Source organism: Bos grunniens, chromosome 1 (assembly GCF_055505025.1).
Source record: "Bos grunniens cultivar Pamir isolate PY7600 chromosome 1, Bosgru_T2T1.0, whole genome shotgun sequence".
NCBI lineage: Eukaryota > Metazoa > Chordata > Mammalia > Artiodactyla > Bovidae > Bos > Bos grunniens.
In genome coordinates, this window is record NC_141165.1 from 74207891 (window position 1) to 74279979 (window position 72089).

Consider the following 72089-nt stretch of genomic DNA (forward strand, 5'->3'; position numbering starts at 1 on the left):
ACTGTAGGAATGTTGGGGGATGACATAAAATTAGACATATTAGGTTGGTGCAAAAGTAATTGCATTGTTGGACTTTGCTGTTTGATACTGGAATACATTCTTAAATAAATGTGGCTATGTTATACATCATTTTAATGTGCATTTCTCACTTTATGTTTCTTTGCTAGTGACTTATTACTTACTGTTTATTTTACATTTATTTTAGACTAGGGAGATGATGTTAGACTAAAAGCAAATTTGAGTGATTTTCTTATTTGAGTTCAAGACAGGTTGTGAAGCAGCAAAGACAACTTGTAACATCAGCAATGCATTTGGCCCAGGAACTGCTAACGAACATACAGTGCAATGGTGGTTCAAGAGGTTTTGCAAGGGAGAGCAGAGCCTTGAAGGTGAGGAGCACAGGGACCAGCCCCTGGAAGTTGATAGCAACCAACTGAGAGGATCATCAAAGCCGATCCTCTTACACATAAAGAATTGAGACACAAGAAGCTGCTGAAGAACTCCACATCAACCATTCTATGGTCATTCGGCATTTGAAACAAATTGGAAAGGTAAAAAACTTGATAAGTGAGTGTCTCCTGAGCTGACTGAAAATCAAAACAATCGTTATTTTGAAGTGTTGTCTTCTCTTATTGTACATAACAACAATGAACGCTTTCTTGATCAGATTGTGATATGCGATGAAAAGTGGATGTTATATGACAACTGGCAATGACGAGCTCAGTGGTGGGACTGAGAAGCTCCAAAACAACTCCCAAAGCCAAACTTATACCAACAAAAGGGTCCTGGTCACTGTTCGGTGGTCTGCTGCCGGTCTGATCCACTACAGCTTTCTGAATCCTGGCAAAACCATTACATCTGAGAAGTACGCTCAGCAAATCGATGAGATGCACCAAAAACTGCAACACCTGCAGCCAGCATTGGTCAACAGAAAGGGCCCAATTCTCCACAATAATGCCCAACTGCACGTTGCACAACCAACATTTCAAAAGTTGAGTGAACGGGGCTACAAAGTTTTGCCTCATCCGCCATATTCACCTGACCTCTTGCCAACCAATTACCAGATCTTCACACATCTTAACAACTTTTTGCAGGGAAAACACTTCCATAACCAGTAGGAGGCAGAAAATTCTTTCCAAGAGTTCGATGAATCCAGAAACATGGATTTTTATGCTACAGGAATAAACAAACATTTCTTATTGGCAAAAATGTGTTGATTGTAATGGTTCCTAATTTGATTAATAAAGATGTGTTTGAGCCTAGATATAACGATTTAAAATTAACGGTCCAAAACCACAGTTACATTTGCATCAGCCTAATACAATGCCTGGCATACAATAGAGTACTCAATATGTTAGTTATCTCCTGCAGCAACAGCAGCAGCAGGAGAAATAATAGTCCCTGAGATCTCCAGATCCCAGAGTTGAAACTCCGATTCTCCAGGTCAGAAGCAAGCCTGTGCCTCAGTGCTTTATTCTCCTGCCTCTATCACTTCCATCTCCTGACAGCTATGTCTACTTCTGAGTCCAATCAGAACTTAGGTCCCATTTTTCAGCCAACTTTATTAAAAACAAGGTATGTATCAACTATCTTCAGCCACTTGCAGCATGGCTTGAAGTTAACCCTCCTTTCCTAGTTCCAGGGCCTGTGAGTATAGCCTACCTGTGGAACTCAAGTGTCCCTTGACAGCCAGCCCTTCACTCTTGGCCAGTCCAGGAGCCCAGCACCCCACAGGTGTGTCTATGTAGATACAAACACAGTAGTACTTTGGTCCTATATGACATGATGGCCCAATCCCTTGGCCAAGTTTCCAAAGAAGGGAAGCAATGACTTACAGAGCTGGTAGGACTGAAAGACTATAGACATTTCAAACTTTAAACAAAAGACATTGCAGCCTTCTGTTCTATATTTTCCCACTTTGGGCCCCCAAAGTGGGACATTCCTGCCTTCCTTAGCCGTTTCTATTTTGGACTGTCATGATCTTACATTCTGAACAAAGTTTCTTTTGTACTCTAGGTCTGACTCTTCATCCCTTCTGCAAGAAAACATTTTCAAGTCTTTCTGGAAATGTGACTTAAGATACTTAACATAACAATGTTCCAATTCACTCATTTGGTTAAATTGTACTTTTTATAAAGATGTGACATAAGACATAACATTGACACAGGCCGTTAATATTGATGGTAGCTGGATTACTAGTTTATGATAATGTATATCACTATTGACAACACAAAAATGTTAAAAACAGATCTGTTAACTTAGTTTTGTGACATCTGTTATCATGGAATCAATACATAGAGTAAAACTTGTATAGAAAACATTAGTCTGGGGGAGAACGAATCAGGGAGGCAGAAAGACTGGAAGGAGGAAATCTAGCTAGGGGATGTTGGAAAAATATAAACAATAGATAATGAAGCTATGAATAAAGATTTATAATTTGGTATTTTCAATTATTCTTAATAAATATGTAACCAAATCACTAAATATTGTCACCTTTCCAAATCTGCAGATTCCCTGGCTTTAGAAAAGTAATAATTCTTATTTCACCAGTCCACACTCTCTCATTAAAGTGAGTTATTTTGTTATTGATCTCAGTATAGAGCTGCCAAACAGGATACTTTTCCCTTAGTCTTGGCCCAACTTCCTCCCTGTCTGGAGCTCAGAAGGCATTCATGGACAGGGGCAAAGCAGGAAACTGCTGTGACCTCTCTGGCCATAGCCTCTCACCAGGGAGTGGTCAGCTGTCATGAGCAGTATTCAAAACCAGGAACCAAGGTATGGTTGGAGCTCCTTTAAGCACCAGGGTTTGGGGGCTACTGGCAAGTCCCCAGAGGAGAGTCCAGAAGAAGAGGATGGAAGGAAGGTGGCCCGCTGTGAGGGGATTCCTCCTCTGTCTCACTGTCAACCTTCTGCTTCAAGGTAAGATGGGGCAAGAACAGAGAAGACCAGAGTGTGGTTCTGAAGCATATATAGGAACTTTCTTCTAGCACGTGAAGGACATTAGAATTAACAAGTTAAATATTTCTTCCATAATGTCAGTGTCTTGATTTCCTTTTGGTGACAGATAGAAAGATATTCCACTGCTCAGGACACAGAGCTCTCCTCACTCCCTGCCTGCATAGGGATCTCATTTCACTACCTTTCCAAATCTGCCTTTTCTTGTCCTCCAGTGCCCTTTCCACCACACCTTCATCCTAACCTCCCTACCTCCTTTGATATGATGTCTATGAAAAGAGTAGCCCTGAAAGAGTAAGTAAAATATCAAGGGAGGATAGGAATCAATCTGAGGTAGAAGAAAACAGATACTTTGCCTCCACGGGGAAATACTTGTTCCCAGTCTGGGTAGGTACCTTAAATATTATGGAAAGATATAGAGAAAGAGAGAAGGCAGGGGAAAAAAAGATTAAAAAAAAAAAAAGGAAACAGAGCAAAGATTCTGCTCAGGTACTACCCAAATAGCTCCCTGGCCATGGCCAAGAACAAAGATCCACATAGGGCTTACTATGATTGGCTCAGTGATATGGCCTAATGATCCCAGTGCTAGAAATAAGTCCTAAGCTATCTGAGAAGACTAAATCTGAGAAGGGCAAAATAAGCTAAAGCACCAAAATAAGCACATATTCAGAATACCTACTTCGTGTTTCCCGTATCTGCCTAGTAAGTAAGCGCAGTTGATTATCTATCTTATCTTCTTGATAAATTAACTCTGTCTTAGGTAAACAGAAGTCCCTGAAAATGAGGATGAGAAATCATTAGAGCAGATTTATAAATGACCTTGAGTACAAGTCCAAGGGCAGTGCTAGGTGGTACTAGTAGGTAGATCCAAGAGACTTATGATGGGTGCACCACAGGCCTTCTTGAAGTGGCTGCCATTACATCAAGGATGAGTTTGCATACAGATTTGGGCAGATTTTGCATGAGGATGAACAATGAGAATAGATACTGACTCAGCTCACCACATCCATTTCCACCATTTGCCTACCAGATCAGCCCATCCTCTCCAGCCCTGGCAGGAAGGATTTTGACCTTAAGAAGTCTTGGCCCAAGAAGGAGGAGGGCTCACCCACTCCTCCCAGTGAGTCCTCTGTTTTCTCTCTCTGCAGAGAGGCTCCTATCCTAGTAATGGAGGCTCTCTCTCACAGGGTCTCTGCTGGCTTCAGGAAGAGGCAACATTTTCACCATCAGTTGCTCAGGATTTGACCAGCATGGGGTAGATCCTGCTGCCTTCCAAGCATTGTTTGATTTAAAGGTCTTCTGTCCAGCTACCAAGGTCAGCATTCCCACTCAAGTCAACATATCTTTCATCTGTCTGCCATCCTGGAAGTGATGAGACCTGATCCTCACTTTCTGTTGCTTCTAATAGGGGATAATAATCCTCTGCCCTCTCAGCCCAACATTGTATTGGTCTAGTGGTGAGCAACAGGTACTATGAATGGATTCTGGAGCAATTAGAGGGTTTTCCTATGGGATGGGGAGACACAGAGAAGAAGGCTGCAGTGACATTTTTTCAGGAAGGATTTATCCTTGAGTCCTGACCTTTCTGGAAAGTTCCAGAAAGAAGTGATCTTTATGTCAATTAAAACCTGAATTGATGTTCATTGCAGCACTATTTACAATAGCTAGGAGATGGAAGCAACATAGATGTCCATCAACAGACGAATGGATAAAGAAGTTGTTGTACATATATACAATGGAATATTACTCAGCCATAAAAAGCATTGCATTTGAGTCAGTTCTAATGAAGCAGATGAACCAAGAGCTTATTATACAGAGTGAAGTAAGTCAGAAAGAGAAAAACAAATATAATGTATTAACACATATACATGGAGTCTAGAAAGATGGTACTGTTGAAACTATTTGCAGAGCAGCAAAGGAGACGTAGACATAGACAACAAACTTGTGGACACAGTGGGGAAAGGAGAGGAAGTGATGAATTGAGAGATTAACACTGAAACATACACATTACCACGTGTAAAACAGATAGCCAGTGGGAATATGCTATATGATACAAGGACTCAAACCCAATGCTCTGTGACAGCCTAGAGGGATGGGATGTTGTGGGAGGTGGGAAGGAGGTTCAAGAGGGAAGGGGACATATGTATACCTGTGGAAGATTCATGTTGATTTATGGCAGAAACTAACACAATATTGTAAAGCAATTATCCTCCAACTGAAAAAATAAAAACAAAAAAACAAAAAAAATTAAGACCTTTCTTTAAAAAAAAACAAACAAACCTAAATTGTTCCTAGGTACAAGGGGAGACAATAAGGAAAAGATAGATCAGCATCTAAAATGATGCCTGCTCCAATAAATTAGTAAATATTTATAAGAATATGTAGTGGGCACGGGCCAAATCTTTTTGCACTAATAAGCCTGGATGGGAATTTCTTTACCAGGATGCACAGCTCCAGCTTCTGACATCATTCCTGTGGATTACTACGGTAAAGCAGATCAACTCTCCCCCCTTTCCCACTACCAATTATAAGTTTAAATTTTAAGAGTGACTTAAAGGTTTTCCAGACCTCTACCCAATGTATAAATTGTTCCTGGACCAAATAAGTTCATCTAGAACTGGTCCAGGAGACGCAAATCACCCTGGGCAGCTTAGGAAGACAGAACTCGTAACCCAAGAAAATGGCCAAGTGTTTGCAGACCAATGCACTGGTACAACCCTGGGTCCAAGTGGTTTTGGGCTGTATTTAATGTCTGCCTAGAAAAAAGGCCATTAAGGGGTACTTTGCCAATGCTGCTGCTGCTAAGTTGCTTCAGTCATGTCCGACTCTGTGCAACCCCATAGACGGCAGCCCACCAGGCTCCTCCGTCCCTGGGATTCCCTAGACAAGAATACTGGAGTGGGTTATCATTTCCTTCTCCATTGCCAATGATACTTGGCTAATAAAGAAGGGGAGATAGGGTGTGGTCATTAGGGACCTCAGTGGGAATAAGAGTATCAGAGTTTAAAGACTACTTCCCTGGTGGTCCAGTGGTTAAGACTCTGTGCTTCCACTGCAGGGGACATGGGTTTGATCCCTGGTATGGGAAAGTTTTGCCTGCCATTTAGTATGGCCAAAAAGAAAGAGAAGAAGAAAGGGAAGGGCTGGAGTGGCTCCACCATCACTCACCTCTGCTTCTACTGACCTGGCTGTAGATGTGGGACTACACATCTAGCCTTTCATTAGCTAGAACACAGTAGAGTGCATCAGCAACAACAGACTCACTGTATCAGCTGAGAACCTGTGGCTTCCAGATATCAGCATTGAGGAATCGTGTATATCCGGGTCAGGGAAAGCCAGCATGAAGCCCATCTGAAAAGAGCAACCAAGGGTCAGTGCAGGGCACAGGGACACCAGCAGATTCAGATCAGGGCACAGTCTCAATGAGTTGACTCTCACAAAACACTATGAGCAGAAGAGACAAGAGAGAGTGACCTTAAAGAAATAGCCCCAAGAGTGAGCACAGTAGGAGACCTGGGAAGGGAGGGAGCTGATGAAGGCACCCACAGCACCTCTCTCTCTGCTTCTCACAAGCAGTGTGGATGTGGGTCAGGCACCCCAGGTCTCATTACCTATCTCAGCAGCCAAGGTCGAATTATAGTACCACAGGCCAATGAGGGTGACCAGCACCTATAACCCAGACACCTTCTACTTTCCTTTTGACCAACAGACCTGCCTGCTCACCTTCAGTCCCCTCCTCTACACAGGTGAGTGAGACACATTGTGGCAGCCATTTAAGGTTCAGAGGAAGATATATCAGTGATGCAGGCATTATTTAGGGAGGTTTTAGATCAGTGCTTCTCAACTCTGGCTGCCCACTGAATCTTTTTAAAAATACCAATAACTATGCATTACCCCAGAAACTCCAAGTTAATTGTTCCAATGGGGTTCTACTACTGTGATTTCTTTCTATCTCGCCAGGTGACACTAATGTGCAGACAGGATTAAGAACTACTGCTTTAATTTCTCAATAAAGTTTAAAAAATAAACAAAAACTACTGCTTTACCTTAGATAGCCCTTCCACCAAATGAATCTAACCTGACCCTGACCTGCTGCACATGTATAATTTTTAGCTCAAGCCTGTTAACATTAACAGCCAATACACTTTAACCAGTAATTAATGTAACTTAAGCTACCAGGTGTCCTATGGAAGAATCAGATAAATAAATCATTATAACTGGCATGCATGTAATTATAAAAATACTGAGCTGTTCAAGATTTATTCCACTGAAACAACACAAAGAATTGGGGAATTGAGAAGAAAAATAGGAAAGACTCCCAAAATTCTTTTTATTTATTTTATTGACTTATTTTTGGCTGCGCTGGGTCTTCGTTGCTGCACGCAGGCTTTCTCTCTAGTTGCAGAGTGGGGGCTACTCTCTAGTTGCGGAGCATGGGCTCTAGGGTACATGTAGCTCTAGTTGTGCTACAGGCTTAGTTGCCCCAAGGCATGTGGGATCTTAGTTCCCCTTAGACAACGAAGGGGACACTAGGGATCGAACCTGTGTCCCCTGCATTGGCAGGCAGATTCTTAACCACTGGACCACCAAGAAAGTCCCTCCAAAAATTTCTTGACTCATGTTTGAGTCATAACTAATCTTCCCATAACTTTGACTCTAACAACAACAAAAAAAAATCCTCCTAATGCTGCAGCCCACATGTATATGAATTTCTGGTCCTATGACCCACTTCTGAGAAAACCTAGATGCCTACTTTAAAAGGACAGAGAGGAGAATCTGTGGAAGAAGCTCAGTGGGGGAGGAATTGAATCTTGTGGGCAGGAGACTTGAGGACTCTCTGGACTGAGCTACCCTGGCCTACTTGCAGTGGACAGCATGCTCCTGGACAAGGAATTGTGGGTGATAACAGATATACCTTGAAATGTCACTCAGACCCAGGGGGAGTGGGAGCTTCTGAACACCAGCAAGGCCACCCCAAAGATGTTGATGGACAGCAACCTATATGACCAACTCATTTCCTATGTAAGTCCAGGGGCCCCTGTTTGACTTCCAAGTTGCTCTTGATTTTCCTCTTAATCTAAGGCTCTTTAGGATGTAAAAATAATTCTAAGGAGTTGAGCACCTGCTCCTCATTCCACTTTCTATCCTAACTGCCCTCAAGAAGGATCCCCAATGCATTTGCCTTGCAGACAGGAGGAGCAGCTGGACTTTTATAAAAATGGATGGTCCTGTCCAATGGTCCAAAGAGCCCCATTTTCCCACAAAAGTCTATAATTGTGTTCCCAGAAAGTGGGACATAAGGGGAAATTAGACAATGAAATTGGTGGCACTTCTGAACAGGGCACAATTCAATCCATCTATTACCCAGAGAGGTCAACCCATGACCAACCTAATTGGACATCAGCAAAGAATGAATAATCAAATATAGAGTTGAGCCCTCTGGCATCAGTTATTTGCCACATTCTCCACACTCCTTCCTACCAGATGGCCAACAGGTGCAGGCCCAGCCTCTTCATCTTAAACCTCCTGGTGCCCAGTAGCTTTCCGCTCACCATTGACGCCCTCAGCTTTTACCTGACAGCAGGAAATAAGAACTTTGCCTCACCACAATGAGGTACCATTTCATGCCAGTCAGAATGGCTGCTATCCAAAAGTCTACAAGCAATAAATGCTGGAGAGGATGTGGAGAAAAGGGAACCTTCTTACACTGTTGGTGGGAATGCAAACTAGCACAGCCACTAGTAAGAACAGTGTGGAGGTTCCTTAAAAAACTGGAAATGGAACTGCCATCCATTCAGTTCAGTTCAGTTGCTCAGTCATGTCCGACTCTTTACGACCCCATGAATCGCAGCACGCCAGGCCTCCCTGTCCATCACCAACCCCTGGAGTTCACTCAAACTCACGTCCATTGAGTCGGTGATGCCATCCAGCCATCTCATCCTCTGTCGTCCCCTTCTCCTCCTGCCCCCAACCCCTCCCAGCATCAGGGTCTTTTCCAATGAGTCAACTCTTCGCATGAGGTGGCCAAAGTATTGGAGTTTCAGCTTTAGCATCAGTCCTTCCAATGAACACCCAGGACTGATCTCCCTTAGGATGGACTGGTTGGATCTCCTCGCAGTCCAGGGGACTCTCAAGAGTCTTCTCCAACACCACAGTTCAAAAGCATCAATTCTTCAGCACTCAGCTTTCTTCACAGTCCAACTCTCACATCCATACATGACCACTGGAAAAACCATAGCCTTGACTAGACAGACCTTTGTGGGCAAAGTAACATCTCTGCTTTTGAATATGCTATCTAGGTTGGTCATAACTTTCCTTCCAAGGAGTAAGCATCTTTTAATGTCATGGCTGCAATCACCATCTGCAGTGATTTTGGAGCCCCAGAAAATAAAGTCTGACACTGTTTCCACTGTTTCTCCATCTATTTGCCATGAAGTGATGGGACCAGATGCCATGATCTTAGTTTTCTGAATGTTGAACTTCTATATGACCCAGCAATCCCACTGCTGGGTATACACACCAAGGAAACCAGAATTGAAAGAGACACGTGTACTCCAGTGTTCATCGCAGCACTGTTTATAAAAGCCAGGACATGGAAGCAACCTAGATGTCCATCAGCAAATGAATGGATAAGAAAGCTGTGGTATATATACACAATGGAGTATTACTCAGCCATTAAAAAGAATACATTTGAATCAGTTCTAAGAAGGTGGATGAAACTGGAGCCTATTATACAGAGTGAAGTAAGCCAGAAAGAAAAACACCAATACAGTATACTAATGCATATATATGGAATTTAGAAAGATGGTAACGATAACCCTGTAGGTGAGACTGCAAAAGAGACACAGATGTATAGAACAGTCTTTTGGACTCTGTGGGAGAGGGTGAGGGTGGGGTGATTTGGGAGAATGGCATTGAAACATGTATATTATCATATGTGAAATGAATCACCAGTCCAGGTTCGATGCATGATACAGGGTGCTCAGGGATGGTGCACTGGGATGACCCAGAGGGATGGGATGGGGAGGGAGGTGGGAGAGGGGTTCAGGATGGGGAACACATGTACACCCATGGTGGATTCATGTCAATGTATGGCAAAACCAATACAATATTGTAAATTAGCCTCCAATTAAAATAAAATAATAATACTTAAAAAAAGAACCTTGCCTCATTCAAGATAACTCTTCTGCTGGGCTACAGTGTCTTCCTGCTCATGATGAATGACTTACTCCCTGCCAGTGGCACCCCCCTCATCAGTATGGCCCCTCCAGCTCTTGAGAAGAGAAGGGTGAGAGGGACTGGCGGAACTGGCTCAGGGAAGGGAGATATACTGGGCAAAAGAGGCTGTGCTTCCCAGGGTGGGATTGGAAGAGAGGAATAAAGTCCTGGCTGGTGCCTCTGGCCCTCAGGTAGGCCCAGCTTCCTCCCAGTGTCTATTTTGCCCTGTGTCTGTCCCTGATGGTGCTCAGCCTGCTGGAGACCATCTTCATCTCCTCCCTGCTGGACCCGGCCACCACCCAGCCCCCACCTATGCCTCGCTGGCTCCATTTCCTGCTTCTACACTGCACCAGCCCAAGGACATGCTGCCCCGCTATGCCCCAGAAAGGAAACACAGGCCTTGCCCACCTGCCTGGTGAGGGAAATGAGCACTGCCCACGCTTCCTCCTCCATCACCTCTGCTTTTCCGCTCCTGCCTCCTTCCCCACAATCCCCCAGGTGACCTTGGTGGCCCACAGCTGAGTCTCCGTCTCACCATAGGTGTGGAGCCCATGGAGTTTGTGGGGAAGGTGCCAGGTCCAGAGAGAGAACTAAATGGGTTCCCTCGGTCAGCAAGAACCTAGCCGGAAAACAAGACTCAGAAGCAGCACTTGGTCAGTCTATGGGTGCAGTTAAGCCACATGATGGACACCTTGCTCTTCTGTCTCTACCTGCTTTTCATGGCCACCTCTATCACTATGGTGATCGTCCTCTGAAACACCAAGGCATGACATCCATATCCACTTCTCCCTACAAACTACAGCATGAAGATTCTCATGGTCTTAGGTCCAGCCAGACACAGGCCGTTTCCTAGTCTTAACCACTTACCTGCAATGACTACCATGTGTATGCATATGTTCATTTGCTTTAGTTGTATCCAACTCTTTGTGACTCCATGGACTGTAGCCCACTAGGCTCCTCTGTCCATGGGACTCTCCAGGCAAGAATACTGGAGTGGGCTGCCATTTCCTCCTCCAGGGGATCTTCCTGACCCCAGGATCGAACCCAAGTCTCCAGCATCTCCTGCATTGCAAGCAGGTTCTTTACTGTTGGAGCCATCAGAGAAGCCCAGTGACTACCATGTCCCCTCTAGATTCCCAAAACAACACAGCCCTACCAAGCAGGTTTAGGACAGCCCTAGACAATCTCCTGATGTCTCACATGCCTCATGGGCATGTGGGTCCTCATTCCCACACACTTCAGTGTTCCTTAGCCTCACCTAACTTCTGACTCCCTTATCACTGAAGATTGGGGTCAGTGGAGTCTCTTCTTGATTTATTGTCCCAGTAAATAACTTTCCAGGAAGCACTGGCTCCTCAGTGCATTTATGATAATCTCTACAAACACTGAGGTAAAGAGCCCTCTTGTAGATAAAAAGCTCAGAGATAAACCCACATACCTATGGGTACCTTACTTTTGACAAAGGAGGCAAGAATATACAATGGGGCAAAGACAGACTCTTCAATAAGTGATGCTGGGAAAACTGGACAGCCACATGCAAAAGAATGAAATTAGAACACTTCTTAACACCATACATAAAGATAAACTCAAAATAGATTAAAGACCCTAAATGTAAGGCTAGAAACTATAAAACTCTTAGAGGAAAACATAGGCAGAACATTCTATGACATAAATAACAGCAACTCTATGACCCAACTCCTAGAGTAATGGAAATAAAAACAGAAATAAACAAGTGGGACCTGATTAAACTTAATAGCTTTTGCACAGCAAAGGAAACTATAAACAAGGTGAAAAAACAACTCTCAGAACAGGAGAAAATAACAGCAAATGAAACAACTGACAAAGGATTAATTTCCAAAATACACAAGCAGGTATATGCAAGTCAATACCAGAAAACAAACAACCCAATCAAAAAGTGGGGAAAAGCCCTAAAAAGACATTTCTCCAAAGAAGACATATAAATGGCTAATAAACATATGAAAAGATGCTCAACATCACTCATTATTAGAGAAATGCAAATTGAGACTACAACGAGATATCGCCTCACACTGGTCAGAATGGCCATCATCAAAAAGTTTACAAACAATAAATGCTGGAAAGGGTGTGAAGAAAAGGAACCCTCTTGCACTGTTGGTGGGAATGTAAAATTGATACAGCCACTATGGAAGACAGTATGGAGTTTTTTTATTCCTTAAAAAACTAGGAATAAAACCACCATATGACCCAGCAATCCCACTATTAGGCATATACTCTAAGGAAAACAAAATTGAAAAAGACACATGGACCCCAACGTTCATTATAGCACTATTTACAATAGCTAGGACATAGAAGCAACCTAGATGTTCACTGACAGATGAATAGATAAAGAAGCTGTGGTACACATACATATGGAATATTAGTCATAAAAAGGAATGCATTTAGGTCAGTTCTAAGGAAGCAACAGTTAGAACTGGACATGGAACAACAGACTGGTTCCAAATAGGAAAAGGAGTACATCAAGGCTGTATATTGTCACCCTGCTTATTTAACTTCTATGCAGAGTACATCATGAGAAATGCTAGGCTGGAAGAAGCACAAGCTGAAATCAAGATTGCCGGAAGAAATATCAATAACCTCAGATATGCAGATGACACCACCCTTATGGCAGAAAGTGAAGAGGAACTCAAAAGCCTTTTGATGAAAGTGAAAGAGGAAAGTGAAAAAGTTGGCTTAAAGCTCAACATTCAGAAAACTAAAACCATGGCATCTGGTCCCATCACTTCATGGCAAACAGATGGGGAAACAGTGGAAACAGTGTCAGACTTTATTTTCTGGGGCTCCAAAATCACTGCAGATGGTGACTTTAGCCATGAAATTAAAAGATGCTTACTCCTTGGAAGGAAAGTTATGACCAACCTAGATAGCATATTCAAAAGCAGAGATGTTACTTTGCCCACAAAGGTCTGTCTAGTCAAGGCTATGGTTTTTCCAGTGGTCATGTATGGATGTGAGAGTTGGACTGTGAAGAAAGCTGAGTGCTGAAGAATTGATGCTTTTGAACTGTGGTGTTGGAGAAGACTCTTGAGAGTCCCTTGGACTGCAAGGAGGTCCAACCAACCTTAGGTCCATCCTAAGGGAGATCAGTCCTGGGTGTTCATTGGAAGGACTGGTGCTAAAGCTGAAACTCCAATACTTTGGCCACCTCATGCGAAGAGTTGACTCATTGGAAAAGACCCTGATGCTGGGAGGGGTTGGGGGCAGGAGGAGAAGGGGACGACAGAGGATGAGATGGCTGGATGGCATCACCGACTCGATGGACGTGAGTTTGAGTGAACTCTGGGAGTTGGTGATGGACAGGGTGGCCTGGCATGCTGCGATTCATGGCGTCTCAAAGAGTCGGACACGACTGAGCGACTGAACTGAACTGAATGAGATGGATGAACCTAAAGCCTATTATACAGAGTGAAGTAAGTCAGAAAGAGAAAAACAAATATTGTATACTAACACATATATATGGAATCTAGAAAGATGGTACTGATGAAATTATTTTCAGGGCAACAGTGGAGACATAGACATAGAGGACAGACTTATGGACACAGCTGGGTGGGTAGAAAGGAGAAGCGTGGGATGTATGGAAAGAGTAACATGGAAACTTACATTACCATATGTAAACTAGATAGCCAATAGGAATTTTCTGTATAATTCAGGGAACTCAAACTGAGCTCTGTAACAACCTAGAGGTATGGGATGGGGTGGGAGGTGGGAGGGAGGTTCAAGAGGGAGGGGACATATGTATACCTATGGCTGATTCATGTTGATGTTTGGCAGAAACCAACACAATTCTGTAAAGCAATTACCCTTCAATTAAAAAATAAATAATTTTTTAAAGCCCCCTTGTAGAAGCTTTGATACTTCATTCTAAACAGGTGTAATGGGGTTTGACTTGAAGTCTCTCAGACACTTTCAGAGATTCAAAAGAATGAAAAGGTCATCTCATTTGCAAGAAATTATTATAAAATATTTAAATTAAAAAATGTCCCTTTCATCAACCATTTTCATTTCACTTTCCTTTGTGTCAAGTTTTATTCTAACAGGTTCCTCTAATCTCACAAAATCAAAGAGAGGGCCCTCTGAATACATACACATGCTTGAAGAAGGGCCAGGAAGACTAGTTAAGGGCCTCAATTAAAGAGTTCAAGTTAAATAGTCCTATAGCCACGTAAAGGAATGCTCTGCAGCCATTTAAAGTAAGAATGTAGATCTATGTCAAAACCAGGGAAACAGGTCCACGATATATAGCATGAAAAAAAAAAGTTATAAAACAGTATGTATATAAAATTTCTGTTTAAAAAAAAAAAGAGTGCTAGATAGAAATGCAGAGGGAAAGATATGGATAACTGAGAGTGAAAGTGTTAGTTTCTCATTCATGTCCCTTTGTGACCCCTTGGACTATAGCCCACCAGGCTCCTCTGTCCATGGAATTTTCCAGGCAAGCATACTGGAGTGGGTTGCCATTTACTTCTCCAACGGACAGCTGGGAGGGATTGGGGGCAGGAGGAGAAGGGGACGACAGAGGATGAGATGGATGGATGGCATCACTGACTCGATGGACGTGAGTTTGAGTGAGCTCCAAGAGTTGGTGATGGACAGGGAGGCCTGGCGTGCTGCAATTCATGGGGTCGCAAAGAGTGGGACACGACTGAGCGACTGAACTGAACTGAACTGAATGGACAGCTAGACATAAAAAACAAAAATAACAAGAGCTAACTTTGTCCAGGATAATGGGATTATGAGGATTGCTATCTTCTTTTATTTTCTTGTCTGTGTTTTCAATGCATGGGTATTCAATTACTCAGTTGTGTCCAAGTCTTTGTGACCCCATCAGCTGTAGACCACCAGGCTCCCCTGTCCATGGAATATTCCATGCAAGAAAATTGGAGTGGGCTGCCATTTCCCACTCCAGGGGATCTTTCCAACCCAGGGATCATATCTGCATCTCCTGCATTGGCAGGTAAGTTCTTTACCATTGTACCCACCTGGGAAGTCTGTGTTTTCAATGAGCGTATATTATATTTACTCCCTGCCAAAAACCCTTCCTTCTTGGTGGGGTAGGGTAGTTGTCCCAAGAGGCTTGCAGGATCTTAGCTCCTCGACCAGGGATTAAACTCAGGCCCTCGACAGTGAAAGCACAGAATCCTAACCAATGAACTGCCAGGGAATTCTCCAAAACTTATTTTTTTTAAAAGAGTTCTATATTAACAGTACTTCATATCCCCACCAGCACATATCCTGGGGAGGACTCCAACAGGTACCTGGGAGCAAGGACCTGAGGAGAGAGAAAAATTGAAAGGGGAAGTGAAAGAATACCAAGGATGAATATCTGGATTATGTTTTAATTATATTCAACTAGATGAATAGATTTCAGAGATTAATTCATATTTCTGACTCCCCTTAAAGAGTGTGCTTTCCTAAAAGACAATGTCTCACCCATTTTTACAAATCAGTATATGATACCATGACGCCTGTCACATCATAGGTGCTTAATAGACTTGTTGCAATGTATGAATGAACGCCAGCCAGCCAAGAATCATTGTTTATTAGCTCTAGATGCAATCCCTTTATCCTATCTTGGTATATTTTATTTTCCCATAACTTATGTAGAAAATTAGCAGTCCACTTTTATATGTCAACTATCTCTGTTCTTAGAGACAGTCCTTATTACACTGACAATGGCATTTCTGCTTGTAGATTCTCTTATATTTCCTTCTTTCCATTACTCGAAACATGTTTTTCAATCAGAAACTTGCCCTTGATTTTTGCTAATAACTTAACATGAAAAGTGTTTACCACAACTTTGAGGAGTTTCAAATTCCTTAAGGTCACCTTTGCATCATTTCTTTTTCCTTTCCCATCCCCACATTTGTGTTTCTCTAGACGTCAACTTTGCATTTTACCTCACACATAGATGACTTTAGGTTTTCTGTGCCAAGACCATTACAATTGACAATATCCTTTGCAAAGCAACCATCTGTTCATGTGTTAAGGCTGAGGTGACTCTTGCAGTTTAAAACATGACCTGACAATGAGGCAAAATAGTTTAAGCTATAGTTTAAGTTCTAGCCTAGATGTGTCAGGAGGAATGTTAGGGGTATTTCACAATTTCAGAGGATGTACATATTATTTACAATATCCCTTTCCCTTTCAAAAAAAACATACACTTAAAACTTTATTTCCTTTTCCTCCATTTGCTAGTATAAACCTCTGTTAAGAGCACACATTGGAAATTTATGAACTCTTTGGCCCTGGATATACTACTACTCTCTTCAAATGCTTGATTATGTTTCTAACTTCTTAGGTTGCCATTTCTAAGCTCCCATTCTCTCCTTTTATTAGCAGTATCCGGTATATCCTCACAACCTTCTCACATACCAGTATTTCTTGTCTTTTTTTTTTTTTTTTGGTCACACCGTGAGGCGTACAGTATCTTAATTCACCAACCAGGGATCAAACCCATGCCCCCTGCAGTGGAAGCGTGGAGTTTTAACCTCTGGACCACCAGGGAAGTCCCTCGGTGTTTCTTTTATTCACTAAACAGTTCTAAGAAAAATCCCTTCTTACTTATTGTTTCGGTGCCCCCATATACCTGCCCGTTCTTACTGTGAGTTTTATCTCAATACTGCCTTTGATTCTTTCTGTCTTCTAGAAATCCAGAATATCTACAGACAGTACCATGTTTCATACTTACCCCTCTCTTCTTTCATCTCTCTGCTTCTCTTTCTGAAAACCAAGCCTGTCTGCTCTTTCAACAGTTTTCTCTTACCTTCCTCTGTACTACTCTTGTATTTTCTCTTACACCTTCTTTATACCAACATCTTTCATTATTATTTCTCCTTTACTATGTGTGCTGTGCTTAGTCACTCAGTCGTGTCCAACTCTTTGCAACCCCATGGACTGTAGCCCGCCAGGCCCCTCTGTCCATGGGGATTCTCCAGGCAAGAATACTGGATGGGGTTGCCATGCCTTCCTCCAGGGGATCTTCCCAACCCAGGGATCAAACCCAGGTCTCCCACATTGCAGGCAGATTCTTTTACTGTCTGAGTCACCAGCCAGAAGCCCAAGAATACTGGAGTGGGGTAGCCTATCCCGTATCCAGGGGACCTTTCCAACCCACGAATCAAACCAGGGTCTCTTGCTTTGCAGGCGGATTCTTTACCATTGGACAATTCATTTATATTATTATACTTAATAATTCAGAGGTGATACTCCTGATACTAATTTTCCACCTATATGGGATAGTGGTAGGAATCTGTACAAAATAAGTAGCACTTTATAATTATACCACGAGGGTTTTCTATAACTCGTGTGGCCATCTGTCTCAATGAACCACCAGAAAGCTTACTGAGCAAACACAAGGATTTCTAAAGGTGCAATTTAGCAAACAGAAGATAAAATGCAATTAGGAAATAAAATCATTCTTCAAGTTTCTTCCCGTAAAGGTAAATTGAGTAATTCTGCCAAGTTACCCCAAGACAACATGTCCAATGCCCAGGTCTCTCTTACTCTCTTACTACCTGTTTCACACTGTGCTAACATGGTATTCACTAGACCCCAAAGGAGCAGCCATTGTGTCTGCTTGCCTAGTTCCCACGTCTGACCAAAGACCACAACTCTTGCCTATTTCTTCATACCTTTTGAGAAAATATCTGCTTAGAATTCTAGTCTCAGGGATCTTGAGTTCACAGGCTACTTTCTTTTCACTCTACTCAGCCTTACACTTGGAATCCATCTTCCATGTATTATTTAAACCAATTTGAGACATTTAGTTATTCAAAGTAGTTTCTTATTTCAGTATTCAATAACTGTTAGGCAATATTTTGAATCATTAATGCAACCTTTTAATATAATAAGTGCAACACACAGCTGGCATGCCAAAACCTTACACAATAAAGGTTTTTCTTCTTTACCTTTTCAAACTTTTTATTGCAATCTAGGTTACATACAGAGAAGTGTACAAATCTTCTGTGTACCACTGAATGAATTTTTAAAGTTGATCACACCTGAATAACCACCACCCAAGTGAAGAAACAGAACATCTCTTGGAAAAACACTCACTGGGGCCTTAGTAGTTGTTGCGCCCATTCATTCTCTCCAAAGGTAGTCACTAACCTGACTTCTAGACAAGTTTAGTCTGTTTTAGATTTTAGATAAGTGGAATTACAGTAGGTATTCTTTTATGTCTGACTTCTTTCCCTCAATGTTATATTTGTGAGATTTAGCCATGTGTGAATAGCAATATTTTGTTCATATTCATTGTTGTATAGGTTTTCATTTAGTTATTTTTAGATCAGTAATTGCAGTCTTATTTACGGAGTTAACAGACTTGAACTTAGGTTAGATTAAAATCACTGCTCACTTTCTGATATTAAAAGAACATTGGCAGATTGTTTTCAACCATAAATTTAACTAGGTAATTTAACTGTAGTTGCTTATATCCCTTTATAGCCTCAGTTAAAGGGTATAATATCTTAAATCATTTTTGTAACAAGGAAGGAGATGAATAAAAGTTGGGACACTAGATGTGTGGTTCAAAGCTTTCACTCTTCAGATCAGGGTTCATTCCAGAGTTGAGGGTTCTCTCCTGATTATATGGTATTGTGCTGGGTGAAGGAACTGGTGTACATTGAGTGTATGTCTCCACCTTTCCTATCCGTTTCCATGTGGATATTTTGTCATTTGCCCAACATGCAGAAGTCACTCAGCCAGTTTCTGGATTTCTCTCAGAAGGAATTGCTCTGTGCGTGTCTGTGGGAGGAAGGATGTTTAGGAGACTCCTATGTAACCATCTTGGTCTCCCCTAAATTTGTATATTTGTTTAAGCATTGTTTAATTCACAAAAAAAGCAAGGTTTTTTGTTTCTAGAGAGGTGACAAGCTGATTCTAAAATATATATAGAATTGCAAATGCCTAATATTTTTTAATAAAAGAACAAAGATGAAGAAATTACACTATTTGATTTTAAGTTTTACTTTAGATATACAGTATGTGAGGCAATGTAAGGATAGACATGGATCAATGGAACACAGAGAGGATCCAGAAATAGACCCATGCATGTTAGTCATTTGACTTTTGATAACGGGTCAAGATAATTCAGTGGAGAAAGAACAGTCTTATTAAATGAATGGTGCTAGAACAAATAGATATTTATGTTGACACTTACATCATATGCAAAAATATACTCAAAATTTATCATAGGCATAAATATAAAAATATAAAACTATAAAAATTCTGGGAAAAAATAGAGCAAAACACAGCAATCAGAGAGGAAAAAGAAATAAAAGGAATCTAGATTGGAAAAGAAGAAGTAAAGCTCTCACTGTTTGCAGATGACATAGAAAACCCTGAAGATAGTATCAGAAAATTACTAGAGCTAATCAGTGAATTTAGCAAAGTTGCAGGATATAAAATCAATACACAGAAATCACTTGCATTTCTATATACTAACAATGAAAAGTCAGAAAGAGAAATTAAGGAATCAATCCCACTCACTATTGCAACAAAAAGAATTAAATATCTAGCAATAAACTTATCTAAGGAGACAATCTGGTCCACTGGAGAAGGGAATGGCAAACCACTTCAGTATTCTTGCCTTGAGAACCCCATGAACAGTATGAAAAGACAAAATGATAGGATACTGAAAGAGAAACTCCCCAGGTCAGTAGGTACCCAATATGCTACTGGAGATCAGTGGAGAAATAACTCCAGAAACAATGAAGGGATGGAGCCAAAGCAAAAACAGTACCTAGCTGTGGATATGACTGGTGATAGAAGCAAGGTCCGATGCTGTAAAGAGCAATATTGCATAGGTACCTGGAATGTCAGGTCCATGAATTAAGGCAAATTGGAAGTGGTCAAACAAGAGATGGCAAGAGTGAATGTTGACATTCTAGGAATCAGAGAACTGAAATGGACTGGAATGGGTGAATTTAACTCAGATGACCATTATATCTACTACTGTGGGCAGGAATCCCTCAGAAGAAATGGAGTGGCCATCATGGTCAACAAAAGAGTCCGAAATGCAGTACTTGGATGCAATCTCAAAAACGACAGAATTCTCTCTGTTCGTTTCAAGGCAAACCATTCAATATCACAGTAATCCAAGGCTATGCCCCAACCAGTAACGCTGAAGAAGCTGAAGTTGAACGGTTCTATGAAGACCTACAAGACCTTTTAGAACTAACACCCAAAAAAGATGTCCTTTTCATTATAGGGGACTGGAATGCAAAAGTAGGAAGTCAAGAAACACCTGGAGTAACAGGCAAATTTGGCCTTGGAATACGGAATGAAGCAGGGCAAAGACTAACAGAGTTTTGCCAAGAAAATGCACTGGTCATAACAAACACCCTCTTCCAACAACACAAGAGAAGACTGTATACATGGACATCACCAGATGGTCAACACCAAAATCAGACTGATTATATTCTTTGCAGCCAAAGATGGAGAAGCTCTATACAGTCAGCAAAAACAAGACCAGGAGCTGACTGTGGCTCAGACCATGAACTCCTTATTGCCAAATTCAGACTTAAATTGAAGAAAGTAGGGAAAACCACTAGACCATTCAGGTATGACCTAAATCAAATCCCTTATGATTATACAGTGGAAGTGAGAAATAGATTTAAGGGCCTAGATCTAATAGATAGAGTGCCTGATGAACTATGGAATGAGGTTCGTGACATTGTACAGGAGACAGGGATCAAGACCATCCCCATGGAAAAGAAATGCAAAAGCAAAATGGCTGTCTGGGGAGGCCTTACAAATAGCTGTGAAAAGAAGAGAAGAGAAAAGCAAAGGAGAAAAGGAAAGATATAAACATCTGAATTCAGAGTTCCAAAGAACAGCAAGAAGAGATAAGAAAGCCTTCTTCAGTGATCAGTGCAAAGAAATAGAGGAAAACAACAGAATGGGAAAGACTAGGGATCTCTTCAAGAAAATCAGAGATACCGAAGGAACATTTCATGTAAAGATGAGCTCAATAAAGGACAGAAATGGTATGGACCTAACAGAAGCAGAAGATATTAAGAAGAGGTGGCAAGAATACACAGAAGAACTGTACAAAAAAGATGTTCACAACCCAGATAATCACGATGTTGTAATCACTGACCTAGAGCCAGACATCCTGGAATGTGAAGTCAACTGGGCCTTAGAAAGCATCACTACGAACAAAGCTAGTGGAGGTGATGGAATTCCAGTTGAGCTATTTCAAATCCTGAAAGATGATGCTGTGAAAGTGCTGCACTCAATATGCCAGCAAATTTGGAAAACTCAGCAGTAGTCACAGGACTGGAAAAGGTCAGTTTTCAAAGAAAGGCAATGCCAAGGAATGCTCAAACTACTACACAATTGCACTCATCTCACACGCTAGTAAAGTCATGTTCAAAATTCTCCAAGCCAGGCTTCAGCAATACATGTACCGTGAACTTTCTGATGTTCAAGCTGGTTTTAGAAAAGGCAGAGGAACCAGAGATCAAATTGCCAACATCCACTGGATGGCGGAAAAAGCAAGAGAGTTCCAGAAAAGCATCTATTTCTGCTTTATTGACTATGCCAAAGCCTTTGACTGTGTGGATCACAATAAACTGTGGAAAATTCTGAAAGAGATGGGAATACCAGACCACCTGATCTGCCTCTTGAGAAATGTGTATGCAGGTCAGGAAGTAACAGTTAGAACTGGACATGGAACAACAGACTGGTTCCAAATAGGAAAAGGAGTTCGTCAAGGCTGTATACTGTCACCCTGCTCATTTAACTTATATGCAGAGTACATCATGAGAAACGCTGGACTGGAAGAAACACAAGCTGGAATCAAGATTGCCAGGAGAAATATCAATAACCTCAGATATGCAGATGACACCACCCTTATGGCAGAAAGTGAAGAGGAACTCAAAAGCCTCTTGATGAAAGTGAAAGTGGAGAGTGAAAAAGTTGGCTTAAAGCTCAATATTCAGAAAACGAAGATCATGGCATCCGGTCCCACCACTTCATGGGAAATAGATGGGGAAACAGTGTCAGACTTTATTTTTCTGGGCTCCAAAATCACTACAGATGGTGACTGCAGCCATGAAATTAAAAGGCGCTTACTTCTTGGAAGGAAAGTTATGACCAACCTAGATAGCATATTCAAAAGCAGAGACATTACTTTGCCAACAAAGGTCCATCTAGTCAAGGCTATGGTTTTTCCTGTGTTCATGTATGGATGTGAGAGTTGGACTGTGAAGAAGGCTGAGCGCCGAAGAATTGATGCTTTTGAACTGTGGTGTTGGAGAAGACTCTTGAGAGTCCCTTGGACTGCAAGGAGATCCAACCAGTCCATTCTGAAGGAGATCAGCCCTGGGATTTCTTTGGAAGGAATGATGCTAAAGCTGAAACTCCAGTACTTTGGCCACCTCATGTGAAGAGTTGACTCATTGGAAAAGACTCTGATGCTGGGAGGGATTGGGGGCAAGAGGAGAAGGGGACGACAGAGGATGAGATGGCTGGATGGCATCACTGACTTGATGGACATGAGTCTGAGTGAACTCCGGGAGTTGGTGATGGACAGGGAGGCCTGGCGTGCTGCGATTCATGGGGTCGCAAAGAGTCAGACACGACTGAGCAACTGATCTGATCGCTGATCTGAAGGATCAAAAGAACTGTACACAGAAAATTATAAGACTAATGAAAGAAATCAAAGATGACCTAAATAGATGGAGAGATATCCCATGTTCCTGGGTAGGAAGAATAAATATTGTGAAAACGACTATACTACCAAATGCAATCTACAAATTCAATGCAATCCCTATCAAATTACCAATGGCATTTTTCACAGAACTAGAACAAAAAATTTCACAGTTCATATGGAAAAACAAAAGACCCCAAATAGCCAAAGCAGTCTTGAGAAAGAAGAATGGAGCTGGAAGAATCAACCTTCCTGATTTAAGATTATACTACAAAGTTACAGTCATCAATAGAGTACAGTACTGACACAAAAACAGAAATATAGATCAATGTAACAAGATAGAAAGCCAAGAAATAAACCCATGCACCTATGGGTACCTTATTTTAGACAAAGGAGGCAAGAATATACAATAAGGCAAAGACAGCTTCTTCAAAAAATGGTGCTGGGAAAACTGGATAGCTACATGTAAAAGAATGAAATTAGAACACTTCCTAACACCATACACAAGATAAACTCAAAATGGATTAAAGACCTAAATGTAAGACTAGAAACTATAAAACTCTTAGAGGAAAACAAAGGCAGAACACTTGATGACATAAATCAAAGTAAGATCCTCTTTGACCCACCTCCTAGAGTAATGGAAATAAAAACAAAAGTAAACAAGTGGGACCTGATTAAACTGAAAAGCTTTTGCACAGCAAAGGAAACTATAAGCAAGGTGAAAAGACAGTCCTCAGAATGGGAGAAAATAATAGAAATGAAACAACTGACAAAGGATTAATTTCTAAAATATACAAGCAGCTCATACAATTCAATGTCAGAAGAACAAACAACCCAATCAAAAAGTGGGGAAAAGACCTAAACAGACATTTCTCCAAAGAAGACTTAGAGATGGCTAACAAACACATGAAAAGATGCTCAAAGCTGCTCGTTATTAGACAAAACTACAATGAGATATCACCTCACACTGGTCAGAATGGCCATCATCAAAAAGTCTACAAACAATAAATGCTGGAGAGGGTGTGGAGGAAAGGAAACACTCTTGCACTGTTGGTGGGAATGTAAATTGACACAGCTACGATGGAAGACGGTATTTCTTAAAAAACTACGAATAAAACTGCCATATGACCCAGCAATCCCACTCCTAGGCATATACCTTGGGGAAACCAAAATTGAAAAAGACACATGTATCCCATTGTTCATTGCAGCACTACTTATAATAGCTAGAACTTGGAAGCAACCTGCTGCTGCTGCTGCTGCTAAGTTGCTTCAGTCGTGTCTGACTCTGTGCGACCCCATAGATGGCAGCCCACTAGGCTCCTGTGTCCCTGGGATTCTCCAGGCAAGAATACTGGAGTGGGTTGCCATTTCCTTCTCCAATGCATGAAAGTGAAAAGTGAAAGTAAAGTCGCTTAGTCGTGCCTGACTCTTAGCGACCCCATGGACTGCAGCCTACCAGGCTCCTCTGTCCATGGGATTTTCCAGGCAAGAGTACTGGAGTGGGTTGCCATTGCCTTCTCCTGGAAGCAACCTAGTTGTCCATCAACAGATGAATGGATAAAGAAGTTGCGATACATATATACAATGGAATATTACTCAGCCATAAAAAGGAACACATTTGAGTCAGTTCTGATGAGGTGGATGAATCTAGAACCTATTATACAGAGTGAAGTGAGTCAGAAAGAGAAAGATAAATATCGTATTCTAACACGTATATACAGAATCTAGAAGAATGGTACTGAAGAATTTATTTACAGGGCAGCAGTGGAGAAACAGACATAGAGAATAGACTTATGGACATGGGGAGAGGGGAGCACAGGGTGAGATATATGGAAAGAGTAACATGGAAACTTACATTACCATATGTAAAATAGGTAGCCAACGGGAATTTTCTATATGTCTCAGGGGGTGAGATGGGGAGGGAGATGGGAGCCAAGTTCAAAAGGGAGGGTATATATGTATACCTATGGTTGATTTATATTGAGATTTGACAGAAAACAACATTTTGTGAAGCAATTATCCTTCAATAAAAAAAATAAATTAAAAGAAAAAAAATTAAAAAAAAAAAAAAGGAATCTGCCTGTCAGTGCAGGAGGCACGGGTTCGATCCCTGAGCCAGGAAGATCCCACATGCCTTGGAGGAGCTAAGCCCGTGCACCGCAGCTCCTGGGTCTGTGCCCCAGAGCCCGTGAGCCGCAGCTCCTGAAACCGGGCACCTCCAGCCCTTGCTCGGCGACGAGAAGGCCCCCGCGACGAGAAGCCCTGCACCGCAGCTGGAGCCCCGCTCACCGCAACTAGAGAACAGCCTGAGCAGCAGGGAGACCCGGCCACAAATAAAATTAAAAAAAAAAAAAAAAAGAAAGAAAAAAAATAGAGCAAAACATACTGTAACATTGTGGTAGGCAAAGATTTTGTACACTGAACAAAGGACTATAAAAATAACCAGATGTATGAGAAGAAGCAAATATAATTTCTAAAAATTAAAAATACAATTATTGAAAATTAACAATCACAGTGGATAAATTAAAGCAAATTGTTGTTCAGTCGCTCAGTTGTGTCTGACTCTTTGTGACTCCATGGACTGCAGCACGCCAGGCTTCCCTGTACTTCACCAGCTCCCGGAGCTTGCTCAAACTCACATGCATTGAGTCGGTGATGCCACCCAATTAGACACAGATAAAAAAAGAACTGATAAGTTGGAAGACAGGCTGAAAGTGGTAAAGAAAGACAGGATTGGAGAAGGAAAAATGAAATGAGGAAAGAAAATCCTAAATGAAACTAAAAGAAGTCAAGAAAGGAGGGGAAAAAGAAGCAGAGTATGGAATAAGATGGCAGAAGTAAATCCAAATAAGTTAATAATAAAACAAATGTAAATATATTAAACTCAACAATTTAGTTAGTGTTTGTTTAGTTGGATTTTAAAAAGACACACCTAAAACCAAAGGACACAGAAAAGCTGAAGGTAAAAGATAAGAAAAGACATGTAAGGTAAATACTAATTATAAGCAAGCTGGAATGGTTCTAGCAACATCAGACAAAACTGTCATTAAGACAAAAACAATTATTCAGAATAAAGAGAATCTCAACATAAAGATCAAATGTTTATCCTATCACTTGGAGGATATAACCGTTATAAACATGAATGCATTTGATAAAATAACTTCAAATATATATAAAGCAAAACTGGACAGAATTACAAAGATAAAGTGACAGTTCTAGTATTAAAATAGGAAATTTCAATATATTTCACTGTGACAACACATTACTGAAAAAATAATATATTTTAACCACATGGTTAAATTAGATGTAATGAGAATATGTAGAACTCTACACTTAACAATTGGAGAATACATTCTTTGTAAGCACATTTGGAATATTTACAAAAATCAACTATAGACTATAAGCATGTCTCAAAATTTAGTAGCAGTCAGACTGTGTTCTCTGAAATTATTATTAACAAATATTTATATCATGCTATTATGTACCAGCACTTTTCTAAGCATTTTGAAATTATGACCTTATTTAATCCTTATAACAATACGATAAGAGCTATTGCTATTATCCATTTGATGGATGAAGAAACTGAGGAAAAGAGGTAAAGTAACTTAACTTACACCCATGGGACTTCCCTAGTGGTCCAGTGGCTAAGAATCCACGCCCCGCTCACAGCGGGCTGGAGTTCGATCCCTGGTTAGGGAACTAGATCCCACATGTCGCAACTAAGAGCTCACATGCCACAACAAAGACCCAGCACAGCCAAATAAATAAGTAAACTGTATATTCAGGGAGTTCCCTGCTAGCCTAGTGATTAACATTTCAGGCTTTCACTACTGTAGACCATGAGAAGTGGCAAAAACAGCCAAACAATCCAGCAATTGCACTTCTGGGTATTTATTCCAGAAAACCTATGTTCATACAAAAACCACAACACAAATATTTCTAGCAGCTTTATGCATAATAGACAAAAACTGTAAACAACTCTGTGAAGAAAAATATATTGATCTCTGCTCCCAATTCCTGAGATAGAGTTCTTAAAACTGTAATTTCCTGAGTGATAGCATTGGAGAAGGAAATGGCAACCCACTCCAGTGTTCTTGCCTGGAGAATCCCAAGGACAGGGGAGCCTGGTGGGCTTCCATTATGGGGTCGCACAGAGTCGGACACAACTGAAGCGACTTAGCAGCAGCAGCAGCAGCAGTTGTATTAGGAACATCTTTTGTTCAATATTTGGTCTTTGCTCTGGGTTCCTGACACAGACTCCTAAATCCCTCAGAATTTCCCAGATGTTGTTCTCATGAGGTGACTTTTGGTAGACTCCTGGATAGCTTCAGAATAGGGACAGGTCATTAGAAAGACCAAGCCATAGAAGCTTGGAACTTCCTGCTCCAATCCCCATGCTTTGCTGACAGGAGAGGAGCTGCAGATTGAGTTAATAATCAATCATGCCTATGTAACAAAGCTTCTGTAAGAAATCCCTGAACTATGGAATTCGAAGAGTTTCTGGATTGACAAACCCATGTGCCAGGAGGGTGGCACACCCCAATTCCTTAGAGACAGAAGCTCCTGCACTCAGCACCCTTCCAAACCTTGTCCTGTATATCGTTTCATCTGTCTGTTTATCTATATCCTTTATTATATAAAAGTTAAAAAGTTAGTCACTCAGTCACATCTGATTCTTTGCGACCCCATGGACTATAGCTCACCAGGCTCCTCTGTCCATGGAATTCTCCAAGAAATAATACTGGAGTGGTTGGGTTGTCATTCCCTCCTCCAGGGGATCTTCCCAACCCAAGGATGGAATCTGGGTCTCTCGCATTGCAGGCAAATTCTTCACCATCTAAGCCACCAGGGAAGCCCTTTGTTATATACTTTATAATAAATCAGTAAACACAAGTGTTTCCATGAGTTCTGTGAGCCATACAACAAACCATCAAACCTGAGGATGGAGTTGTGGGAACCCTCAATTTATAGTCAGTTGTCCGGAAGTGTGGGAGACCTGGGCTTGTAATAGGCATCTGAAGTAGGGGGTAGTCTCGTGGGAATGAGACTTTTGCTTGTGGGACCTGCACTAACTGTGGATAATGAATGTCAGAATGGCTCAGTATGAGGGGGAAAGAAAAAAACACATATTTGGTGTCCAAAGTAAGTGTTTTCCCTTAAAACTCAGAAGTCCTTCACCAGGTAGAAAAACAAACTGTGTGACATCCATACTGTGGACGACTGCTCAGCAGGAAAAGGGGGTGGTACTGATACAGGCAACTATCTGGATGAATCTCCAAAGAATTTTGTTGAGTGAGAAAAGCCAATGCCGAAAGGTTACATCTGCATGATTTGGTCTATATAACATTCTTGAAATGACAAAATTATAGAAATGGAGAACAAATGAGTGGTTGCCAGATGGTAGAGTAATGGGGAGGGAGGTGATTATAGCTACAAAACGGTGACATGAAAGATCTTAGAGTTAATGTTCTATATCTTGAGTGTATCAATAGTAATAGCAATATCCTGATTGTGGTATCTCAATATAGCCCATCCCAAAGTTTTCAATAAACTGAGTGTGAATCAGAACCACTTGGGGCACTTTCAGACACACACACAAACCTCCAAATGATTTTTCAACTCACAAACATTACCTGATGATGCCAAGGCTGTAGGCCTTTAGAGACATTAGACAGGGAAGGGTAAGTGGGTGAGTTCTATTTTAGGAGAATAGGAAAATAAAGGATTAGGTTAGGGAAAACTAGATAGAGGAAACCTTATAAAGAAGCTATTCCAATAGTACAAACAAGGGATGATGCAAACCTGTATTGTGGTGCTAGCTGCAGGGACAGAGTTCTGATAGGTTTATGTCACAAAAAAGGGAGCTTAACCTCTCAAGCAAGCTTCTTAACTCAGTATTGACAGTAATCCCTAAGGTCCTTAGCTGGATAAAGGATATATTTCTAGGTCTGCAACAAAATAATTACCTGTTCCTGCCTTGTGAAATCAGCAAGTGGCCCCACCCCAAGAGAGCCCACTCATCCCTTCCAGGTGGTCCACACACTTTCTCTGAGGCACAGTTCTTTCCAGAAGGACTTGATGATACCTTTATTAATGACCTCACCTGCCCCATCTCCCAAGTCCCCCAGTTTTCCTGAAAGGTCCTTGTAACTCAAATATGAGACCACTTATCTAGACAAAGATGCTAAACAGATACTTCTCCCCTAGTCTTGGCCCAATTTTCTCTCTGCCTAGAGCTCAGAAGGCATACTTGGACAGGGGCAAAGCAGGACACTCTGCTGTGACCTCTCTGGCCACAGCCTCTCACTAGGGAGTGGTCAGCTGTCATGAGCAGCATTTAAAACCAGGAATCAAGGTGTGGTCTGGGCTCTTTTAAGTTCCAGGGTTTGGGGTTCCTGGCGAATCCCCAGAGAAGAATCCAGAAGAGGAGGATGGAAGGGTGGTGGTCCACTACAGGGGGATTCTTCCTCTGCCTCAGTGCCAGCCTTGTGCTTCAAGGTAAGATGAGACAAGAACAGGGAAAGAGGGGAATACTGTTCTGGGAAAATTCCAGAAACCCTCTCATTCCCCAGAACTAGAAAGCACCCAAAGGAGTTGGGTTAAACATTTCTTTTCTCTTTAATATTTATGGTTTGGTTTCCTTTGGGAAACAGATGAAAAACCTATTTCACTAATCAGAACACACAGCTCCCGTCTCATTTGCCTGCATAGGCATCTACTAAATCATCTGTTGTTCCATTTTACCGCCTCTCTGATTCCACTTCTTTATATTAATAATGTTCAACTTGTCCTTCTACCAGATTAGTAACTATGAACAGGGTAGTCTGGGTCCTTCTGACAATAACATAACTCCTTTCCCACCTCGCTTTGGCAGATGTGGTAGAGAGGTGATATGGAGGAAAAGGACAGTGTTTGCTTCCCCCCAGATATGTTTCTCCTTAGTTTGGAGATGTACCTCATGAGATAATTGGAATGGGGAGATGTAAAAGAGACGTGGGAAAGAAAAGGCTGGGCTTAGCTACAGGAATAACCACAGTTACCTGGGGTTGGGGTGCAGGGGAGGTGGGCAGAAGGACTTTAAGATTTCATCATATAGCTCCACCAGCCACATGGTGGATGATCAATGAGATCTTATCAAGATGGTGATGATGAAAATGCCACCCATAGATCTTAGAGGAAATCACTGAGTTTGAGAATGTCACAGGGTATAGGACATTGTAGGTAGTCAATAAATTCACATTGAATACCACATTCCTTAAGTTTCCACATGTTTGACATCACACAGATGTTTGTCTCTAAATTTTTCCTTTCAGGAAATGAGAAAACATGAAAGTGGGAAAGGAACATTGAGAAACAAAATTTTAGAGGAATTTTGTTCAGCATCTACAAGGAAGAATCATAATAGAGCTGGAGAGAAGAAAAGTATGGTCAGACAAAGGCCAAAACTTTAGGGTCACCACTATGGAAGGAAGAGGCCTCCCCAGAGAGGCAGTTTGCATAGGGATTTGGGTAGGCTTTATATGGGACTAAAAGCACAGGAAGAAAGGGCTGTGCTCTGACTCAGTTCACCACATCAACTTCCACCATTTGCCTACCACACCAGCCCATCCTCTTCAGCCCTGGCAGGAAGAACTTGGCCTCTGGGACTCTTGTCCCAAGAAGCGGCTGGGGGTGGGGGGGGCGGGGAGGAGGGGCACGGGGGGTGTGGTTCACATGACCACCCTATGTCCACATTTCTTTCTCTGCAGGGAGGCTCTCAGGTTCCAGCCCTGGCACTCCTCTCACTTAGGAAAACACAAAAGCCCTATTTCCATCTCACAGAGTCTCTATTCTCTACAGGGAGGGCAAACACTTTCACCATCAATTGCTCAGGCTTTGACCAGCAGGGGGTAGACCCCACTGTCTTCCAGTCTGTATTTAACAAGAAGGACTTCCGTCCAGTCACCAATTTTAGCATCCCTACTCGTATCAACATCTCTTTCACCCTGTCTGCCATCCTGGAAGTGGTAAGTTTTGACTGCTATATTTTTCTATAGGTTGCTAATAGAAAACAAGAACTCTACCTTGTCAGTCCAACATTATAGCTGTCCAGTGGTAAGCAATGAACTTCCTGAATGGATTTTGTACAAGTTAGATGTTCATCCTCTGGGGTTGAGAGACACGACAGGGAATGCTGCAGTGACATTTTGTCAGGGAACATTGTCCTTGAATCCTGCCCTTATAGGAATATTCCATTAAAAAAAAAACACATATTCCCAATGGGCTCCCATGCTGTTTTTTCTCCTTACAGCAGCATCTACAAGGAAGAATCATAATAGAGCTGGAGAGAAGAAAAGTATGGTCAGACAAAGTAATAGAAAGTAATAGAAAGGCCAAAACTTTAGGGTCACCATCATTTCTGTGGTTAAAGTTGGTACGTAATCCCAGCTTTTTTCTCTCTTTCTCCTTGCCTGCTTTTCTGGCTTTTTTTGCAAAAGCACATTTGTTAAAACTGACAGCACCCAAGGAAATACAACCAGAATGGGGCCATTGCTGGTGACAAATAGCTTTCTGGGCTGCCAATCAACTTTGAAATTCAGATGGAAAAAACAGGAAGAAAAAGGGCAGTATAGTTGGAAACCCCTAAGTAAGCTTCAAGGCTCAAACGTATCCAGCACCCAGCTTAAGATTTCCTGTGAGCAGGAAGAGAAAAGCCAATAAGACTTTGTAAACTAGAAAAGAGGGACATTATCACCAGAGAGAGAAGAGGAATCAGAGTTTAAAAGGAAATGTGGCTAAAAAAAAATTAAAAAGCAACTGTTATAACAATGTGCACAGTAGGAGTCCAGGTAAATAAAAACGAATGCTGGAATATATATTTTTTCTAGAATGATGTATAAAAAACTGTTAATAATGGGACTGAGTTGAGGAGATGAACTGAGTCGGAGTGAATTAAGGAGGGAAAAAGTTATTTTGTATATTATATCTTTCTGGAGTTGTTGAAGTTTTATCATATGCCCATAGTACATACAATTAGGAAAAATACAGACATATGTATGTATATTTTAAGGGACTCAAGGGCACAAATGCTGATATAAACTAGCTTCAGGTCTGAGCCATAATCATCTCTCTGTGCCCTGTGTCCTAGAGCTGGAATCACCCATTTATCAGCTGGGACCCAGAAGAATGTGGTGATATCAAAAAACTCGCCATCACAGCTGAGAACCTGTGGCTCCCAGACATCTTCATCGTAGAATCGTGAGTATCAGGGCCGGGAAAACCTGGGGGAAGACTCTTCTGCAAGGAGCAGGCCAGGGCAGTGCAGGGCAAACCCATGCAGCGGGGCCACTGAAAACTTATTTCAGAGAGGAACACAGTCACAGCTCATCAACTTTTCCCCTAGAAATGAGAAAATGGTGGGCAGAAAAGACGGCGGATCATCAAGACAGTATGGTACTGGCACAAAGGCAGAAATATAGATCAATGGAACAAAATAGAAAGCCCAGAGAGAAATCCACACACCTATCGACACCTTATCTTTGACAAAGGAGGCAAAAATATACAATGGAAATAAGACAATCTCTTTAACAAGTGGTGCTGGGAAAACTGGTCAACCACTTGTAAAAGAATGAAACTAGAACACTTTCTAACACCATACACAAAAATAAACTCAAAATGGATTAAAGATCTAAATGTAAGACCAGAAACTATAAAACTCCTAGAGGAAAACATAAGCAAAACACTCTCCGACATAAATCACAGCAAGATCCTCTACGACCCACCTCCCAGAGTAATGGAAATAAAAGCAAAAATAAACAAATGGGACCTAATTAAACTTAAAAGCTTTTGCACAATGAAGGAAACTATAAGCAAAGTGAAAAGACAGCCTTCAGAATGGGAGAAAATAATAGCAAATGAAGCAACTGACAAAGAATTAATCTCAAAAATATACAAGCAACCCCTGTAGCTCAACTCCAGAAAAATAAACGACCCAATCAAAAAATGGGCCAAAGAACTAAACAGATATTTCTCCAAAGAAGACATACAAATGGCTAACAAACACATGAAAAGAGGCTCAACATCACTCATTATCAGAGAAATGCAAATCAAAACCACAATGAGGTACCATTTCACACCAGTCAGAATGGCTGCTATCAAAAAGTCTACAAGAAATAAATGCTGGTGAGGATGTGGAGAAAAGGGAACCCTCTTACACTGTTGGTGGGAATGCAAACTAGTACAGCCACTATGGAGAACAGTGTGGAGATTCCTTAAAAAACTGGAAATAGAACTGCCATATGACCCAGCAACCCCATTGCTGGGCATACACACTGAGGAAACCAGAATTGAAAGAGATACATGTACCCCCATGTTCATCGCAGCACTGTTTATAATAGCCAGGACATGGAAGCAACCTAGATGCCCATCAGCAGACGAATGGATAAGAAAGCTGGTGGTACATATACACAATGGAATATTACTCAGCTGTTAAAAAGAATACATTTGAATCAGTTCTAAGGAAGTGGATGAAACTGGAGCCTATTATACAGAGTGAAGTAAGCCAGAAAGAAAAACACCAATACAGTATACTAACGCATATATATGGAATTTAGAAAAATGGTAATGATAACCCTATATGTGAGACAGTAAAAGAGACACAGATGTATAGAACAGTCTTTTGGACTCTGGGAGAAGGTGAGGGTGGGATCATTTGGAAGAATAGCATTGAAACATGTATATTATCATATGTGAAATGAATTGCCAGTCCAGGTTCGATGCATGAGACAGGGTGCTCAGGGCCGGAGCACTGGGATGACCCAGAGGGATGGGATGGGGAGGGAGGTGGGAGGGGGGCTCAGGATGGGGAACATATGTATACTCATGGTGGATTCATGTCAATGTATGGCAAAAAAAAAAAAAACCACTAAAATACTGTAAAGTAATTAGCCTCCAATTTAAATAAATAAATTAAAAAAAAAAGATGGCAGAGCAGCAGCATTGGGAAACCTTGCCTTAAGAGCAAAACTTAAAACAGATGCCTGCCCCCACTTTTGCCACTTAGCATGGATGTGGATCAGACCCCAGATGGCCTCTCTGCATATGTGTCTAATGATGGTCATGTTGTGTATAACAAACCGATGAGGGTGACCAGCATCTGTAACCTGGACATCTTCTACTTCCCATTTGACCAGCAGAACTGCACCCTCACCTTTAGCTCTTTCCTCTATACAGGTGAGTTGCACTGAATAAAATGAGATCAACCAGTGGGGCAACAAAAAAACACTCAGGAGCCAAGTCATTTTTTTTATGTATAAAAGGGGATAGTGGAATATTTTCTAGTTGCGGGTATGTAGATGGTGGGGAGAAGTTGAATTTTAGAGACTTCCTGAAAAATCCCAAAACTGAAAGGAGGCAACTGGGCAGCAAGGAAGTCACACTACAGGACTAGCTGAAAAAGTAACTAAAACAGTCATCGAATCATCTCTGCAATCCCAGCATAGAGCAGGTGCTGAGCAGATGTGAACTGAGTGTTTGTCTCCCCGGCAGAGGAAAGAATGTTGCTGGGCATGGACAAGGAAGTGTGGGAGATAATGGATGACTCACGTGACCGTGGCCGCACACAAGGAGAGTGGGAGCTCCTGGGCATCAACAAGGCCACCCCGAAGATGTCTGTGGGCACCAGTCTTTTTGACCAGATCATGTTCTATGTAAGGCCAGAGATTCCAGCATGACTCTCCATCCCCCATAGCTTCCTCATCAGACCCTTCTAAGTCTCAGAGCCTTTCACCATTTGCCCTAAGACCAAAAAGTCCCTAGGCACCATAACTCTCACAGCCTTTCTCTCTCCCAAGTCCCCAAAGCAACCCCCATCTCTGAACCTATCATCCCTGGCCTAGGTTTTCTTCAGTGGGTATGGGGGAGTCCTATTTGTCACACAAAAGCTGCTCCTCCCAAAAAGAGCTATTGTTGGAGTGAGAACATCAAGAAAGGAAGGAGTGGGACTTCCGGGTGATCCAGTGGTTGGAACTCTGCACTTCCAATGCAGGGGGTGCAGGTTTGATCCCTGGTCATGGAACTAAGATCCAATAGGCTGTATGGTATAGACCAAAAAAAAGAAAAGAAAGAAAGGAAGGGACTGGACTCATCCCTTGGTTTCTAACTTCAGTTAGAACATACAGTTCTAACTTCACCTGGTTCTCTGCTCTCCCCTCCCCACCAGGTGGCCATCAGGCGCAGGCCCACCCTCTACGTTATAAACCTCCTGGTGCCCAGTAGCTTTCTAGTCGCCATTGACGCCCTCAGCTTCTACCTGCCGGCAGAAAACGAGAACCGTGCCCCATTCAAGATGACACTCCTGTTGGGCTACAACGTCTTCCTGCTCAATATCAGTGACTTACTTCCTGCCACTGGCACCTCCCTCTTTAGTATGTCCCCTACCTCACAGTTGGGAAATGAAAAATGAAAAACAACATAGGCAGGGTAGGCGAGTGAACTGGCTAGATCTGCTGAGGCAGTTAAGGTGCAGTCATCTTTAAAAAGCCTTGAGGTGTGAGACAGAAGAAAGGGGGGCTTGGTGGTCCTTCTGGCCCTGACTCACCCGAGTGTGCTCCTTCCTGCCACCCAGGTGTCTACTTTGCCCTGTGTCTGTCCCTGATGGTGCTCAGCCTCCTGGAGACCATCTTTATCACCTACCTGCTGCACCTGGCCACCACCCAGCCCCCACCCATGCCTCGCTGGCTCCACTCCCTGCTTCTACGCCACGCCAGTCCAAGGACATGTTGCCCTGCTGTGCCCCAGAAAGAAAATACAAGCCTGGGCCTCATATCCACCCACCTGTCTGGTAAGAGAAGTCTACACTGCTCACCCTGTCTACACTGGCCCAACTTCCCAGTCTCCCATTTCTCTAATCCTGTCTCCCTCCCATTTCATGGCTATATCTCTGTCCTCCCCATAGGACTGAAGGAGCCAGGAAAACTGGGAGGGAAGGAGTTGGGACCCAAAGAGGCAGAACTGAATGGGGGCACAGGATTGACAAGAGCCCAGCTCGCTGACCTGTGGGTGCAATTCGGCCACATGATGGACAACCTGCTCTTCCGCATCTACCTGCTCTTCTTGGCCACCTCTGTCACCACGATCCTTGTCCTCTGGAACACCTAGGAGCAGAGTTCTAATGGTGCAAGAACACCCAGTGTTTAGGTTTCCTTGGCTTCCACTAACCATCCCAGACACTGTTCCTTTGCTCCAGTCCACACACAACAGTCCCAAAAATGTGCCCATGATCCCTGCTCCAACCCTCCCTGGGCTTAAACAGAACCACTGTCGATGCTCTCAGAAATGGCATTATATTTCCAAAACACAACTCAGAATATACATGTTTATGCTAGAAATATAATTTTTACTGGAAAAGAAAGGCTTTATAGTAAAGACTACAAATATTTACCAAAAAGTCATTCATGTTGCTGGAGTAGAGGTCAGGGATTAAACCTCTTTTTAAAAATAGGCTAAAATGCTTATTTATTATTTTAACAAATATTTATTGAGCATCTACTATCTGCGAGGTACTATTCTGAATTCTGAAGATACAGAAGTGAACCAGGCTGGCAAAAATCTCTATCCACAGGGAGCTTACATTGCGGGTGGGTGGAGACTGACAGTAAAGAAGAGAAGTGAAACACAGAGTATGTGCTGAGTGCCAAGGAGAAAAAGCAAAGCAGAATGGGCAATGCAGGGAGGAAGCTGCAAGTTTAGGAGGGCGGTCAAGGAAGACCTCAGATAACTTCCTGACAGGCTGGCTCCTGTGCATTGTTCCATGATAATGCCAGTGGAGGACCAGTCTTTTCCAAACTGGCTGTAACCCAGTCTTTTCCGAGAGGTCAGAGGCTATATAACTTACTCAAGGTCATGCAGTTCTTGCTATTTTTAGTTCTTTTTTCAGGGATAGGTCTGTGCTTAATGAATGTTTACTGAGCCCAGGTGAGGGGATAAACAAATGTCCTTGGGTAATCCTGTTAGAAGAGCTGACTCATTGGAAAAGACCCTGATGCTGGGAAAGATTGAAGGCAGGAGAAGGGGACGACAGAGGATGAGGTGGTTGGATGGCATCACCGACTCAATGGACATGAGTTTGAGCGAGCTCTGGGAGTTGGTGATGGACAGGGAAGTCTGAAGTGCTGCAGTCCATGGGATTGCAAAGAGTTGGACATGACTGAGCAACTGAACTGAACTGAACCCTGTTGGAAATCTGAAGAATGAAGCACAATATCTGTCCTCCAAAAGCTTGTGGCACAGCTGGAGAAATAAAATACATGTGTAAATAACTTGTAGAACACGTTATTAAAGTTTTGTTGAGCACCATTAGAGAGAAACTGCAGTAATTCCCTGGTGATCCAGTGGTTAGGACTCAGTGCTCTCACTGCTAGGGCCCTGGTTGGGGAACTAAGATACACCGCATGTGCAAAGCAGCAAACAGGAGATAAGAGAAAAAAAAAAAAAAAAAACTGCTATAGAGTTCAGAGGAGAAAGGACTCTTCTAGCTGGAGCAATGGTTCTCAATCCTGGCTGCATATCAGAATCATCTGAGGAAATTTCCAAATAATCCTACAACCCAGTCTTCACCCTAGACCAACTAAATCAGAAGCTTTGGCATGGGTTTTGGTATGTTTGAAAACTTCCCAGGAGATTCTAACGTGCAGCTAGAGCTGAAACTACTGGGCTAGACATTAGGAAAGCTTTGTGTGGAGAAAGCAATGAATAGAATACAAGAACAGATGGAGACATGAGGCCTGACAGGACTGCTTGGTCACAATACACCTCTGGGGTTACATTTAGGTAAAATCGTAACAAATGATCAGGGGAATTCCTTGGCAGTCCAGTGGTTAGAGTGCTGTGCTTCCACTGCAGGGGGCACAGGTTTGATCCCTGGTTGGGGAACTAAAATCCTGCATGCTGTGTGTCATGGCCAGAAAAAGAAAAGTCAATGAGAAGATGGGTTCTTAACTTTGGAAAAGGATTGTGTCCCAAAATTTGGGCTTCCCAGGTAGCTCTAGTGGTAAAGAATCCACCTGCCAATGCAGGAGACCTAAGAGACGTGGGTTCAATCCCTAGGTTGGGAAGATCCCCTGGAGTAGGAAATGGTAACCCACTTCAGTATTCTTGCCTGAAGAATCCCATAGACAGAGGAGCCTGGTGGGCTATGTTCCACAGGGTCCAAAAGAGTTGAACACAACTGAAGTGACTTAGCAGCATAGCAAATGGGCCTCATGGGATCCAGAGGTTTGTGCAGCAGAAGTTAAATAGTGCGATCCAAGCAGAATCCCAACATACTCATTTTGGTGGTACTCAGGTGGCTCGAGTGTCCAGAACAAACTCATAAAACCACTAGTCAGAAAAAGTCCCAGTAGAATGCAAATAGTACAGACTTTGGCAAACAGTTCAGCGGCTCCTCAACGTGTTTAACACAGAATTACTACATGATCTAGCAATTCCATCCCTAGATATATACCCAGGAGAAATGAAAACATTTGTCCACACAAAAACTTGTACTCAAATGTTCACAGTGACATTATTCATAATAGCCAAAAAGTAGAAACAACCTAAGTGTCTATCAACTAAAGAATGGATAAATAAGAAGTTATATATCCATACAATGGAATATTATTTGGCCATAAAAAGAAATGAAGCACATGATACAGGCTACAACATAGACGAACCTTGAAAACATGCTAAGTTAAAGAAAAACCAGTCACAAAAGATCATATATCATATAATCCTATTTATATGAAATATCCAGAATATGCTAATCCTTAGAGGCAGAAAGTAGATTAGTGGTTGCCTAGGACTTAGTGGGGAAAGGGGTAGATCAAAGAGGAGTGGCTGTTAATGAGTACAGGCTTCCTTTGGGGGATGGTAAAAAAATATATATTCTTTTTTTAATATAAATTTATTTATTTTAATTGGAGGCTAATTACTTTACAATATTGTATTGGTTTTGCCATACATCGACATGAATCCCTAAAATTAGATAGTGGTGACGATTGCATGACTCTGCAAATAAGCTAAAAACCAGTGAATTGTGTGCTTCAAGTAGGTGAATTTAATGGTATGTAAATTATATCTCAACAGAGGCACTAAACAACACCAAAAAATAAATAACCCCACCACAAAATTCTCTTTGCTCACCACTTCCAGCTTATTCTCTCATTCCACTGTTCCCCACTGTCATCTCCCAGACTCTCTGATTCCCAGATACATATACTCAACATTCATCAATGTCTTCCCGTGGCCCTCCTTGACCTTTGGATGACTCACCAGGGGCTCACAGACCTCAGCTCCCTACCCATCTATCAGCTCTACATGCTTCCCATATGTTGACATCATTCACAGCTTCAGCTCACACACAGATTTCACCATTTCTAATTATATGAAATCCTCACAGCCAGACCAGCTAGGGCTCTTTGATAGGAGAAGGGGATTCAAACATTACACCTAAGACAAGTTTCCAGAGCCTTGGACTCTCTCCCATTGAGATGGAAGAGGTTGGGGGATGCAATGAAGAAGAGCAGCCCTGCTTCAATTGCTGCAACTGAAGAAGAAAATACTGGGCTGGGGTAGCTGATAATCCCCATTGGTTGGCTGGCAGGTAGACCTCCAATACATGCAACATGCCATCAGGATTAAATGAGAGCTTCTGCCTCTATGGACCTTCTAGTCATCTGCTCCCCAGAACAGCATTGTGAAATGAATGAGTAAAGAACTCATTCATTATTTACCAATCTTTAGTTTACTTAGTGCTTCCTTATATTCTAGATATTTTTTAGGTGCTGGGGATATGGCAATGAATAAGACAGACAGGAGAAGACTCAAAAGACAGGAGGACACTGATGATATGACATACTGATAACTGTCCTAAAGAAAATAAACAGGGTAACAGGACAGAGGAATAGAATAGATAAGCAGAATATTCAAGGAAAGCCTCTCTGAGAAAATGACATTTGTGCCAGCCAAGAAATGAATGATGAGATGTGTCCTGGGATATCATCCTGATAGATTCCTCAGGAGAGGTTAGGATGTAGCATAATAAACAGGCTCTACATTTATGGAAGTAGATGAACGTAGCCAGGACCTTTGGATGAGCAAGGTGAGAAATTGGAGGGAGAGTCCCATGTTGGTTACTTTGCTACTATTGTACAATGTTTAAGGATTGTGAGGGTGAGCATTAATAATCTCCTCAAAGAATTTAGAACAGTATATTTCAAATGGTTTTGATCATGGAATCTATTTTACTCATCCATACATAATGCCTCACTCAAAAAAGAACTGGTGATAACCATAGAATGGAAAAGGAACAAAATTAAAAGTTGCAGCAAACTTACTGCTATAATTACATATGGATTTGTTTATACTATATAAGAGAATATGAGTTTACATGAGTCTTTTTAATTAAACAATGCCCTATACACTTTAAAATAGGCAATAAACAGCAGCAGCAGCAAGGCCTTGTTAACACGGGATTGCTAAAACTATTTTTGATGCAAATATGCATCAAACATCGGAGAAGGCAATGGCACCCCACTCCAGTACTCCTGCCTGGAAAATTCCATGGACGGAGGAGCCTGGTAGGCTGCAGTCCATGGGGTCGCTAAGAGTCAGACACGACTGAGCGACTTCACTTTCACTTTTCACTTCCATGCATTGGAGAAGGAAATGGCAACCCACTCCAGTGTTCTTGCCTGGAGAATCCCAGGAATGGGGGAGCCTGGTGGGCTGCCATCTGTGGGGTCGCACAGAGTCGGACACGACTGAAGTGACTTAGCAGTAGCAGCATGCATCAAACATATTGAAGGAGAAAATCAAACAATTCACATGACACTGAATAGATGATTATGAAACAAAGCTATCAGATCATTATCAGAAAGCAATTATAGCAGCTCAACCACCTCAGGTCAATGCTGCTAATGCATTGATAACAAAAACCCCTAGAAACTGAGAGAACTCTGACATGAGGGTGTCTGCTTGCAGGCAGGAGCTTTTAAACTTTCCCAGGGAATACAGGATCTTAGTAGAGTGCCTAACTTGAATCCTGAGGACACTTGAGTAATGCGCAAATTTTAGTTTACAAATGCCTCATTTTAGCAATCCTGTATTAGCAAGTCCTTGCAGCTGCTGTTTAGTTGCTAAGTCATGTCCCACTCTTTGTGACCCCATGGACTGTAGTCCACCAGGCTCCTCTGTCCTTGGGATTTCCCAGGTAAGAATACTGAAGTGGGTTTTAACGCAAAGCTGAAAGGAAAACCTGAAAGAAGTTCTTGGATTTGTCAGCCCTTCAGGAGTCTCTTACCGGTAGCCCTCCAGTGGGGACCCTACTGACCCCTCTGATACCATTAGTGACTCTAAGATATGTCAGAAGATCATACCTACATTACCCATATTTTCCTGACAAGAATTTGGACACATTGTTGGGTTTTTGCTGATCTATAAAATCATTTTTATGAACAGTCTTATAAATTGTAAATTATTTCTTACATGAAAAGAAATATAAAAGTTGCAAAGAAAACAACGAACAGGTATCAATTAACATGCATCTGTGATTTTCATCATTGATCTACTGTTGAAGTTGATGAGTCGATGAACTATTACTCCATTTGTTCTTGTTGAGCAAGAACTCTGCTTGTTTGAGTTATTAATGGGTCCAGAGTAAAATAAAGACACAGTGGTTTTTGCAGTTTTCATGAAAGATTGTTAGTTTAGGCCTTTCCTTGGTTTGGACACAGAAAAGTTATTTTAACAATAATAGCCATCGTTTACTAAGTACACTTGACCCTTGAACAGCATGGGTTTGAACTGAGAAGGTCTACTTTTACACAGATTCTTTTCTTTCTTTCATTTATTTGGCTGTGCTGGATCTTAGCTGTGGCATGAGAGATTTTTAGTTGCAGCATGTGGGATCTAGTTCCCTGACTAGGGATTGAACCCAGGCCCCCTGCATTGGGAGTGTGGAGTCTTGGCCACTGTACCACCAGAGAAGTCCTCAGAATCTTTTCAATAGTAAATTCTGCAGTACTACACAGTACTGCAGGTTGGTTGAACCTGGAGTTGGTTGAATCCACAGATGCAGAACCGCAGATAAGGAGGAACCACGGACATGGAAGTCCCACTATGTTATAAGCAGATTTTTCAACTATGCAGAGGGTGGGTGCCCTAATTCCTATGTTGTTCAAAGGTCAACTATATTTTCTATATGCCAAGCCCATTACAGTCATTATCTCATTTGATTCTCACAACAATACTATGAGGCAGATATTAGCATTAGATGTCTTCCCAGGTGGCATTACTAGTAAAGAAACTGACAGCCAATGCAGGTTGATATAAGAGACTCGGGGTTGATCCCCACCTGGGTCAGGAAGATCCCCCTGGAGGAGGGCATGGCAACCCACTCCAGTATTCTTACCTGGAGAATCCCTTGGACAGAGGAGCCTGGTGGGTTATGATCCATAGGGTCACAAAGAGTCGGACACTACTTAGCACACAGCACACACATCTAGGTAGAAAAAGAATAAGATCCTTCCCCAGAATCATATAGCTAGTAAGCAGTAGAACCATTTTTAATCCAATTTTGTCTAACTCTTAATCCTATGTTTTAACACATCCAGGTAATAGCCAAGGAAAGCAGATACAGTAATTCTTGAACATGAAAAACTAAGCATTAGACTCTGAATCCAGAATGATCCCCACCAAAAGATTTATCCCATTTTGCTCTGATAACTCTTAACTCAGGGTATCAGTCTTCACTGTGGCCAACATCAGACTTTAGACTTTCCAAAGCTCTCATGATTTCCTTCCTTCCTACTGGAACCCTCGGAAGCTAGCTTGTTCACACAAACAAATGAACATGTGTATAACTGATGAAATCTGAAAGAAACTCTAGGGATTATACTGTGTAAAGATAATTTTCAGAAAAAAAGGCAAAATTTTGACTGTTGTACAAATATAAAAAGGGATACATATTAAAGAATTGACTGGGTGATGTCAGCAAAATGGTGAAGTCAAAAGCTTCTTTTGTGGGACTTCCCTGGTGGTACAGTGGATAAGAATCTGCTGCCAATGCAGGGACACAAGTTCAATACCTGGTCCAGGAAGATCACAGTGCCATGAAGCAACTAAGCCCTTGTACCACAACTACTGAAGACCTCTTACTCTACGGTCGAAGAGCCACAGCTACTGAGCCCAAGTACCGCAACTATTGAAGCCTCATGCCTAAAGCCTGTGCTTCACAACAAGAGAAGCCACTGCAATGAGAAGCCTGTACACTACAGTGAAGAGAAGCCCCCACTTGCTGTGATTAGAGACCACCTGCGTGCAGCAATGAAGACCCAGCACAACCAAAAATAAATTTAAAAAAAAATCTCTCTTTGTCTCTCCCCTTCAATCTACAGTAAGATATCCAAAATTCAACAAAGTTACCTCTGCCCAACACACCAGGATGCCACAGAATTTCAAACATCTGTATCTAAAAGAGAGTAGACTGGTACACATCAAGGAAGGAGAACTGTAGGAACAGCAGAATTGGTGGCTGCAATCCTGGCCCTCTAGCCATGGCAGCTGAATCCACAGCACTAGAGGGCATGGCAGCAGCAGGGGAGGCAACACACAACTCTAGCAGCTCCAGTGGCCACAGACACCTGGGCAGCAGCAGCGGTGGGGCCTGGGGCCCCATCCTTCCTGACACTGAGGCATCCATATTCTCGGCTCCTCCCCCAAGACTCGCAGTGGAGCCTATGAACCTTCACACCAGCCAGAACAGAAGTGCCTGAGTGATCTGGGCTCCCCGTTATCCTAGCTCTCCCACCATGGGGTGGATCCTGTGACTCAGGGGAAATTAGTGGCAAGGAAAGGGCCCACCATCCCAGTGCAACGGCAGCAGCACTGGCAGAAGCAAGGCAGCAACGACCCCAGGGGCATAAGAAGCTACAACGAAGGCACAGAGCCACATCTGTTACAGAGATGATAGCAAGTATTGACTCTCAAATAAAACCAAAGGTAGCCCAGGTTAAGAAAAACCAAAAACTTGTACTATAGCACCACCTACCAGAAAAAAAGAAGAGCCTCTAACTTCTAATCTACCACTACTTCAAAGGCAGAGGCAGAGGAATAGTTTATCAGGTGCTACAAATAATCAATTAACATTATACCACAAAAAGAATATCAAACTTAAAGCACAGAATAATAATCCAACTGATAGAGAATTCAAAATAATTGTCATGAAGAAAGTCAATGAGCTACAATAAAATTCAGAAAGGTAGTTTAATGAACTCAGGAATAAAATTAATAAACAGAAGGAATACTTTATTAAACAGATGAAAACTCTAAAAAAAGAACCAAGCAGCTAAAGAACTCAATAAACAAGATGAAGGATGTATAAGAAAGCAATGGAAATGGACAAGATAATTACTGAGTTCAAAGATAGAATTCTAGAAACAATTGGAAGAGGAAAGATATATAAGGTATTTTTAAAATGAAAGAAGTGATAAATGATAATGATAAAGGGTAAAATTCATCAAGAAGACATAACAGTGATTACTATATGTGCACCTAACATGGGAACATCAAAGTATATAAAACAATTAACAGACCTAAAGGAAGGAATCGACAGCAACACAGTAACTGTAGAGGACTTGGATAGGTCATCCACACAGAAAGTCAACAAGGATATAATGGCCTTAAGTGAAACCTTAGACCACTCTGTTTTAATAAAGATTTGTATAGCGTATTCTATCCAATACAACATAATACATATTCTTCTCAAGTACATCTGGAACTTTCTCAAGGACAGATCATATGTTGAAACACAAGTCTCAATAAATTTAAGAAGACTGAAATCATATCAATCATATTTCCCAATCACAACAGTATGAAACTAGAAATCAACTATAAGAAGAAAACTGGAAAATAATTCTAAATATGTGGAGACTGAACAACTTGATACTGAACAACCATGAGTTAATGAAGAAATCAAAGGAAAAATAAAAAATTACCAGAAGACATGAAAATTCAATACACCAAAACCTATGGGATACAGCAAAAGCAGTACTAAGAGGGAAGTTTATATCAGTACAAATCTACCTCAAGAAATAAGAACATTCTAAAACAAAAAATTTAACTTTATATCTAAAAGAAAAAGAAGAACAAATGAAGCCCAAAGTCAGTGGAATGAAGAAAATAATAAAGATCAGAGAAGAAATAAATGAAATAGAGATTTTAAAGACAATAGAAAAGATCAATGAAACTAAGAGCTGGTTCTTCAAAAAGATAAATAAAACTGTCAAAATTTTTGCTAGATTCACTAAGGGAAAAAAGAGAGAAGGTCCTCAAAATAAAATCAGAAATGAAACAGGAGAAATAACAACAGATACCACAGAAATACAAAAGATTATAAGAGAATATTATGAACAGCTATATGCCAACAAATTGGACAACCTATAAGAAATGGACAAATTCTTAGAATTGTACAACCTTCCAAGACTGAATCATGAAGAAATGGAAAATCTGAACAGAGTGATAGCAAGTACAGAGGTTGAAACAATAATCAAAAAGCTCTCAAAACACAAAACTCTTAGAGGAAAACATAGGCAGAACATTAGATGACATAAATCAAAGCAAGATGCTCCATGACCCACTTCCTAGAGTAATGGAAATAAAAACAAAAGTAAACAAGTGGGACCTGATTAAACTTAAAAGCTTTCGCACAGCAAAGGAAACTATAAGCAAGATGAAAAGACAATCTTCAGAATGGGAGAAAATAATAGCAAATGAAACAACTGACAAAGGATTAATTTCCAAAATATACAAGCAGCTCATACAACTCAATACCAGAAAAACAAACAACCCAATCAAAAAGTGGGAAAAAGACCTAAACAGGCATTTCTCCAAAGAAGACATAGAGATGGCTAACAAACTCATGAAAAGATGCTCAACCTTGCTCAATATTAGAGAAATGCAAATAAAAATTACAATGAGATATCACCTCACACCAGTCAGAATGGCCATCTTCAAAAAGCCTATGAACAATAAATGCTGGAGAGAGTGTGGAGAAAAGCGAATGCTCTTGCACTATTGGTGGGAATGTAAATTCTTACTGCCACTATGGAAGCCAGTATGGCGATTCCTTAAAAAACTAGGAATAAAACCACCATATGACCCAGCAATCCCACTCCTAGGCATATACCCTGAGGAAACCAAAATTGAAAAAGACACATGTATCCCATTGTTCACTGCAGCACTGTTTACAATACCTACTACATGGAAGCAACCTAGATGTCCATTGGCAGATAAATGGATAAAGAAGTTGTAGTACATATACACAATGTAATATTACTCAGCCGTAAAAAGGAATGCATTTGAGTCAGTTCTAGTGAGATGGATGAACCTAGAGCCTATTATACAGAGTGAAGTAAGTCAGAAAGAGAAAGGTAAATATCATATACTAATGCATATATGGGCTTCGCTTGTGGCTCAGCTGGTAAAGAATCCGCCTGCAATGCGGGAGACCTGTGTTCAATCCCTAGGTTGGGAAGATGCCCTGGAGAAGGGAAAGTCTACCTGCTCCAGTAATCTGGCCTTGAGAATTCCATGGACTGTACAGTCCATGGGGTCACAAAGAGTCGGACATGACTATGAGACTTTCACAATGCATATATACAGAATCTAGAAAAATGGTTCTGAAGAATTTATTTTCAGGACAGAAATGCAGAAACAGACATAGAGAATAGACTTAAGAACATGGGGAGAGGGGAGGAGAGGGTGATATGTATGGAAAGAGTAACATGGAAATGTTACCATATATAAAATAGATAGCTAAGGGGAATTTGCTGTATCTCTCAGGAAACTCAAACAGGGGCTCTGTATCAACCTACAGGGGTGGGATGGGGAGGGAGATGGGAGGGAGGTTCAAAAGGGAGGGCATATATGTACACCTATGGCTGATTCATGTTGAGGTTTGACAGAAAACAACATAATTCTGTAAAGCAATTATCCTTCAATTTTAAAATAAATTAATTTTAAAAACTGATCTATCAGGGAATTGTGAACACTACTTATATATTTTAGGATATTACAGGAGTATTGTTAGTATTGTGACTATGTCAAAAGGAGGTCTGTCTTTGTGAGATGCATAATAAATATTTATGCAAAAATTTAAAAACAAAGCTCTCAAAAAACAAAAGACCAGGACCAGATAGCTTCACAAGTTATTCTACCAAACATTAAAATATTTACTACCCATGCTTTTCAAACTCTTCCAAGAAAATTTAAAGGAGAGAATGCTTCCTAATTCCTTTTACAAGGCCAAAATCACCCTGACACCAAAACCAGCCAAAGACAACACAAAAAGATAAAAATTATAAGCCACTATATATTATGAACATAGATGCAAAATACCTCAACAAAATATTATCAAACCAAATACAACAATATATTAAAAGGATTATACATCATGATCAGGAATGAAAAGAATGGTTCAACATTTGCAAAGTGATCAACATGATATATCACATTAACAAAAGGAAGGATAAAAACCATACAATCATCTCAATAAATGCAGGAGAAGCACTTAACATGATTGTACACCCATTTATGACCAAAAAAACTCTCAATAAAAGGCATATAGAAGGGATGTACCTCAACATAATAAACCCCACATATGACAAACTCACAGCTGGTATTACACTCAATGGTGAAAAATTGAAAGCTATCCCTGTAACATCAGGAACAAGACAAGGTTGCCCACTCTTGCCACTCATTCAACATAGTACTGCAAGTCTTAGCCAGAGCAGTTAGGCAAGAAAAAGAAATAAAAAGCATTAGAACTGGAAAGGAAAAGGTAAAACTGTCACTATTTTCTGATGACACAGTTTTATAAATAGAAAACCCTAAAGACTCTATCAAAAAAAAAACTTTAGAAACAATAAACAAATATAGTAAAATTGCAGGATACAAAACCAATATACAAAAATCTACTGCATTTCTGGGACTTCTCTGATGGTCCAGCAGTTAAGACAATGCTTGCAATGCAGGGAGCATGGGTTTGACCCCTGGCTGAGGAACTAAGCCAGTATAGGAACTAAGCCTGGCTGTATAGCATGGCCAAAAAAACCCCCCAAATCTATTGCACTTCTATACACTAACAATCAACTAGTAGAAAGAGAAATTAAGGAAACAATCTCATTTACAATTGCAACAAAAAGAATAAAATACCTAGGAATAACTTTAACCCAAGAGGTAAAAGACCTATACCCTGAACTATAAGACATTGTGTTGAAAGAAATTAAGGAAGACACAAAGAAATGGAAAGATATTCCATGCTCATGGACTGGAAAAAACTAACATTGTCAAAATGTTCATATTACCTAAACCAATCTACAGACTCAGTGCAATCTTTATCAAAACACCAAGGACATTTTTCACAGAAATAAACAAATGCTTTTCTAAAATTAAATGGAACCACACAAGGCCCCGAATAGCCAAAGTAATCCCAAGAGAAAAAGAACAATGCTGGAGGTATCACACCCTCTGATTTCAAACTATATTACAAACTATAGTAACGGTATTGGCAACATGGTATTGGCAAAACAGCATGGTATTGGGGGTGGGGGAGTGTGGAACACATAGATCAATAGAATAGAATTGAGAGCCCAGAAATAAACCCATCCATATGTGAACAATTTGCAACAAAGGAGAAAAGAATATACAATGGAGAAAGGATAGTCTCTTCAATTACTGGTGCTGGGAAAATTAGACAGTCAAATGCTAAAAAAAAAGTGAAACCAGACCACTATTTCACACTATACACAAAAACTACCTCACAATAGATTAAAGTCTTATGTGAAAGACCTGAAACCATAAAACTCTCTAAAAGAAAACCTAGGCAATAAGCTCTTTGACATCAGTGTTAACAATATTTTTCTAGATGTGTCCCCTCAGGCAAGGGAAACAAAAGCAAAAAATAAACAAATGGAATTGTATCAAATTAGAAAGCTTTTGCACAGCAAAGGAAACCATCAATAAAACAAAAAACAACTTACAGAATGAGAGAAGATATTTGCAAATGGTTATAAGGACTCGGACAACTCAACATAGAAAACCAAAACAGCTCAATTAAAAAATGAGCAGAGGAGCTGAATAGACATTTTTTCAAAAAAAAAAAACATACAGATAGTCAACAGGCACATGAAAAGATGTTCAGCATGACTAATATTAGGGAAATGCAAATTAAAAACACAATGAGGTATCACCTCATGCCTGCTAGATTGGCTATTATCCAACAGACAAGAAATAAGTGTTGGTGAGGATGTGGAGGAGGGAAAACTTTTACCCTGGGATATAATTGGTGGGAATGTAAACTGGTACAGCCACTGTGGAATATAGCATGGAGGATTTCTCAAAAAATTAAGACTAGAACTACACTATGATCCAGTTACCCCTCTTCTGGATATTTATTCAAGGACTACAAAAAACACCGATTTGAAAAGATATATGCTCCTTTATGTTTATTATGGCATATTTACAATAGCCAAGGTATGAAAGCAACCTAAGTGCCCATCAGTAGATGAATGGATAAGGAAATGTGGTATATACATAATATGGTATATATATAATATGGTATATATAATAATGTGGTATATATATAATATGTATATATATATACACATATAATAGGAATATTACTCAGCCATAAAAAGATGAAATCTTGCCATTGTGACAATATGAAGAAAACTTGAGGGTATTATGTTAAGTGAAATAAGTCAGATAGAGAAAGAAAAAATACTAGATGATTTCACTCATATTTGGAATATTAAAAATAAATAGAAAATCAAAATAAATGAAGAAACCAAATTAAATAAAAACAAACATGTAGATACAGAAAACAGAGTAGTGGTTACCAGAAGGGAAGGGATTGAGGGGAAGGGAGGGCAAAATGGGTAAAGGGATCAACTCTATGGTGACAGATGGAAATTAAACTTTTGGTGGTAGAGTATACAGAAGTAGAAATATAATGTTGTACACATGAAACGTTATAAATCAATGTTACCTCAGTAAAAATAAATTTTTAAAAAAGAATTGATAGGACTCATATGATATGAAAGAACCAGGCAGATGTTATAACTGATTCAAAAGTCAAGAAGCACAAATCTATATGGAGAAAAGATACTGAATTGCAAATAAAGGCAATTTTTCCACAAGAGAGAGACAGAATTCCACTGGAACTCTATAGGATGAGACACAGTTTGCATTTTGACAACGTTGAACTTTACCTGAGCCTGTGTTCTGAGAAAACAACAATGGCTAAGAAGCCTACCTACCAATCTTTTGCTTTCTGAAAGCTCCCTACCCTTTGTATTCCAGGAAATCGCTAACTACAAAGAACCACCATTCCCCCTGCCCACTCTTTCTCATGACTCCGTTGTTTACCTGTGAGCCCAGACCCTAACAAGGCCAGGAACAGAGCCTCCGACTACTAGCTGTTTCTCACATAAATGATTAACTGAGATTAGCACTGTTTATCCCCGTGAAACGAGCTAGACACAGAGGTAAACATTTCCTGTTCAACTGACTGAGACTTTCCTGATTATAAAACAACCTCAGCTGTAAATTTTCATCTGTAATATGTCTCAGTTCAGTTCAGTTCAGTTCAGTCGCTCAGTCGTGTCCGACTCTGCGACCCCTGAATTGCAGCACGCCAGGCCTCCCTGTCCATCACCAACTCCTGGAGTTCACTCAAACTCACGTCCATCGAGTCAGTGATGCCATCCAGCCATCTCATCCTCTGTCGTCCCCTTCTCCTCCCAGCATCAGAGTCTTTTCCAATGAGTCAACTCTTCGCATGAGGTGGCCAAAGTATTGGAGTTTCAGCTTTAGCATCATTCCTTCCAAAGAACACCCAGGACTGATCTCCTTTAAGATGGACTGGTTGGATCTCCTTGCAGTCCAAGGGACTCTCAAGAGTCTTCTCCAATACCACAGTTCAAAAGCATCAATTATTTGGCATTCAGCTTTCTTCACAGTCCAACTCTCACATCCATACATGACTACTGGAAAAACCATAGCCTTGACTAGATGGACCTTTGTTGGCAAAGTAATGTTTCTGCTTTTGAATGTGCTATCTAGGTTGGTCATAACTTTCCTTCCAAGGAGTAAGCATCTTTTAATTTCATGGCTGCAATCACCATCTGCAGTGATTTTGGAGCCCCCAAAAATAAAGTCTGACACTGTTTCCACTCTTTCCCCAACTATTTGCCATGAAGTGATGGGACCAGATGCCATGATCTTAGTAATGTGTCTACTTCTCTCTATAAAAAAGTCTAAGTTAAACCACCTGGCCAAGGTATTCTGATCCATGGATCTAGGTGATCTCCCTATTAAAATAGCCTGAATAAAATCAGTCTTCTTAATTATTTGACCTTGTCTTTGACAATATTCTTCAGTTGCTGTTCAGTCACTAAGTTGTGTCTAACTCTTTGCAACCCCATGGCCTGCAGCATGCCAGGCTTCCCTGTCCTTCACTATTTCCTGGAGTTTGCTCAGATTCATATCCATTGAGTAGTTGATGCCATCCAACCATCTCACCCTCTGTCACCCCCTTCTCCTCCTGCCCTCAATCTTTCCCAGCATCAGGGTCTTTTCCAATAAGATGGCTCTTTGTATCATGTGGCCAAGGTATTGGAACTTCAGCTTCAGCATCAGTCCTTCCAGTGAATATTCAGGGTTGATTTCCTTTAGGATTAACTGGTTTGATCTCCTTGCTGTCCAGGGAATTCTCAAGAGTCTTCTCCAGAACCACAATTTGAAAGCATCAATTGTTCAGTGCTCAGTCTTCTTTATGGTCCAACTCTCATATCTTTACATGGCTACTGGAAAAACCACAGCTTTGACTAGACGGACCTTTGTTGGCAAAGTGATGTCTCTGCTTCTTACTACACTGTCTAAGTTGGTCATAGTTTTTCTTCCAAGGAGCAAACGTCTTTTAATTTCATAGCTGTAGTTACTGTCCACGGTGATTTTGGAGCCCAGGAAAATAAAATCTGTCACTGTTTCCACTTTTTTCCCATATATTTGCCATGAAGTGATGGGACCGAATACTACGATTTTCTTTTTTTGAATGTTGAATTTTAAGCCAGCTTTTTCAGTCTCCTCTTTCACCCTCATCAAGAAGCTCTTTAGTTCCTCTTCACTTTCTGCCAATAGGGTGATATCATCTGCACATCTGAGGTTGTTGATATTTCTCCCAGCAATCTTGATTCCAGCTTGTGATCCATCCAGCCCAACATTTCACATGATGTACTCTACATATAAGTTAAATCAACAGGGTGACCAATATACAGCCTTGTTGTACTCCTTCCCCAATTTTAAACCAGTCCATTGTTCCATGTCTGGTTCTAACTGTTGCTTCTTGATCTGCATACAGTTTTCTCAGGAGACAGGTAAGGTGGTCTGGTATTACCATTTTTTAAAGAATTTTCCACAGTTTGTTGTGATCCATACAGTCAAAGGTTTTAGCATAGTCAATGAAGCAGAAGTAGATGTTTTTCTGGAATTCCCCTGCTTTCTCTATGATCCAATGAAAGTTGGCAATTTGATCTCTGGTTCCTCTGCCTTTTCTAAATCCAGCTTGTACATCTGGAAGTTCTTGGTTCACATACTGCTGAAGCCTAGCTTGAAGGATTTTGAGCAAGACGGACGGGTCATAGTGGAGAGTTCAGACAAAATGTGGTCCACTGGAGGAGGGAATGGCAATCACTCCAGTATTTTCGCAGCAAGAACCCATGAACAGTATGATAAGGAAAAAATATATAACACTGGAAGATGAACCTGCCAGGTCAGAAGGTGTCCAATGTGCTACTGGGGAAGAGTGGAAGACAATTACTAATAGCTCCAGAAAGAATGAAGTGACTGGGCCAAAGTGGAAATGATGCTCAGCTGTGGATGGATCTGGTGGTGAAAGTAAAATCCAGTGCTGTAAAGAACAATTACTCAGTGGCCTGCAAGTTAATATGAGCTATAATTCAAAGGCAATGGACACGGCTAGAATCAGAAAACTGGAAACAGTTACCCAAAACATTAGCTTTTCATTGAAGTACAATTTTTTCTATAATCTCCTCCCTTTTAATCAAAAATAATCTCAAAGATTATTCTTGATCACAAGATAAGGCTGTTCTCATAACATATGGCTTCACTGTTTACAGTGGCAAAAAAAGAGCTGTAATTTGCCCTTTCAGATCAGTCGCTCAGTCGTGTCTGACTCTTTGCGACCCCGTGAATCAAAGCACGCCAGGCCTCCCTGTCCATCACCAACTCCCAGAGTTCACTCAGACTCACGTCCATCGAGTCAGTGATGCCATCCAGCCATCTCATCCTCTGTCGTCCCCTTCTCCTCCTGCCCCCAATCCCTCCCAGCATCAGAGTCTTTTCCAATGAGTCAACTCTTCACATGAGGTGGCCAAAGTACTGGAGTTTCAGCTTTAGCATCATTCCTTCCAAAGAAATCCCAGGGCTGATCTCCTTCAGAATGGACTGGTTGGATCTCCTTGCAGTCCAAGGGACTCTCAAGAGTCTTCTCCAACACCACAGTTCAAAAGCATCAATTCTTCGGCGCTCAGCCTTCTTCACAGTCCAACTCTCACATCCATACATGACCACTGGAAAAACCATAGCCTTGACTAAATGGACCTTTGTTGGCAAAGTAATGTCTCTGCTTTTGAATATGCTATCTAGGTTGGTCATAACTTTCCTTCCAAGGAGTAAGCGCCTTTTAATTTCATGGCTGCAGTCACCATCTGTAGTGATTTTGGAGCCCAGAAAAATAAAGTCTGACACTGTTTCCACTGTTTCCCCATCTATTTCCCATGAAGTGGTGGGACCGGATGCCATGATCTTCGTTTTCTGAATATTGAGCTTTAAGCCAACTTTTTCACTCTCCACTTTCACTTTCATCAAGAGGCTTTTGAGTTCCTCTTCACTTTCTGCCATAAGGGTGGTGTCATCTGCATTTCTGAGGTTATTGATATTTCTCCCGGCAATCTTGATTCCAGCTTGTGTTTCTTCCAGTCCAGCGTTTCTCATGATGTACTCTGCATATAAGTTAAATAAACAGGGTGACAATATACAGCCTTGACAAACTCCTTTTCCTATTTGGAACCAGTCTGTTGTTCCATGTCCAGTTCTAACTGTTGCTTCCTGACCTGCATACACATTTCTCAAGAGGCAGATCAGGTGGTCTGGTATTCCCATCTCTTTCAGAATTTTCCACAGTTTATTGTGATCCACACAGTCAAAGGCTTTGGCATAGTCAATAAAGCAGAAAGAGATGTTTTTCTGGAACTCTCTTGCTTTTTCCATGATCCAGGGATGTTGGCAATTTGATCTCTGGTTCCTCTGCCTTTTCTAAAACCAGCTTGAACATCAGGAAGTTCATGGTTCACATATTGCTGAAGCCTGGCTTGGAGAATTTTGAGCATTACTTTACTAGCGTGTGAGATGAGTGCGATTGTGCAGTAGTTTGAGCATTCTTTGGCATTGCCTTTCTTTGGGATTGGAATGAAAACTGACCTTTTCCAGTCCTGTGACTACTGCTGAGTTGTCCAAATTTGCTGGCATATTGAGTGCAGCACTTTCATAGCATCATCTTTCAGGATTTGGAATAGCTCAACTGGAATTCCATCACCTCCACTAGCTTTGTTCGTAGTGATGCTTTCTAAAGCCCACTTGACTTCACATTCCAGGATGTCTGGCTCTAGGTCAGTGATCACACCATCGTGATTATCTGGGTTGTGAACATCTTTTTTGTACAGTTCTTCTGTGTATTCTTGCCACCTCTTCTTAATATCTTCTGCTTCTGTTAGGTCCATACCATTTCTGTCCTTTATTGAGCTCATCTTTACATGAAATGTTCCTTTGGTATCTCTGATTTTCTTGAAGAGATCCCTAGTCTTTCCCATTCTGTTGTTTTCCTCTATTTCTTTGCACTGATCACTGAAGAAGGCTTTCTTATCTCTTCTTGCTATTCTTTGGAACTCTGCATTCAGATGTTTATATCTTTCCTTTTCTCCTTTGCTTTTCTCTTCTCTTCTTTTCACAGCTATTTGTAAGGCCTCCCCAGACAGCCATTTTGCTTTTGCATTTCTTTTCCATGGGGATGGTCTTGATCCCTGTCTCCTGTACAATGTCACGAACCTCATTCCATAGTTCATCAGGTGCTCTATCTATTAGATCTAGGCCCTTAAATCTATTTCTCACTTCCACTGTATAATCATAAGGGATTTGATTTAGGTCATACCTGAATGGTCTAGTGGTTTTCCCTACTTTCTTCAATTTAAGTCTGAATTTGGCAATAAGGAGTTCATGGTCTGAGCCACAGTCAGCTCCTGGTCTTGTTTTTGCTGACTGTATAGAGCTTCTCCATCTTTGGCTGCAAAGAATATAATCAGTCTGATTTTGGTGTTGACCATCTGGTGATGTCCATGTATACAGTCTTCTCTTGTGTTGTTGGAAGAGGGTGTTTGTTATGACCAGTGCATTTTCTTGGCAAAACTCTGTTAGTCTTTGCCCTGCTTCATTCCGTATTCCAAGGCCAAATTTGCCTGTTACTCCAGGTGTTTCTTGACTTCCTACTTTTGCATTCCAGTCCCCTATAATGAAAAGGACATCTTTTTTGGGTGTTAGTTCTAAAAGGTCTTGTAGGTCTTCATAGAACCGTTCAACTTCAGCTTCTTCAGCGTTACTGGTTGGGGCACAGCCTTGGATTACTGTGATATTGAATGGTTTGCCTTGAAACGAACAGAGAGAATTCTGTCGTTTTTGAGATTGCATCCAAGTACTGCATTTCGGACTCTTTTGTTGACCATGATGGCCACTCCATTTCTTCTGAGGGATTCCTGCCCACAGTAGTAGATATAATGGTCATCTGAGTTAAATTCACCCATTCCAGTCCATTTCAGTTCTCTGATTCCTAGAATGTCAACATTCACTCTTGCCATCTCTTGTTTGACCACTTACAATTTGACTTGACTCATGGACCTGACATTCCAGGTACCTATGCAATATTGCTCTTTACAGCATCGGACCTTGCTTCTATCACCAGTCATATCCACAGCTAGGTACTGTTTTTGCTTTGGCTCCATCCCTTCATTGTTTCTGGAGTTATTTCTCCACTGATCTCCAGTAGCATATTGGGCACCTACTGACCTGGGGAGTTTCTTTTTCAGTATCCTATCATTTGGCCTTTTCATACTGTTCATGGGGTTCTCAAGGCAAGAATACTGAAGTGGTTTGCCATTCCCTACTCCAGTGGACCACATTTTGTCAAATCTCTCCACCATGACCCACCCATCTTGGGTTGCCCCACGGGCATGGCTTAGTTTCATTGAGTTAGACAAGGCTGTGGTCCTAGTGTGATTAGATTGACTAGTTTTCTGTGAGCATGGTTTCAGTGTGTCTGCCCTCTGATGCCCTCTTGCAACACCTACCGTCTTACTTGGGTTTCTCTTACTTTGGGCATGGGGTATCTCTTCACGGCTCCTCCAGCAAAGCGCAGCCATTGCTCCTTACCTTGGACGAAGGGTATCTCCTCACCGCGGCCCTTCCTGACCTTCAATGTGGGATAGCTCCTCTAGGCCCTTCTGTGCCCGCACAGCCACGGCTCATTCTTAAATTTGCTTTGCTGTAGGTTTTCCAAAAAACCTCAAATTTGACTTTTAAAAGCCTCTTGAGGCTAGGCAGCTATAGTACCCATCGGGTGAATTTCTCTGTTCTTGAAGACCCCAGGCTATGTTAAGATTCTTGGGTCTGGCAGAAGGTGGCCTTACCTACCTAAAAGCTGGTAACCCTGTAAATTAGGTAACAGCCAGTATTCCTGGAAGGATTTGTAAATATTGGCTCCCTAAAGTCAACTTTTGTTCCTTAGAAGTGTCTGACCACATTTGATTGAGTAAGTATCATTCTCAAATATAACATTCCAGGCAGGGTTATTTAATCAACACTTTCAATGTGTTAGTAAAGAGGAAATGATTTAATCAACATTTTCAATGTGTTAGTAAAGAGGAAATGATTCTTACTTACTAAATCAATGCCAGTAACCATACTGTCATGAAAACATAATCATAATATGTCATGAAATTAAGAATATTCAATAAAAGTTTCCAAATTCTGAAGAGATCAGGCAAGGAGAAAGATATCATTTACAAATATTTCACTTCAGGGACTTCTCTAGTGGTCCACTGGTTAAGAATTCACCTTGCAATGCATGGGACACAGGTTCAATCCCTGGTCAAGGAACTAAGATCCCACATGCCATGGAGCAACTAAGCCCTCACATCACAACTACTGAACCCTCATGCTGCAACAAAAGATCCTGCATGGCATAACTAAGACCCAACGGAACTAAATAAATAAATAAAAATTACATAAGGAGACAAACCACGAAGAGACAAAGCTAACAAAACTGTTAGTATACTAAAAACTAGGTGTAATAAAATGATCTGAAATTGTAAAATAATATACATTCTGTCATAAGAAAATTCAGAGAACTTTATTTGATGTGACTATATCATTCAGCAAGAAACAAACTGAGAGTAGAGAGACTTCCAACCAGAAGTGGTTAGGAAGCTTGACCCTCAGTGGTTACGACTCAGTTTATAAAGCATGAACGAGTAAGTACACTGTTTTCTATTGTGATTGGTTACTAGAAACTTACATTCTTTGTCACTGCATAAAGCTTGCAGTGTTTATACACTTATACACGAAGACCCCTACATGCAAATGAATTCCGAGAGTGCCCAATTTGTTAAGTCCAACAAAGTTAACTTAGGTACCCAACTAACACAATTGGCTATATAGTGCTATACTATAATAGGCCTATAATACTTCACACACAAATAATACATAATAATAATATACAAACAATGCATTAAAATACAGACACAAAGAAGACATTTAAAATCTTACAGTACAGTATCTTGAAAATTACAGTAGTACAGTACAAGAGCTGGCATCCAGTGGCATGCTCATATCTTTGAAAGTTCACAGCTTGAAGGTTTGTGTAGAGGGGACTTACTGCAGCTGATTTAGCTAGGAAGCTGTAAGGTGACATTCATATGAAGAAAGTTTAAAGTCAATGTCAAAGTTGGCATCTCAGAGAAATCAGAACAGTTTTAAATTTTGATTACATGACTATGAGTGTTTGGTTTAGGGCTATTTGGTCAGAGGGTATACATTATATACACAGTTGAGAAGAGAATTTGTTATCCAGAAGTTAACCCTGGGGAAATCACTAGGGACACAGATAAACAGGTGAAAAATATGAAAGAGACATATGGTAGGCAGAATAATAGTCCCCTAGAATATCAGACCACCTTACCTGCCTCCTGAGAAAACTGTATGCAGGTCAAGAAGCAACAGTTAGAACTGGACATGGAACAACAGACTGGTTCAATATTGGGAAAGGAGTACATCAAAGCTGCATATTGTCACCCTGTTTATTTAACTTATATGCAGAGTCTATCATGTGAAATGCCAGGCTAGATGAATCACAAGCTGGAATCAAGATCGCCGGGAGAAATATCAATAACCTCAGATATGCAGATGACACCACCCTTACGGCAGAAAGCAAAAAGGAACTAAAGAGCCCCTTGATGAAGGTGAAAGAGGAAGTGAAAAAGCTGGCTTAAAACTCAACATTCAAAAAATTAAGATCATGACATCTGGTCCCATCATTTCATGGCAAATATATGGGGAAAAAGTGGAAACAGTGACAGATTTCATTTTATTGGGCTCCAAAATCACTATAAAGAGTGGCTGCAGCCATGAAAATAAAAGACACTTGCTCCTTGCAAGGAAAGATATGACAAACTTAGACAATGTATTAAGAAGCAGAGACATCACTTTGCCAACAAAGGGCCGTCTAGTCAAAACTATGGTTTTTCCAGTACTCATATACAGATGTGAGAGTTGACCATAAAGAAGGCTGAGCACTGAATAATTAATGCTTTCAAATTGTGGTGCTGGAGAAGACTCTTAAGAGTCCCTTGGACTGCAAGGAGATCAAACCGATCAATCCTAAAGAAAATCAATCCTGAATACTCATTGGAAGGACTGATGCTGAAGCTGAAGTTCCAATACTTTGGCCATGTGATGCAAAGAGCTGACTCATTGGAAAATACCCTGATGCTGGGAAAGATTGAGGTCAGGAGAAGAGAGTGACAGATGATGAGATGGTTGGATGGCATTATCGACTCAATGGACGTGAATCTGAGCAAACTCCAGGAGATAGTGAAGGACAGGGAAGCCTGGAGTGCTTCAGTCTATGGGGTTGCAAAGAGTCAGACATGACTGACTGAGCAACTGAACAACAACAAGAGATGTCTATATCTCAATCTCTAAAATTCACCAATATGTTTAGGTCCAATGCAAAAGAGGGAACTAAGGTTGCAGATGGAATTATCGTTGCTAATCAATGGACCATGACATGAGAAGATTAGCTTGGATTATCCAGGTGGACACAATGTATTCACAAAGTTTCATATAAGTGGAAAAGCATTAGAATGAGAGAAGTGACTCAGTGTTGCTGGTTCTAAAGATAGAGAAATAGGACCCTGAACCAAGAATGCAGGGAGCCTCTAAAACCTGGAAAAAACAAGAAAATGGATTTGCTCCTGTAGCCTCCAGAAGGAATGCTGTCACACCAAAACATTGATTTTAGCCCAGTGAGACAAATTTCAGACTTCTGGTTTACAGAATTGTAAAATAACAAATAGAGGGTTTTTTAAGCCAGTAAGTTTGTGATTTGTCACAAAAACTATAGGAAACTAATAAAAGAGGTTAAGAGGCATATTGAGATAGAAGGAATTATCTAACATATGCCTAATAAGAGAGAATAGAAAAAATACAATGTTTTTTAATAACTGAGAACTTTCCAGAATTAAAGAGATGAATCTATAGACTGAGAGATCACACCAAGATCTGAAGATAGTAAATATCAGATAATCCACAACCACACATGTTGTAGTGAAACATCTGAGAGAGAAGCCTTAAACCTCAAGCAAGGGCAATGACAAGACAACCGGAACTCTGTTTCCAGGGAGGTTACAAATGTCAGTGGTCAGCTAATCCTATCAGTATTCAAAGATGGACTCTAGGTGTGGCCTGTGCTCTTTTAGTCTGGGAATTCTTGGGTCCTGGTACAGGCTCATAGGAGAATTTAGACAAAGAAGATGGACGGAAGCTGGTTCCGCAGGGAGAGACTCTACTTCTTTCTTGTTCTCAGTCTTCTGCTTCCAGGTAAGAAATGGGCAACACAGGAAAAGAAGCAAGGACCCTCTCTGGGAGAACACCTAAGATGTGCTTTCAAATTTCCAACTTCTAGAAATTATCTAAGATGAGCATAGTTATTTCATAACTATGTTACCATAATATCCAAATAGGCTCTCCTTCTCTGAAAGATAGAAGATCCCCTTCTGTTGACATGCTACATAAGGACTCTTCTACTTTTTTTTCATGAGCCATCCCCAATTGTTTTCTCTACCCTTTAGCCTCCATGACTATCCACCTTTCTATGCACAGGTGTAATTCTTTCTCTCTATAGCTCCAAAACCTACTCCATTGTAGCAAAGGGCCCACTTTCAGCTATAACTTCCCCACTAGTTATTGCATCCAAGTGCTCTAGGTTAGGTAAGATGTCAGAGAGCAGCAGGTGGAGAGTAAAGCTACAGTGTGCTTTACTGGTATACTGGAGTTAACATGGTATACTGGAAAGAACATGGGATTTAGCACTAGAAGGTCTGGGTTTGAATCTTGGTCCCTGACTTGGTTACCTGTGTAACGTTGGGCAAATTTCTTGACTTCTCAGAGCTCCCATTTTCTCATCTGTAAAACAGAGCCACCTTGAAGTGTTGTGAGGATTCAATGAGAGAGACCACACAGTGCCTGGCATTTGATAGGTGCCAATAAATGGCATTTTACCCTCTCAGGTTGTCATGTGACTTTTGGATAAGGGGGGAGGTGTAGGAAGACAAAAGTATAGTTTCTAACTGATAGGGGCATGAGAGGATTCAATGAGAAGAGGACTGAACAAGAGGTGCTTTAGAGGCCAGAGCAGAGAAGAAACACAAATTGTACACCTAGCCTAGGCAGTAAAAAACATGATAAATGTCATTTGGCCACTCACAGTGATTGACAAATGAATATTCATTGCTCACAGAATGATCCAAGGATTTGCCTGGAGAGCACTGTCACTCTGGGAAAAGATAAGGCTTGATGTTCTCATCACAGAGGTCACCAACCATCTTTATTTCTCATTCCAGGTTGCTACTTCTCTAATAAATTTGCTCTAGTAGAAAATTAGAATCTTTATTAGTCAGAAGAAAGGGGAAGGCAAGACCTCAAAAGCTCAAACTAGTACGCTGATATATAGGGTTGAGTGGCAAAATAGGGAGAAGGGAGGTTGGGGTGGTTAAGGTGAAACAGATATGCTCTCTTTAGGGTCTCGGGAATGTAATTCTCTCTGATGGCTATTGCTGCCCCACGGCTCAGTTTGCATAAAGATTTGGGCATGCTTTGCATGCAGAAAGAAACATTAGCAAGGACAGAGCCCTAATTCAGCTCACCACATTAATTTCTATCATTTGCCTTCCAGCCCAACCCTTCTTTCCTCACCTTGTAGAAAGTGCCTGGCACCTGGATCATGGTGATCCTTTTCCCCTATTCTCCATCTCATTCCTGGGGGTATATGGTACAGCAGTATTAGACAAACCTGGGCTTACATCAAGTCCAGTTTCTGCCTCTTAAGATCTATTTGACTGCAGAAATTTACTTCCTCTTATTGCAACTCAGTTAATTCATTTATTATATGAGGATAAAAATAGTTTCTACCTGATAGGGGTTTGGAAGGATTAACTAAGGTAATCCATTTAAGGGGCTTGAACTATATCTGACACACTGTCAATGCTCAATAAATGTTAGGTATCATTAATATCAACTTCCCTGGTGGCTCAGATGGTAAAGCATCTGCCTACAATGCAGGAAACCCAGGTTCAATCCCCGGGTTGGGAAGATCTCCTGGAGAAGGAAATGGCAACCCACTCCAGTATTCTTGCCTGGAAAATCCCATGGACGGAGGAACCTGGTAGGTTACGGTCCACAGGGTTGCAAAGAGTCAAACACGACTGAGCGACTTATCACAGGCTACCCCCAAGCTCCTGACCTGGGACCCTCTCATATAGGGAACATAAGTGTTCTCCCCTAATTCTCACACATTCTATGTTGACTACAGGAAGAGGCAGTACTTTCACCATCAACTGCACAGGGTTTGGTCAGAATGGGAAGTATATGACTGCTCTGGATTCAGTGTTTGAGAGAAAGGCCTTCCGTCCAGCCATCAACTTCAGCATCCCCACCATAGTCAACATCTCTTTCACTGTGTCTGCCATCCTAGATGTTGTGAGTACTGACTCTCTGACCCTCCTTAGTATCCTTAACCTTTTCCCCGCTCCCAGCAAGGCAACCCCCCAAACCCTTAATCACACACTGAAGCTTCCTCCATCACTGCTATAAGCATGTGCCCTGTGGGGATCCCCAAGAAGTTTTATCCAGTTCAGCAGGATGAGGTATAACCACACATAGAAGATTCTTGTCACCCACTGACTCCCTTCTCTGACTGTACAGCAATGTCCAGGTCCACTTCAGAAGTTCTGACTAGATGGAACATGGGCATCAGAATTTTTTAAACTTCTCAAGTAATTCAAAGATAGAGCCAGGGTTGAGAAGCACTACTCTAATCCAGTCCTGCCATGAACTCTTCTGCCCATGGCCTAACACATGTTTTGATCAAGATTCTGTCCTTGACCAGTAATGTTGGATTTGACCACAGCACAGCTTTTACACACCTTGGGGCTTGATAAACAAAAATGAACAACGGTTGGGATGCACAGACTTTGTACCACCAACATGCTGGAAACAGGAAATTCTTTTGACAGGATGAACAGTTACAGCTCTTGTCATCATTTCTGTGGCTGGAAATGGTAAGACCAACTGTTTATTCTCTCCCTATATTTACAGTCAGAATGGATTTTAAACAAAGATTATGACCGTTTATGTACCCCAAAACATAACGTTGAAACATATGAGAGAGAAATTAAAAAATCTCCAAGCATGGTGAAAGGTATCAATAAACTGCTTTCAAAAACCAAGTCAAAAAAGAATAAACATGTAGTGATTTTTAAGAAATTTGATTTAATAAACATATCAAACTTTGTACAATGATCATGCATAATCTTTTTGACATAAATGGAATATTCCCCTAAACTGACCACATTTTTGGCCACCAAGAAGGAAAGCAAAAGTATCTAGACCACAATCTCTGACTATAATACAAAATACAAAGAGTAGCCCCCTTTCCAAAAATCTTATTTCTTAGGAATTTAAAATTAAATTTCTAAAATATGTTCGACTAAAGAGAAAATAAACAACTAAGTAGAAATTAGAATGAAGAGGATTACATATGAAAGTCTATTAAATGTAGCCAAAGTATCGGGTTGGCCAAAAAGTTTGTTCACATTTTTATATAAGACGTTACAGCCAATCCAATATAACTTTGGACAATTTTTCAGAAAATTTCTACCTTAAGTTCTTTAATTAGAAAATGAGGGGGGAAATGAAAGTAAATGATTTCAATTTCCAACTTGAAGAGACTGGCTGAAGGGAAGGAGAGAGGAGTGGAAGAATAGTCATGATCACCTAATCTTGCTCTCAAACTGTGGTTCCCAGATGGGGAGCACTGGCTGATTGCACCACCTGGAAGCTTAGAAATGCACTTGATCTAGGACTCCTCCTAGTGAGACTAACAATCCCAGCATGTCCAAGACTGAATTCTCAGAAAATGTAATTTTGCTAAATCCAAGTCTCCAGCAAACCAGGATGAATTAGTCACCCTATCTACTGAATCAGAATCTGCATTTCAACACTGTCCCCAGGTATTTCATATGCACAGTGAGGTATGAGAAGTGCTGGTCCAGTATAAATTTTTATTTAATGTGCATATAGCCCTTTGTTCTGGCTGTGGTTCCACAAACTGCAGCTGACATTGTAAATGCCCTGAGAATAAACAAGTCCCCCAGGCCTCAGAATTAGATAATCCTTGAAAAAAGTTTCCAGAGAAGGTCACCAGCTTTGGAAAGGAGAATTTGGAAAGGTCATCCCAGAGACAAGAAAGGATGGTGCCTTGCACCTGCCAAAGAGAGGAAGACCACCAACTCTCTTGGCTTCATAGAACCCAAGGACCTGTTCAAGGTGTCCTTGCAGTAGAAACTGATCGCAGGGGCCTAGAAGACAGTTAAAACCACCCTGGAGACTAATACATAATACCTAAAAACAGCATTACACTCCACAAAATCCTTTCACATGCCTAATTTCATTCAATCCCCCCGCCTTATTTCACAGGAGGCAATTCTATCTCAGAGAGGCTGAGCCACTGACCTTTCAACTCTGAATCTCAACCTTTCTGCAGAAAGGACAGGATTTCTCTGATCACCAGTAATTTCCCACAGAAGTGAGAAAGCAGAGGGATCAAAGTTTATGAAGAAATGGACATAAGCAGCTTCAATTCTATCTGCAATTCTTATTTCTTAAAAAAAAAGCCAAAATATATTTATCAGACTACTGACTCCACAGAGTTGGGTGTTAGATACACTGATGTTTGTTACATTATTTTATATACTTTTCTATGTGTTTGAAATACTTTATAGCTTCTGTTTTAAAGAAAAATTTAAAAGGCAGAGAAAATAACCTTGATTCCTATCAGGCTCTCACCTCTCCTCCATCTGGGCTCTAGGTCTGGGACAACCCATTTATTAGTTGGAACCCAGAGGAGTGTGAGGGCATCTCGAAGATCAGTGTGGCAACCAAGAACCTGTGGCTCCCAGACATTTTCATCACTGAATTGTGCGTATTAAGGGCTGGGGAAGCCCCGCCTTCTGGCAACAATGGTGCACAGTCTACCAAAGGCCACTATAAAGTGGTCTTACATGGCTGAGAAAGGAGTAGATGGGTAAGAATAAAAAACACTGCTCCTGCCTCCCACCTCATTTCTCTTACAGCATGGATGTGGATAAGACCCCAAAAGGCCTCAAGGCATTCATAAGTAATGAAGGTCGCATCAGGTATAAGAAACCCATGAAGGTGGTGAGCATCTGTAACCTGAACATCTTCTACTTCCCCTTTGACCAACAGAACTGCACCCTCACCTTCAGCTCATTTCTCTACACAGGTGAGCTGAAGTGGAGTCTTAGGGATAGGAGTCAATAAGAGCAACCAATAAAGCAACAGAAAATAATGTATAAAAAAATTATGAATAAATGGTGACAAATGGGCTTCCCTGGTGGCTCAGCAGTAAAGAATCTGCCTGCAATGCAGGAGCCACAGGAAACACAAGTTCTATCCATGGGTCAGGAATATCCCCTGGAGAAGTGCATGGCAACACACTCCAGTATTCTCGCCTGGAGAATCTCTTGGGCAGAGGAGCCTAGCAGGCTACAGTCCATAGGGTCGCAAAGAGTAGGACATGACTGAAGTGACTTAGCATGCACAGTGACCAAGGGCAGCAAAGATTAAGTCTGTTTGGATGCTTAAATATTTTCCATAAAATATTTCCTAGGGAGTTAGGAAAATATTGTGCATTTCCATCCCCAGCTCCTAGAAAATTTTCTGACATATGCTAGGCACTCAAAAATACTTGTTGAGGGACTTCCCTGGTGGTTCAGTGCTTAAGAATCTGTCTGCCAATGTAGAGGACATAGGTTTAATTTCTGGTTGGGGAACTAAGATCCCACATGCCCTGGAGCAACTAAGCCCACATGCCACAACTAGGACCCAATGCAGCCAAATTAATAAATAAATATTTATTATAAATAACTTTAAAAAATTGTTGAATGAAAGGATGGGAAAAGAGTACAGTTGAGTCAACAGGAGACTATCTTTGGAAAATTATTTGGCTCTTCCTTTCAGTGGAGTACATATCACTGGGCATGGAGAATGAAGTGTGGGAAATAGCACACACATCCCAGGACATCATTCAGACCCATGGAGAATGGGAGCTCTTGGGCATCAACAAGGCCACCCCAAAGAAGTCTGTGGGCACCAACCTGTATGATCAGATCATCTTCTATGTGAGTTCAGAGGCCTTTGCTTTTTCCTTCCTTTTTTTTTTTTTCTTCCTTCTTGCTTGTAGAGCTGCCTACAATCTCCACCAAATGGATATCTTCCAAGTTTCAGGGTTTCTCAGTCTTCCCATTTCTGCCAGAGACCAGAACACTCTCTTCTTGCTGCCTAGCCACACACTCCTTTCTAAAGCTCATGGCTCTCATCTAACTCTCCCTTGGCAAGTTCTACACCAAATTATGAAGCTATCTGCACAGCTCCAGATACCAGAGTGGTAAGAGACCAATGAGAAAGGCAGAGACAGAAACAGTCACTACTATTCCAAGCAGCCTCTGAATCCCATATTCACTTCCCTTCCTCTCCTTCTTACTAGGTGGCCATCAGGCGCAGACCCAAATTCTACATTATGAATCTCCTGGTGCCGAGTAGCTTTCTGGTCACCATTGATGCCTTCAGCTTCTATCTGCCAGCAGGAAGCAAGGACCGTGCTCCGTTCAAGATAACTCTTCTGCTGGGCTACAATGTCTTCCTGCTCATGATGAATGACTTACTCCCTGCCAGTGGCACCCCCCTCATCAGTATGGCCCCTCCAGCTCTTGAGAAGAGAAGGGTGGGAGGGACTGGCTGAACTGGCTCAGGGAAGGGAGATATATTGGGCAAAAGAGGCTGTGCTTCCCAGGGTGGGATTAGAAGAGAATGAAGTCCTGGCTGGTGCCTCTGGCCCTCAGGCAGGCCCAACTTCCCTCCAGGTGTCTATTTTGCCCTGTGTCTGTCCCTGATGGTGCTCAGCCTGCTGGAGACCATCTTCATCTCCTACCTGCTGGACCTGGCCACCACCCAGCCCCCACCTATGCCTCGTTGGCTCCATTTCCTGCTTCTACACTGCACCAGCCCAAGGACATGCTGCCCTGCTGTGCCCCAGAAGAGAAACACGGGCCTTGACCACCTGCCTGGTGAGGGAAGTCAGCACTGCCCACGCTTCCTCCTCCATCACTTCTGCTTTTCTGCTCCTACATCCTTCCCTGCCCCCACAATTCCCCAGTTGACCCTGGTGGCCCATGGCTGAGTCTCTGTCTCTCCGTAGGTATGAAGGAGCCCATGGAGTTGGCGGGGAAGTTGCCAGGTCCCAGAGAGACAAAGCTAAATGGGTGCCCTGGGTCCACGAGGGCCCAGCAGGAAGACAAGGCTCAAAAGCAGCACTTGGTCAGCCTGTGGGTGCAGTTCAGCCACATGATGGACACCTTGCTCTTCTGCCTCTACCTGATCTTCTTGGCCACTTCCATTGTCACAGTCATCATCCTCTGGAACACCTAAGCATGGCATCTGTCTGCTCCTGCACATCCAGAGTTGCTTTGGCCTCCAGGGGTCAACCAAGTCTTTGTGTTTGTTGAGTACTGACTGTTATGGCCCCAAAGATGATAAAGTTTCCTGCGACATTCCATGCATCTCAGTCCAGCCCTGCCGGTCAGTCTCAACCCAATTACAATTACAAGAACAATTCCTCTGTTTCTGCATTCTGTTGGCTTCTCTCAGATCTCCCATAAGATTCTGGGCTCCCCTTTATATCTTCTGCATAGCAGTTCTACCTCCTCTGCCTGCTTAACTGGCCCCAATAAATCATTTTGCAGACAACTCTGGCTCTTTATCATGTTTGGGGATAAAAAGTTAACTATCCAGGACTGATGGTTTCAAAATATCATCTGTGTATCCCTCTGCCTGTGATAAAGCTTTGATGACAATTCAATGTGACAAATGTCCTGTACTAGAAGTTTTAATTTTCTTAGGCATTTTTAAAGATGTATTTCTTACTCATGTGTGTGCTAAGTCGCTTCAGTCATGTCTGACTCTTTGCAACCCCATGGACTGTAGCCCACCAGGTTCCTCTGCCTATGGGATTCTCCAGGCAAGAATACTGGAGTGGGTTGCCATGCCTTCCTCCAAGGGATCTTCCCAACCCAGGGATCAAACCCAGGTCTCCCTCACTGCAGGCGGATTCTTTACGGACTGAGCCACCAGGGAAGCCCAAGAATACTGGAGTGGGTAGCCTATCCCTTCTCCAGGGGGATCTTTCTGACCCAGGAATTGAACTGGGGTCTCCTGCATTGCAGGCAGATTCTTTGCCAGCTGAGCTACAAGGGAAGCCCTTCTTACTCATAGATAGAAACTTTTATTCATCTTTTTCATTTTCTTGCACTAACTTCAATTTAATACTCTCCTAATTTGTTTTATTTTATTCTTTAATTTTCTAAGTTGAATTCTCAGTTAAAATATTCTCAGTCGTCCTATAAATATTACTCTGACACAGTTTGAGCTTCATCTTATAGGTTTTAGAATGAAATGTTCTCTTCTTTATCAGTTTCTAGACAGTTCATAACTTGAGTTTTTATTTCCTCCTTGATCTAAAACCTATTTAGGAAAGTGTTTCTTATATCCATGGGTAAGTGGGTTTTGCTAGTGACACACAAACTTTAGAAACTTTCTGAATTTATAAAATTTATTTCTGGCTGGATTCATGATTGATTTTCTGTTTCAGGACATTAAAAAGTATATATTCCCTATTTACATGTTCTTCTATAAATAGAGCTTATTGATTGAATCATTTAAATACTCTCCATGTGTGCTATTTTATTCAAATTATCTGAGTAGTTTTAGTTTTTCTTTTATATACTTGACTGCTGCCTCATAAGATGCATAAAAGTGTATGGTTACTATATCTTGAATTGTCCCTGATTTTATCCTTAAATAATGGCACTATCTATTCCATTCAATGTGTTCTGAACCTCATTTCCATTTTTATGACAATAACATTGCCACTCTAGCTTTGTGTGGGTGTGTGTGTGCTGTCTTATCCAACTCTTTGTTACTCCATGGACTGTAGCCCTCTGTTTTTTCTAGGCAAGAATACTGGAGTGGGTTGCTATTCCCTACTCCAGGGGATTGTCCCAACCTAAGGACCAAATCCTAGTCCCTTGTATCTCCTGAATTGGCAGGCAGAATATTTTTGCATATTTATTTTATTAATTCTTGGTTAATTTTGAAAAACTATTATGCATACAAGGTACAAATAGTAAAAGGTACGAAAGAGTAAAACATGTCTACCTTCCATCTTTGTTTCCAGTGACCAAGCTCCCCGTTTTCTTGTGCATCTTTCAGGTACTCATTTTCCACCTTTCCTTGTCACTTTGCTTTTGATGAAGTTATGCAAACAACATAAAGCTGGATTTCATTTCATTCAACATTTCTTTTGATATATGGATTCAGCTTTGTTTACATTTAGAAAAAATACAGTTGGTTTTATTCCTTCCATACATTTTCTGTTTACGATTTATATTCCTTGGTGGTGTTTTCTCTATTTGCCATTCCCTCATTTTTGCTGGCTCAGTCTAATTTCTATTGATTTTTTTCCTCCTATAAATTTTAAGTCCTATAATACTTTTTAAGTACTTTCATGATCATGTTCCTAGCAACTATAATTAGACTAATATATTTTCATTAATTTTCAAAACTAAATTATTATACTGATTCTCCACCAAGACAGTTTATTTTAAGCAACACTGCCCTCCATCTAATCTTTTTCTGTGCTGGAATTTCTGCTATTCACAGGTTAGCAGATCTGCCCTCCAAGCTCTTTTTCATCATGCCCTCATTTCTTTGTAGGTTGGTTTTGTGTTATAATCAATCTTCCAGACAACCAATTCAGTTCCTAGTAGTGACCATTTCTACTTTTAGCTCATCTATTGTATGTTTTAATTAAAAACACTTTGGGAAGGGCTTCCTTGGTGGCTCAATGGTAAAGAATCCATCTGCCAAGGCAGGAGACATGAATTTGATCCCTGATCCCAGAAGATCCCACATGCTGCAGAGCAACTAAGCTCGTTTGCCACAGCTATTGAGCCTGTGCTCCAGAGCCTGGAAGCTGCAACTACTGAGCCTACAGGCTGCAACTGCTGAAGTCTGTACCCTAGAGCCTGTGCTCTGCGACAAGGAAAACCAATGCGATGAGAAACCTGCACACGGCAGCGAGAGACTGTTAGCAGCTCCTGTTAGTCAGCACTAGAGGAAAAGTCTGCGCAGCTAGAGACTCAGCCATAATAAAGAAATAAAATTACGGGAAAAAATAAAAACACATTTTTTACTCTCATAAAGTCTTTAAATGTTCTGATCAAATACCTTAAACATTATCTTCTCTTTCTCTTTTTTTTTTTTTTTTACCTTTCTACTTCAGTAGGAGCCTCTGTCCTAAATATCCATTTTGGTCATTGAGATGGTTAATTTTACATGTTAATTTGGCTAGGCTATAGCACCCAGTTATCTGGTCAAAAAATAGTCTGAACGTTCCTGTGATTAACATTTATAATCAACAGACTTTAAAATAAAGCAAATTACCCTCCAAAATGTGGGTTAGCCTCATCCAATCAGTTAAAGATCTTAACAGCAAAGACTGACATTTCTGATGAAGGAATTCTTACTCAAGAATGCAACGTATTTGTCTATCATACCTTAATTAAGTAGAGTACAACACAGAAACCCTGACTGAGTTTCCAGCCTACTGGTCTGGTCTGCAGATTTCAAATTCAGTACTTCAAATCAACTCTTAACTGAATTTCCAGTCTTTCAGGTTATGTTACAGATTTAGTCTCTACAATCACAAGAGTCAATTTCTTTCCTTTTTTTTTTTTTAAATGTTTTGACTGTGCAACATATAGAATCTTAGATCCCCAACCAGGGATCAAACCCATGCCCCCTACATTGGAAGTACAATCTTCCCATGCCCTGGGCCACGAGGAAAGTCCCTAGAGTCTATTTCTTAACATCTAAAGATTTCTCTCTATTTTTTTTTTCTTCAGATAATATATATTTTGTTTCTCTGTAGAAACAGAGAGGCCTGGTCCTTTATATGCTAAAGAGGGATATAAAAATATATAGAAATTACTTTCACTCTCAAACTGCCTATTATCTTGCTATATAGTCACTTTTGAATGTGAGCCATTAAATATTGCGTCATTCAAAACTTTTTTGCCCCACAAATTACAAATATAAAAAGAGAGCAAAAGAAGGGATCTATAAAGAAAGAGATTTAAGATGTATAACTTCAATTTAATCATGAAAAAATATCAAACAAACCTAAAATGACTGTAATAATTTGAAAAAAAAACTTCCCATACACCCAGAGAGCTTCATTGGTGAGTTCTGTCAAATATATAAAGAATAATTAATATGAATTCTACACAATCTCTTTTAAAAATTAGAAGCAGAGGAAATATTTCACAACTAATTCTCAGACCAGTGTTATTACCCAGATGCTAAAATCAAAGACATTACAAAAAGAAAACTAAAGATCGATATCCCTTATGAACATAAAAGCAAAGGTTCTCATGAAAGTACTAACACACTGAAATCCAGCAACACATCAAGAGGATTATACACCATAACAAGTAGAATTTATCACAAGAATACAGGTTGATTTAACATCAAAAAAACTATTAATGTAATACCTTATTAAAAGAACAAAGGGCAAAACCCACATGATCAATTCAATAGATACAGACAATGCATTTAACAAAAATCCAACAGCTTTCAGTATAAAAACAATCAACAAACTGAAAACTGTACTTCCTCAACCTGATAAAGTGCATCTGTGAAAAACCTGCTGTCATCACAGTAGATAGCAAAACACTGAAACTTTTTCCCATAAAATTGGGAACAAAATAAGGATGCCCATTTTTCTCACTTCTATCAACACTGTACTAAGTGTTAGCCAGGGAAATTGGCAATAAAAATAAAGGAAAGGCATCCATATTGGAAAGGAAGAAATAAAAACTATACTTGCAGATGATACGATCTTATAAATAGAAAATCTGAAGGAATTCACTACAACATCTATTGGAACTAATGAATGAGTTCAACAAGATTATAAGACACAAGATCAATATACAAAAAAAAGTATTTATATACATTAGCAATAAACAACTTGAAAATAAAATTAACAATTATTTAAAAAACGGACTTCCCTGGCAGACCAGTGGTTAAGAATCTGCCTGCCAATACAGGGGAC

The 72089-nt window shown here is 41.0% G+C and overlaps 2 protein-coding genes and 1 pseudogene across 2 annotated transcripts; all 3 read left to right on the forward strand.

Moving 5' to 3' along the window:
• The first annotated feature begins 305 nt into the window (after nucleotides 1-305).
• On the forward strand, nucleotides 306-10695 carry LOC147379640 (5-hydroxytryptamine receptor 3C-like; annotated as a pseudogene).
• A 17262-nt stretch (nucleotides 10696-27957) lies between these two features.
• On the forward strand, nucleotides 27958-36001 carry HTR3C (5-hydroxytryptamine receptor 3C). Its single transcript, XM_086415455.1, has 9 exons — nucleotides 27958-28006; nucleotides 30704-30870; nucleotides 31236-31277; nucleotides 31992-32101; nucleotides 33906-34075; nucleotides 34391-34551; nucleotides 35064-35268; nucleotides 35469-35684; nucleotides 35799-36001. The coding sequence occupies exons 1-9, from the start codon at nucleotides 27958-27960 to the stop codon at nucleotides 35999-36001; spliced, it is 1323 nt and encodes a 440-aa protein (XP_086271581.1).
• Nucleotides 36002-60096: 24095 nt separating this feature from the next.
• On the forward strand, nucleotides 60097-67348 carry LOC147379642 (5-hydroxytryptamine receptor 3E-like). The gene is made up of 8 exons (XM_086396707.1): nucleotides 60097-60163; nucleotides 62154-62320; nucleotides 64710-64819; nucleotides 64975-65144; nucleotides 65882-66042; nucleotides 66408-66612; nucleotides 66784-66987; nucleotides 67119-67348. Exons 1-8 carry the CDS (start codon nucleotides 60097-60099, stop codon nucleotides 67346-67348), a joined length of 1314 nt encoding a protein of 437 aa, XP_086252833.1.
• The last annotated feature ends 4741 nt before the right edge of the window (nucleotides 67349-72089 follow it).

Bases quoted from the DNA above. Each gene is read 5' to 3' on its own strand.
- HTR3C (XM_086415455.1), top strand. From the start codon at position 27,958: ATGGCTCAGTATGAGGGGGAAAGAAAAAAACACATATTTGGTGTCCAA. The intron at 30,871-31,235 runs GTAAGTTTTGAC...AGTAATAGAAAG, and splicing joins TGTCTGCCATCCTGGAAGTG to GCCAAAACTTTAGGGTCACC. The intron at 34,552-35,063 runs GTAAGGCCAGAG...CCTCCCCACCAG, and splicing joins TTGACCAGATCATGTTCTAT to GTGGCCATCAGGCGCAGGCC.
- LOC147379642 (XM_086396707.1), top strand. From the start codon at position 60,097: ATGGACGGAAGCTGGTTCCGCAGGGAGAGACTCTACTTCTTTCTTGTT. The intron at 62,321-64,709 runs GTGAGTACTGAC...TCTGGGCTCTAG, and splicing joins TGTCTGCCATCCTAGATGTT to GTCTGGGACAACCCATTTAT. The intron at 66,043-66,407 runs GTGAGTTCAGAG...CCTTCTTACTAG, and splicing joins ATGATCAGATCATCTTCTAT to GTGGCCATCAGGCGCAGACC.